Source organism: Bidens hawaiensis, unplaced genomic scaffold (assembly GCF_021521415.1).
Source record: "Bidens hawaiensis isolate Kalapana, Puna unplaced genomic scaffold, B.hawaiensis_p1.1 tig00012327_1, whole genome shotgun sequence".
NCBI lineage: Eukaryota > Viridiplantae > Streptophyta > Magnoliopsida > Asterales > Asteraceae > Bidens > Bidens hawaiensis.
In genome coordinates, this window is record NW_027492002.1 from 222,963 (window position 1) to 295,051 (window position 72,089).

Consider the following 72,089-nt stretch of genomic DNA (forward strand, 5'->3'; position numbering starts at 1 on the left):
CAGACCCTAATAATATCTGTGATGTTAGGGACCAGACCCTTATAATATCTGTGATGTCAGGGACCAGACCCTTATAATATCTGTGAGGTTATAGGGCGAAAGGCTCTTTAAAACGTATGATTATGTATGTAAAGAAAGTATGAAGGTAAGAATGAAAGTATATGCACTTGTGTGTGTATGAAAGAAAGTTAAGAGGTTAAGTATGAAATGTAAGAAAGTATTGTATGAGTATGTGATTAACTAGAATTCACTCAGCGTAGCTGACTTTTAGTATGCACGCAGGTGAGTAGAATGAGGCAGGTAGCTTGAGGAGGACACATGGCAGAGTTGGACGAAGCTGGCATCTGAAGATTTTGCTATGATGTTTTATTTTAAAAAACTATGTTTTGTTTTTAAATGACTATGAATGCTCGATAAGACAAGAATTAGGGTTATGGAATGTAATGGTTTGAATGTTTTCAATGTTCCGCGAATGTTTTATTTAACTCTAATATTTAGAACTGCGTTTATGAGTAAATCCAACGTTAAAGTAGGGCTACCGGTAACGGGGCATTACACGAGATCAAGACAAAAACCTTGAGTTCAAGATAACTCGATCTCAAACTCAAGTTGAAGTCACACTCGCTTATGTTTAACTAGTCAAGCTATCGCTTAACTTGCCTTTTTTTGTGCCATTGAGCCTAAAAACACTTGAAATTTACATTAACTTTTGTCAAATGTATAACGCTATAGTCATTTTCTATACCCCCTCCCCTCACGTCCATGGTGAATTTCATCGAGGCCAAGCCACCCTGAACGTTGTTAATCTCAGCGTTGCCAAGTCAGGCCGGGCCCACCCCGGTGGCACCCCACCCCCCACCCACAAATAAATCAAAAATTTGCCTCTCATTTTGATTTTGAAGCCTTCATTTCCAAACAAAAGTTTGAAAAAATAGTATTTAATTAAAGGTTTATAATATATTATATATATATATATATATATATATATATATATATATATATATATAATATAATAAAGTGGAAAAACTATTCAAAAGTCATTACATACTCACTGGTCAGTTGATCACTAAAATTAAAATAATTTTTTTTTGGGTCTCAAGATATAACTAAACCAAATAAATGTCAAATACAACACTTAAAAAGTAAACCCTCTTTGCACAAAAAAAGCCATGAACTTTCCGGCAAGAAACCTGCCGGAGTTTCTTCAAATTCCGGTGACCAAACAACACAACCATATTATCATCATCACCTTCATCATATCTGTAATCATCATCACTCCTAACCCAACACTATCACAATCTTTATCGAACTCTCGGACCGATGATATTAATTCAAACTCACCGGATTCCACCACTAATTTCCAACCAAGTTTAGCCGTTGTTATCGGAGTTCTTGCCGTCATGTTTTCGTTAACATTCTTAATTTTAGTCTATGCAAAATATTGTCATAGACCCTCTTCTCTTCAATACTTGAATCAAGAAAACTTTGGTGGTTTATTACCTAGGTCAGTTTCTAGGGTTTCTGGTATCGATAAAACTGTGATCGAATCGCTCCCATTTTTCAGGTTTTCAACGTTAAAAGGTTTGCGAAACGGGTTAGAATGCTCCATTTGTTTGTCTAGATTTGAAGATGTAGAGATGCTACGATTGTTGCCTAAATGCAAACACGTGTTTCATATCGATTGTGTAGACCGGTGGCTTGAGAAAAACTCGGGTTGTCCACTTTGTAGGTGTAAAGTAAGCGAAGAGGATGTGACGCTTTTCGCATATTCGAGTAGTTTTCAGTTTTTAAATAATATATCAGCTCGTGAAGGTTCGAACTTGGAGTTGTTTGTTGAAAGGGAAGGATCCACAAGATTTGGAAGTCGAAGAAGTGTCGAAAAGAATGAAAGGATCGAAGACGACGAGTATGATGATGATCAAGAGATGTTGCACAAGTTTAATCATAGGATAATAATATCTGATTATGAGCATGGTTTAATAGGGAAGAATAGATGGAGTAGTTTGAGTTCATCTGATCTTTTGTTTTTAAAATCCGAAATGATTACTTCTTTGTCAAGTAACCGGTTCGATCCTTACCCGCCTACTGAAATTACATGTGTGCATAATGATCAAGTGATCAAGATCAAGGAAGAAATCAAAAGAAAAAGGGAATTTGAGAAAAAGATCAAGAAACGAGAGCTTGGTATCGAAACATCCAACGAGGCGAAATCAGCGAAGCTCGTCGGGGAACGATCGATGTCCGAGATTATAGTCCATTCAAGGTTTCTTGGTGTTGAAGAATCAAGTAATAAGGAAGCTAATTGTGGTGGGATTAGGGCTAAAGAAGAGAGATTAAAGAGATTATGGCTACCTATTGCTAGAAGAACTATTCAATGGTTTGCTAATAGAGAGGTTCAACAACAACAAATTAACACAATATCTCAAGCTTAAGTTATAGATTTACCATTTTATTAAGGAAATATACTGTATACTTTTTTATTGAAATTTATTTGGTATGTATAGCAAAATATAGAGTTTAAATATCCTTTTTCTCTTAACATATAGTTATAACTGAATTGCATTAATATATTGTTCACTACATATGTTTTTCTGTATATTTGTGCTTAACTAATCAACTAAAGGTGCTAAATAAAGAAATGAGCTTTAAAGCGGTAGTTTAAATACAAGAAAGTAGCTAGTAGCTGTTTTGAAAAATAAAATCAAAGGAGCCAAAATTAATTTGGTATAAAAGAATCAATTAAAGGAAACATAATTATTTCCGAAATGAATTTTATGGATTTTATGTAACAAATGTTATGTAAGATGATATATTTTAATATAAACTTATGCTTTCCTAAAACCGCCTGACATAAATTAAACAATATCTTTTTGAAGCTCCAAATGGGCAATCGTCATGCAAGAACCTGTTAACATGTTATGACATCTTTTTGTGATCAGTTTTATGTGTTACAGCTAGTTTTGTTTTATCAAATACTAATTAGAATTACCAAATTTGTGTTTAATAAAGAATAATTCTATTCAGAAAACTCCAAAAATTATATAATAACTTATAGGTGTTGGATGAAAGATAATCCATATATATTGAGAGAGGGATTAGTAATAGTTGTTAAATATTTTTTCTATTGTATTATATATTCTTTCTTTCTACTCCAAAACACAATTAAGTGATACATGTTTGAACATTCCTACCTGTTTTCAAATTATCATTATAACTTCTCAACTTTACATTTATCGTCGTCGTCGTCGTCGTCGTCATCATCATTATCATTATCATCATCGTACTCAGTATATCCCACTAATAACAAAGTTATGTTAGGGTCTGAGGAGGGTAAGATGTAAACAGTCTTACCTCTACCTCTTAGGAATAGAGAGACTGCTTCCGGTGAAACCCTCGGCTCGATAGTAGTTTTGCATCAAGCCTTGGACATAAGACACATAACAGTCAACCATCGGGACACCACCAATTGGTGCATGTACCCTTGTCTAGCTTTCGGCTATCAACGCCACCACATGATGCCTGATTAACCTTCCGCCACTTTTAACGTTATTTTCACGAGATTAGTAAAATCACATCAAATTAGTGCAATTTCACTTTTGTCCACCCGAGGGTACACACATATATACATTATATGCGCGCACCGCAAGCAGGCCGTATAAGGGATCGACCTCGTGTGAATAAGGAATCAACCCTTCATAGAAAACCATAATCTTCACCATTCATTAAGCAATATATTTAAGAAACAACTTTTTTTTAGAAAAAAATCTTCAGCATTTTTATTTTCTACAAATAAATTGTTATGATTATTTGCAGGTAATAGTTATGCATTAATCTTATAAATTGATAAATTACCACATTAACAATATTATCCTATAGCTTTACATTGTATTTAATAGACTAATTCCACGCCATTATAGTTAAAGGGCGTCGTCCTTCATTTTAAACTATTGTGACACTATTCGTCCAAAAAACGACTTTGAGGACTCATTAAACAAATACATCAAGACCAGTTAATATTCAATGTCACAATAAGAAAATGCTGTTTACTCGATCGTCACATCTATCTTAATTTTAGCTTTGTCACCATGCTTCCAATGCTTTGTAAGTATTCTAAAAGTCAAGAATTCAACTCACATGACAATTAAATCAATAACAAAATATCTATTGACATTTTAGTTGGTCAATGTTTGGAGTAATGCCTAATATAAAACTACATGTTTCAATATACTAAACGGTGTGACTGTATTTAGTTTATATATATTTTGTATGTTTAGTTTGTATATCTAGTGTGTATTAATTTAATTAGGTTTTTTTACAACGTTTGGAACTATCTTCGTTACCCGAGCTAGCCTTTCTGAGAGTAAATGTCAATCATCCATATTAATTTTGACGCTCTAAGTTTGACTCACCAAATAACACCATCAAATAGGAAACCCATCACTATGAAAACACCTCTTTAAGTCAGGTTTCGAACCCAAGACTTCAAACATCCCAGGTCTTAACTATCACCCCTGTCATTGTATCCAAAGGCCAATTAGAGTGTATTTAGTTTGTACTTTGTACACCTAGAATTACAATAAATAAGCACTCATCATAACGATTAAAATATAAATGCAAGAAGTTATAACTAATTAAAAATAAGTTTAATAGTCAAAGACCACGGGCTGATAAAAGTTATGGGCTTCTGCCTACTAAGATGGGCTACCACATGCTTGTTAGAACTTAGAACCATTGATAGTTGCCTAAGTTGGATATATTCACTATTCACTAATGCTAGTCAAGTTTGGCTGAAATATAAACACTAAAACACATACTGCAAAAGAATAATTATATAATTACAAATATTTCCAAAAAATATATATTAAGTTACAAAAAGAATAAATAAAGAATTAACAAATAGTAAATGGGTCGAATTTGTGTTGAAAAGTTTCTCACGAGCTAAACTTAAGCTTTGATAAATTAAACAAGTCACGTTTGAACTCAACTGCCGTTTTTATTTATTAAACTCCACTATGAGTTTTAGTTGTGTCAAACATCATTTAAGCTAGGTGTAGCAAGGATAAAAATAACATAGTTATATACAAAGACGCTTTTATAAACCCCAAGCTAGCTTTAAGTTATATGCATTTAGACATTAGCATTTGTAGTCAAATACATGTATTTAGCTACTTTTACTGATATTCTTTTTACATGCATTAACCTGACAAACCAAATTCCAACATGTAGAAAATACCATCAGTAAATAATCCATATGTCTATACCTACAAATCGGTTAGTTGAAAACCGGTTATTTTCAAAACCAATTAGTGATACGATCAAATAACCGGTTAATCAGGTCGGGTACTAACTGGTTTGAGACAAAAACCCCTACACGGTATAACCGCTTTCGGGTATAACCGAACCGGTTAACCGGTAAATAACCGGAAAAAAACGGTTTTAAAAAACAATTAAAAAAAATAACCAATTCGGTTAACCATTTTGTAACCGGTTTCGAAGATCAATAATATAAGCCGGTATCTAATCGGTGGTTAGAAACGGGTATAAACCAGTTAGTGGTGGACGGGTTAGTAACTTTAGGATTTCGGGTTGGAAATTGGAATAGGTTAAGAGCCGGTTAACCGGGTTGGCTGTGCACCTCTATCTATACCCAACCGAACCCCTATCCGACTCAACTTTTATAATGCCCACATTGGAAGGCAAACAGACCGACCAGGCTAGTAACCATCACACGAACCAACGACTAAACCCGATAGACGGTTTCCACCGCAGCATGGAACATGATTTAACTTTGTTGACCATTTTCATATGCATTGACAAATGTTCAGATTTGTTTAAACGATAAATTTTAATTAATATATTATTAACAAAGACATAACAAACTTAATTAACTTATGTGTAGTTATTTGATTAATTAAATAAAATTGACTCTTTTTCTATTGATAGGAAATAGTAAGTTTCAAGATGACCAATTTGTTTGCCTAGTGTTTCGTCATTTACTTACACATGACCACAAAGAATTTTCCACTTTATTGAGTGACTGACATCAACTTGAAAACATACCCACATAACATTCTAAAATTAAGCCAACACACCAACTATAAAGATGCGAAAAACTGTCAGATCAAATAACAAAAATTCTTAGAACCCAATGGCTTCAATCAAACTAGTTTTATCAGTCCATTTATTATTTGTATCTTCTGTTCTTTCACAGAATTTCATTGAAATTGAGTGTCAATGTAAAGATGGCAAACCGTTCAATTGTCCAGCTGACAAAGACTCAGGTCCACGATTGACAGGAGGCGCATCGCCACCACCAGCACCTACTCCTAGTCCTCCTGGAGGTGACGATCCAAAACCCGCTCCTTGTCCTCCAGGAGGCAAAGCTCCATGCCCTCCGGGAGGCGGCTCACCATGCCCACCCGGGGCACCATGCCCTCCGGGAGGCGGCTCACCATGCCCACCCGGGGCACCATGCCCTCCAGGAGGCGGCTCACCATGCCCACCAGGATCACCATGCCCTCCGAGAGGCAAAGCTCCATGCCCTCCGGGAGGCAGCTCACCATGCCCACCCGGAGCACCATGCCCTCCAGGAGGCGGCTCACCATGCCCACCGGGATCACCATGCCCTCCGGGAGGCAAAGCTCCATGCCCTCCGGGAGGCGGCTCACCATGCCCACCCGGGGCACCATGCCCTCCAGGAGGCGGTTCACCATGCCCACCCGGATCACCATGCCTTACGGGAGGCAAAGCTCCATGCCCTCCGGGAGGCGGCTCACCATGCCCACCCGGGGCACCATGCCCTCCAGGAGGCGGCCCACCAGGATCACCATGTCCTCCGGGAGGCGGCTCACCATGCCCACCCGGGGCACCATGCCCTCCGGGAGGCGGCTCACCATGCCCACCCGGAGCACCATGCCCTCCGGGAGGCAAAGCTCCATGTCCTCCGGGAGGCGGCTCACCATGCCCACCTGGAGCACCATGCCCTTCGGGAGGCGGCTCACCATGCCCACCAGGGGCACCATGCCCTCCGGGAGGCAAAGCTCCATGCCCTCCGGGAGGTAATTCACCATGCCCACCGGGAGCACCATGCCCACCAGGTGGCAAACCTCCGTGCTCACCAGGAAGCAACACACCATGCCCACCCGGAGCACCATGCCCTCCGGGAGGAAAACCTCCATGCCCTCCGAGTAGCAACACACCATGCCCACCTGGAGCACCGTGCCCTCCGAGTAGTAACACACCATGGCCACCCGGAGCACCATGCCCTCCAGGAGGCAAAACTCCATGCCCTCCGGGTAGTAACACACCATGCCCACCTGGATCACCATGCCCGCCAGGAGCACCATGTCCACCTGGAGCACCATGCCCTCCGAGTAGCAACACACCATGCCCACCCGGAGCACCATGCCCTCCGGGAGGCAACTCACCATGCCCACCTGGAGCACCATGTCCTTCAGGAGGTAAAACTCCATGCCCTCCGAGTGGAAACACACCATGACCACCTGGAGCACCATGCCCTCCCGGAGCGCCATGCCCACCTGGAACACCGTGTCCTCCGAGTAGTAACACACCATGCCCACCTGGAGCACCATGCCCTCCATGAGGCAAAACTCCATGCCCTCCGGGTAGTAACACACCATGCCCTCCAAGTAGCAACACACCGTGCCCACCCGGAGCACCATGTCCTTCAGGAGGCAAAACACCCTGCCCTCCGAGTGGCAACACTCCATGCCCACCTGGAGCACCATGCCCTCCCGAAGGCAACACACCATGCCCACCAGGAGCACCATGCCCTCCGGGAGAAAACAAACCAATACCAATTCCATGCCCCCCAGGAATCAACACACCATGCCCACCTGGATCACCATGCCCTTCGGGCGGCAACTCTTCTTGCCCACCTGCATGCCCTCCAGGGGGAAACTCTTCTTGCCCACCTGGAGCACCATGCCCTCCAGGGGGAAACTATTCATGCCCACCTGGAGCACCATGCCCTACGGGAGACAAAAAAACCTATACCCATTCCCTGTCCTCCAGGAAGCAACACTCCATGCCCTCCGGGAAGTGACGCTCCGTGCCCAACAGGAGACAAAAAACCTATACCAATTCCTTGCCCTCCAGGATCTCAGTGCCCTGCGGGAGTCAAAGTTTGCCCTGCGGGAGGTAACACTCCATGCCCTACAGGAGGAAATAGTCCATGCCCCCCGGGTGCTCCATGCCCTCCAAAAGGCAAAGCTGTTTGCCCCCCGAAAGACAACATTCCTTGCCCTTCTGGGGTCAGGACTCAATGCCTTTCAAGAGTCAAATCTTTAGAAGTCAAAGCTTGCGGAGGTAACACTCCATGCCCTCCAGGAGGAAACTGCCCCCCAGGAGCTCCATGCCCTCCGGGAGGAAACTGCCCCCCAGGAGCGCCCTGCCCTCCAGGAGTGAAAGCTTGCGGAGGTAACACTCCATGTCCATGCCCTCCTGGAGCTCCATGCCCTCCAGGAGGAAACTGCCCCCCAGGAGTCAAATCTTACGGAGGTAGCACTCCATGTCCTCCCGGAGCTCCATGCCCTCCAGGAGGAAACTGCCCCCCAGGAGCTCCTTGCCCTCCAGGAGTCAAAGCTTGCGGAGGAGGGAACTGCCCCCCATGAGCTCCATGCCCTCCTGGTAAAAACTACCCCCCAGGAGCTCCTTGCCCTCCAGGAGTCAAAGCTTGCGGAGAAGGGAACTGCCCCCCAAGAGCTCCATGCCCTCCTGGTGGAAGCTGTCCACCAGGAGCTCCATGCCCTCCTGGAGGAAACTGCCCCCCAGGAGCTCCACGCCCTCTAAGAGGAAACTGCCCCCCGGGAGCTCCTTGCCCTCCAGGAGTCAAATCTTGTGGAGGTAACATTCCATGCCCTCCAAGAGCTCCATGCCCTCCTGGAGAAAACTGCTCCTCAGGAGCTCTATGCCCTCCAAGAGGAAACTGCCCCCCAGGAGCTCCTTGCCCTCCAGGAGTCAAATCTTGTGGAGGTAACACTCCATGCTCTCCTGGTGCTCCATGCCCTCCAGAAGGAAACTGCCCCCTAGGAGCTCCATGCCCTCCGACTAGTAGAGATTGCCCTGCGGGAGGTTGCACTCCATGCCCTCCTGGAGCTCCATGCCCGCCAGGAGGAAACTGCCCACCAGGAGCTTCGTGCCCTCCGAGGCTCCGACTAGTAGAGCTTGCCCTGCGGGAGGTTGCACTCCATGCCCTCCTGGAGCCCCATGCCCGCCAGGAGGAAACTGCCCACCAGGAGCTTCGTGCCCTCCGACTAGTAGAGCTTGCCCTGCGGGAGGTTGCACTCCATGCCCTCCTGGAGCTCCATGCCCGCCAGGAGGAAACTGCCCACCAGGAGCTTCGTGCCCTCCGACTAGTAAAGCTTGCCCTGTGGGAGGTTGCACTCCATGCCCTCCTGGAGCCCCATGCCCGCCAGGAGGAAACTGCCCACTAGGAGCTTCGTGCCCTCCGACTAGTAGAGCTTGCCCTGCGGGAGGTTGCACTCCATGCCCTCCTGGAGCTCCATGCCCACCAGGAGGAAACTGCCCACCAGGAGCTTCGTGCCCTCCGACTAGCAGAGCTTGCCCTGCAGGAGGTTCTTCATGTCCTCCGGGAGCTCCATGCCCTCCAGGAGGAAACAGTCCATGTCCACCGGGAACTCCATGCCCTCCGACTAGCAGAGCTTGTCCTGCATGAGGTAACTCTCCATGCCCTCCCGGAGCTCCATGCCCTCCAGGAGCTCCGTGCCCTCTGACTAGCAGAGCTTGCCCTGCGGGCGGTTCTTCATGCCCTCCGGGAGCTCCATGCCCACCAAGTTCTCCCTGCCCTCCAGGATCTCCGTGCCCTCCGACAAGCCAATCTTCATGTCCTCCAGGTGCTCCATGCCCTCCGAGAGGAAACACTCCATGTTCTCCAAGAGCTCCATGCCCTCCAGGAGCTCCATGCCCTCCAGGTGCTTCATGCCTAGGAGGCAAGGGATCTTGCTCTCCTAATTTGCGTTCCCAGGTTTTCTGAGTGGAAAAGAATAATTAAAAACCTATTGTCATTTCAAAAGGAAAAGGCTTTTATGGGCCCATTAAAATGGGTTTTCATGTGCTTATTAGGACTATGGATAGGTAGTTACTATTCATGTCAGGCTAAACTTAGCCAAGTTTAAAGGATTTTGAGTCCGACTAGAGCTAAATATAATAACTTTCATCCAATATAATAAAAATATATTACACAAGATTTATTATATGCAATTCAAAACATAACTAAAGTATATATAAATATAAATATAAAAATAAAATTAATCATATATAGGTTTAAATAAAGAAATAATTAATACTAAATGTCTCAAGCTTGAGGTTCAAAACTTTTGAACTCGTCTCGTTAATGTTTTAGTACTATGCTGTCTTTTAAGCATCTCAATCATCATTTATGTTAGATGTGACATGAATAAAGGCTTTTATAAAAGATGAAAAATGAAACTTCTGTAAAGAAAAAACAACAATTTAAAAAAATGTAAAAAGATACTAGCATGTATTGGTATTTCTTTTAATGTGTGCAATGTGCTTCTTGCTTTAAAGGTGATGTGTGTCATATCAAAGAATTTTCGATATCATTGTCACGTCACCGTTATCCTGCTTCCCTTTCTCATTTATATCTTCCTCACCTAGCGGCATGGTCCCGCTTGCTATTGATTTTGCGGTTTCACAAGAGTGGAAGCCAACGTTCCAATGCGATACGGATTGTGTGGCCAACACCTAGTCATTTTGCTTCCTCGCCTGAATGTCCCCCCCCCCCCCCTCTTCTCACCCTAACAAGTCATAAAAGTTAAAGATATATATGCATAGAAATATGATTAAAGTGACGAGCCATTGTTTTATGCGTACATCAATGTAGTTGTTATTTTGTTCTATTATATTAATGTTTTAATTTAATCAATTTTCCTAAAGTGTGGTAAAATATTGTCAAATTAAACATTTATCAAATTATAAATCCTAAAAAAAATACCAATTTGGACCCTCAAGTATGTTGTGCACTCAGGTGGAGCTACCCTTGTGGCTTGTGATACACTGATACATACATTACTAATACTAACGGCTCGGTTGGCCTGTTTTAATATAACTTGTAAGATGTTTAACTTGTAAGAAAACAAAACCTTAATTTTCTATCTACATTTTGCTGCTTCTAATCTGATCTCTAGTTCTCTGTAAATCCGCACATGTTCTTGCGCCAAGCATCTTGTTTAGGCTATCCAAATTGTTTGACCTTCGAAACCGTCGATGCTCTTTCGTTTTGGTTTGGCTTGTGAACAGTTTTAAGCCGGTAATAGTATTATTTTTCTTTTATTATTTATAGATGCATGAAAAAATGTAAAAAAATGGAGTACTTTATGATGTGGCCGATTATTCATGGATAGTAAATATATCATATCAATATTTTGCTACAACATAATGTGCATGCAAGTAATTGGAAGTTAAGCTATTTGCCTATCAAAAGTAATTTATCAATCAAGTGGTTTGAATCTCAAATGGATATAAACATGTATTAGGAAGGCATAAGATCATGCGGTGGTTATAACAAAAGTAATTTATCAATGTACATGACGTTTTTAGCGGCCTCACGATCCTGATCAACTCGATGTCATCTTCGTCATGATGGTTAAATATATCGGATTGTGACTAGAGCATCTTCGTTAGATAAATCCAATGTTGAAAAACCCGTAATAAAAAAGAAAAACATCAAGATCTGGTTTAGTACCCTCGCGGAGCCCTCTCTGGCGCTCATTGGCGAGCAGGATGTAGCGTTGTTCACCATTAAAACGTGCCAACATGGTGGCTTTGACGCCCCTCTCACCCACCCATAACACATACTAATAGTAATATTGCCGGTTTAATTGAAGATATTCATAATTTTCTAAGATATAACTATAAAATTCACGTATCGAATGTATGTATGTATGTATGTTTTCAGTCTCATGCTGTGGATATTCTCAAATGTACGAATAGTTGTAACGAGTTTATGGTGAATTTATAGTTTTTTTATGGTGAAATTGATTGACCTTGAATTATTTTGGTTGATGAAATTATGGTTCGACCATTGATCGCTTGAAATTCGAAATACAAGTACTTAATCGCTCGGGTAAAAATTTATGAGATTAATTGCAAACATATTGAGCAAAACTGTTTGAAAGATTACAATAATTTGGATATAATTATGTAGTAAAATTGAAGTTCTAAGCTTCTTTACGGTCCAACAGTATTTTCGAGATTGAAGAATCTACGGGGTTGACATATTTGCAAGGTAGCACTCAATTCCTTTGCCATATAATCATCATCATTAGATTGATTTATAGGAACAACCAAGACCACCGTAATGGCAACCAGACGACATGTTCTGAACATGATGCGGCTTTCTTAGCAGATTTCTTCAGTTCTTCTGAACAAGACGACATGTGTTTTGCTTTGAGTGGAGCGACTAGACGAATATCGGCTCTATACATTAGAATTTTAGTGCTCACACATGCTCAAGTATTATGGGCAGATGTAGTCTTAACTTATAATGAATTTTTGTTAAAAGGTTAAGAGGTTTTTCTCAAAGTTGTACATATTGGTGGTCAGTTTGAAAAACAAGTTATCTATAAGTATGATTGTGATTATCGGTGATATGTATTAAATTAAGTGTTTCTTATTATTGTTAACTTGCATGATAACTTACTTTTTCTGTAATGTTACAGTTTTGAATATTACAATGATAGTAATCTCATTATAGTTTCATTATGGTAGTAAAATAGATGTTATCTTAATTGAGTATGGAATGATATAGGGAAACAAAGATAAGGTTGGTAATGGCTTCTCTACTATAGCTTTGAGAAAAAGAAAATATAGAAGTTAGTGTGTTTTTAAGCAGTGTGGTTGGTATAATTGGCGAATATCATCCAACTTCATAGCATCAAATTGATGGTACTTTAAGAATATACTTGGTGAATATGAGAGAAAACGCATTGGAACTTTTAATGAAGTCGGTCATTTTTATATTTACGAATTAAATGAGTTGTGTATTTATTTTAAACACATACGATTTTGGTTTAGAATACAAAAGAATATGGATTTGTTTTTTTGACGTTAAACTCCCGGCTACTTAATGAGCATAAAACTAGTTATATATATTAATGAAAAAAGGACAAACACCGGTTTACATCCAAACCCGAACCAATCCGTCTTTGCTCATTATAAATATACGTTCTTACTTACATGAACCACAAACCCAACCCACCCTGCATTGACTCATAATACTTTTACCTCAATTTTATTTTGACTTATTTATATAATTAGTTTTAACTAATCATAAAACTCAAATTAAGTATTATGTTCAAAATCAATAAAAATGATTTGATTCTCATAGGCTTTTCTCTATTAATAGGAATTGGAAACTTTCAAAATCACACAACCACAAAGTACTTCCACCTTTATTGACCCTCTTGACAACAAAACAAAATAAAGTGGCAACGCAAAAAATATAAAGATTTGAGAAGGAATGGTTCCAATCAAACTCGTTTTATCCCTCCTTCATTTGCTATTTTTACGTTTTGTTCTTGCACAGAATTTCATCAAAATTGAAGGTCAATGCAAAGATGGCAAGCCTTTTAATTGTCCAGCTGACAAAGACTCAGGACCAAGATTGAATCCAGGAGGCACAACGCCAGCACCAGCTGCTAGTCCTCCACGAGGCAACAATCCAAAACCAGCTCCTTGTCTTCCGGGAGGCAACACACCATGCCCACCAGCGACACCATGTCCTCCGGGAGGTAAAGCTCCATGTCCTCTAGGAGGCAAACCTCCATGCCCTCCGAGTAGCAACACACAATGCCCACCCGGAGCATCATGCCCTTCGGGAGGCAACACTCCTTGTACGTCGAAAGGCAATGTTCCATGCCCTCCTGGAGGCAAAGCTCTTTGCAATCCAGAAGGCAACACTCCGTGCCCTTCTAGAGGAAACACTTCTGTACCAATTCTCTGTCCTCAAGGAAGTAATGTACTATGCTCTTCGGGAGGCAAAACTCCTTACCCTGCTGGAGGTAACGCTCCTATACCAGTTCCTTGCCCTCCTGGAGGCAACGATCTAAAAGCACCTCCTTGCCCTCCAATACCTAAACATGGTCCTTTCCCTACAGGAAGTGACGATCCAGAAGCACCTCCTAGCCCTCCGATACCAAAACCATGTCCTTGCCCTCTTGGAGGTAACGATCCAGCCACACCTCCTTGCCCTCCGGCACCAAAACCATGTCCTTGCCCTCCGGGAGGTAACGATCCAGAAGCACCTCCTTACCCTCCGGCACCAAAACCATGTCCTTCCCCTGTAGGAGGTAACAATCCAAAAGCACCTCCTTGCCCCCCGGCACCAAAACCATGTCCTTGCCCTCCAGGAGGTTACGATCTAAAACTAATTCCATGCCCTCCATGAGGCTGTGATATATGGCCTAAAGAACCCTGTCCCGACGATCCTGCATGTAAATATCCAAAGATTCTTGAAGTAACTCCCGGATATTCTAAAGCCTAGGTGGGGTAAAGATGAAAAAGCTAAATAGATTATATATTAACATCATCAAAAAAATAGTTTTAATCATATACCAATAGCTGATAATATGTGTTAATCTTCAATTCAATATCTTATTACATTAAGATGTTGATATAAAATTGTGACACTCACTCAATTTTGCTATGCACATCAAACATGATGTACGAGTTAATATGTAAGCTTGTAAATTAATAATAGTACTCCAACACCCGTATTCCATCAATCGAACAAGTATCATTTTATTCATGAATCTTGACACTGTAGGCGTTGTCACCGTTGGCCAGACTGTATAAAAAACGTATAGAAAAACTGGAATTTATTTTTATGATGAACTCCGTCCAAAGAGTCTTTCATGCTAATAAACAGCTTTCTTTAGTAGGAATAACCGTAGCAACCAATAAGTTGGGGTTGGAGAAGATCTAACACTATCAAAAGATTGTGATTCGTCACATTTGGATATGCCACTACTCGAGTTATATATTAATTCAGGTTTGTGTTATATATTATTCAGGTTATATGGTCTATTGTAGTTGTAATTCACAAACACGAATACCGAATTAATAAATCAAACTCGAGTGAAACAAAAGAATCTTGAAATGTTGAAATAAATTGGAGTTTAACAAAAAGAATAATCTTCAAGGCTTGTATAGTCTAAAGAATTTAATTCACAAACACGAAGTGAGACACCAAATTAAAATCTCAAACGAGCAAGAATTAAGAGGAAAACAACACTTGGGTTTGGAACAAAGAAAGAATCTTGAAATAAATTTGAGTACAATGAAAGGGAATAATCTTCAATGAACTGGAAACACGTTTGAATTGTTGAATATTTGCTTTGGTTAGTATTGTGGTTTAGAACATTCGGGTGCCATCTGTCCATTAAAGCGCTTGAAATCCGTACAGTAGTTGTAGATCATGTAGTTATCTCTTACCCATTTCATTTGACCTTGTTGCCTGAAACTCAACTGTTGATAAACAGGAGATGTCCACCAGTTGGCCCGAGAGGGAATGGCATATTGGCTAATGCTAACCGGTCCGTTCCACTTACAAGCTCTAGCCCTGAACCTACGGTAGTAAGCCTCAAAAGGTGCAGAAGTCCAGTCGATTTTTACTAGCCCACCTCTTGTTGTTGGTTCAGGCCCTAATGAACACACACGCACAACACCCGTTTGCTGTATGTATATGTAAATATGCAGTGAATATATGAACAAGGAAGTTTGAGAATGTTTTCTATTATAATATCAAAAGAAGGTACATTGTATGCTAAAACAAATGAGGCTTTATATAGCCTCACATACTTGAACGTGGGTTTAACAAAAACAATAAACTACTAATATTTATCCTAAAGTAATGGTAAACTCCATGACCTATTCTCCAGGCTTAAACTTGTACTATCAAACGTACACTTCCACATAAATCGGATAACCTCAACAACTCCATTAATATTAAAACGTGCATATTATTATTAACCCATTCCATTAACCGTCTTTGACCCGATAACGTGCTGACCCATGAACCGTAAACGAACCAGATTAACCCCAACACTTGTAGCCCAGTTGTCAGCATTCCACAAACTGGAGTAGACTCGCATCCCTTGTTGGTTAGGGTATGCAATCCCTTCACTCTATTAGTTTCTGAAGACTCGAATAGGCACACTATCAACATACCATCTGCAATATATATATACATTGACAAGTAGTTAATATAAATTCAAGCAACTCTTGAAATCATGAGGAATAAAATGGTGCTTAGTCTCGGTTTACTCACACAACTTCGGTTAGATTCCAATGAATTGTATAGTTGTGATAATTGGCGGTGGGATCAAACCATAATTTGAATTATTGCTCTCGGTTGCCCTGTCCTTGGGTGAAAATATTTGTGTGCACCGTGTAAGGCTCTCCTGTCGAGTTCCCCAAGAACTCAAAGTCGATCTCATCATGTTTTGCACCCGTTGAAGATAACTGTCACAATCAAACATATGAATACATATCGTTCTCAGTATTCATAACCTATGAAGTATTACTGATAATACGTTGTTGCACTTGCTAGGGTTTATTGTTATAATGTTTAGAAGATATTATTTGTTTAAATTTCATTTATAATCATCCTCATTGTATCTCTATATGTAGTTGATTAATAATATATAATTTCTTACGAGTTTTTCATTATTCTATTCTACACTTACGTAATAAGCTGTCACCGTTCCAGCCGAGTTCCCTGGAACCAACTTGATTAGCTTTTCGATGCTTCCAAATAAGAAGGCCCTCTTGGATTGGATACCAGACCCTGCGATTAAGTTTGAAGATCAGTTTATTATTATACAACATAGGAGCAAAACATATATTCAAATCTATAGCGAAAAGATTAAATCTTTATACCGGAAGTTTGGTCCAAAACAAGGCGGAGGTCGTCACCATTGCCAAGAATGGAGGAATGGTGAGCACCCCAGTTGAAATACATGCTTTTTGGAAAGTTTGCATTAACCATGGATTATTGGAATGCTATTGCAAACACAAAAACCGCCATGAATGAAGCTCGAGAACCCGCCATTTTCAAACTATAATCAATGGTTCTCTTGGTTGAGTTGTTTGTTGTGTAGTTATGGTTTTTGTTTGTCATATTTATAGCTTGTGTCCAACAATGATATTGTGGCTGACCATGATGTTTTGTCCCACTATTCTTTTGACTTTGTTTAATAACTCATATTGACTCCTGGATTTTGACAACACATATGCTCTAAAGCTGGGAATAGAATTTAGTAGCGGAGGTGCACCCCATAGAAAATAATTACGTCAATAAACTTATTATTATTGGGTTTTTGTGTTAATATATATTTTTATGAAATTAAATATATATATATATATATATATATGAAGTAAAATTATTTTCTAAACAGTAAGAAATCTTACAAATTGAATTACCAACGAGTGTAACCGACAGCGAGTTCCCACAGATTACGCCGTCCTCCTATAGCTAATATGTTTTACGTATGTTCAGCTTTAAAGTCAGAGTTTACGTATGTTTAATGCATTGGCAATTTCTGTATCTAAAATGTGGTTGATTGTAATAAAAACTCTTCCGCTTGCAAGTAAAAACATTTTCCCTTTCTATTACGGTAAAGTAGCTGGCCACCGGACGAGTATAAAACTCTAATACAATTACACACATTTTGGTTCTTTTGAGTTTCAAAAACCTTTTGATTAAACTTCCACCAAATTTTAGCTCTTTTTCTAAAACAAGTAATAATGTTTTTATTTTGAATTCAAATAAAAAAAGACACTTATTTTATTATTTTGTCATTATGCCATAAAAATCCTCGGTCACTGGACGAGTATAATATTGGTTTATAACAGCTTTCGTCCGAGAAAGTAAAGGACCATATCGTCATTTCATGTCAAAAATCTCACACCACCACACAACACCATCGGCCACCACCACCAAAATCGCCATGGAAGAAAAAGGGATTCGTTATGAATACAAAGATCTATAAAAGTTCATCTACTCGTTCATAATATACACAAATCAATATGTGAATACCTAAACATTCTAGAGTACATCGATTAGCGCTGAAGCAATCTATTGCTTCAATTCCTTCTGATTCACACCCACAAGCACAAGCTAGAGATACATTTCAAAACCCTTAAATCGAAGCATCATAAAGTATTATGGATCACACAGTGGAGCAAGATCAAGAAGACGAAGATTTTAGCGGAGATATACCAGATGAAGGTGAAATTGACGCTGATATTGAGATGAAGAGGAGCGAAATGGAAGGCAACGATTAGTCAAAAACAATAACCCCAATGTCTGCATTATGCTTCTTTCAACTTATGTGTTATAATTTTGTTCATTGATGCTATGTAAACTAACCTCTATCATGCTATGTAATCTTTTGATTTTTGAAAAATCATGACTTGTAGGATATGAACAAGAGATTAAAAAGACGATAATACCCCTCACGTGATTGGGCCTTAACACAATCGAATATGTGTACCAAATAGTCAAATACATTACTTGCATTGATAAAGAGGTGCACAAACCGGGTAAGAATCGGTTCAGAGTAAAGTCCAACAAAAGTAAAAACCGAGTTGAGTAGGAACCGGTTCCGGGTATACTCGGATATTTGGCCGGGTTTTGACTGGATTTTCCGGGTTGGGTACAGCACCGAGGATAAATCTAATACCAGATGGTACCCTTAGGTCGTGTACAAATAGAAATCAATTCCGGGTCGAGCCCACCGGGTATTTTGTGCACCTTTACATTGACATATGATTTAGAAGTAGTACCTAATAAAAGTAATAATGCATGCGTGACAAATGAGACTTCAAATCCACATATAGATATAACATACATCAACCACGAAACCAAACAAAATTACAATTTTAACCCCAAACATAACATTATCTCAATTCTCAAACAAGCATTTCATCAAACACCTGGTGTGCAACATATCAAACTCAAACAACACAAACATAGACACCAACAACAATCAAACCCGTACCAAACAAAGTCAACCCAACACGGGTCTCTTCACCCAGCACCATCCCAACCACCGCCGTGGCCGCAAACGTGGTGGCATTGGTAACCGGAACCGCAAGAGAGATGGGCGTGTTGTTTAATATAGCAAAGAAGGTGGCGGAAGCTGACAGGTTAATGATGAATGGAAGAGAGTATTGCCAGATTAGTAAGAGATTGAACCAGTCAATCAGGGTTTTGAGAACTGGGTTTTTGTGGGTTGAGGGTGGTTGTTGGTCGGAGATAAGTGCGCCTCGACGCATTAAGGCGTTTGTGGCGCCCCAGATTAAGCCCACTGTTATCATCTTCTCCACGTCTCCGATTACCATTTGGCTGATTTTCAGTGTTTGGTGATTGATGAGAGGTCCAACTGAATATAGTTATTTACGACTATAGACAGTGAACAAAATGTGACCGGTTAATATTGATAAAATGTCTGGAGTGGTTCGGTACAGTTTTGGATTAAAATCAAATCGAAAACAAAAACTCGGGTTTTAGATATTTTGAAATCGTTTGGTTTCGGTTTTTGTTTTGGTTCAATTTGGGTTTTCCTATTTGAGATTGAACATTTTAGACTAAAAAAGCTGGTTAACAATAATAAATTTATGAATAAATAATTTTGTTAGTTGACCGATAAACTATTATACATTTGATAAAAAAATATTTAAGTTAGATCTTTATTAAATTCTTATAAATTAGTTAAATGAAAAAATAAGAATTTTGGAATGTGGTTCGGTTTTTATTACATGCAAAACCAAAACCGAACCGTTAGTTCGGTTATTACAAAAACATAAAACCTGGCAATCGGTTTTTGTTTCTATTCATTTTTTTTTGGTTTATTCGATTTATAATCGATTTCTTCGGTTTCTTGTACGCCCTTTCTTATATGTTCACCTAAAACTTGTGGACTTGATCATTACTTGATGAGATTTCACACAGGTATCTTCCATATGTCCAAAAAATCTCGTCGGAAGCTAAAACAATCTCGTCACACGCCAAAATAAATATCGTCGGAAGCCAAAACTAAATCTCGTTGAACGCCAAAATAAATCTTGTCGGAAGCCAGAATAGTCTCGTCAGATACCTAAATAATCCTGTCAGCTCAAGTCAACTTTTTGGAAAAACTAGCGACCCGCCGGTTTATGACATGTAGCGGTATCTGATTGATTAAAAATCTCGTTTGATTGACGAGCTTTAGGGTGAACCTTATAGGAATTGTTTGATCAATTGAAAATTTTATAGGGCTTGATTAAAAAATGAACATTTTAGTCATTTTCCTTCATAAATAAAGCCTCAAGGTTACTAGATAATTAAGAAAGGTGTTCAGTTTTAATATTGTGAAGACACGTAATTAGAAACCCAAAGTATGTTATTGTTGAAAGGTATTTTTCAAATTCAATATTGTTTCTTTCGTCATAGCAGAACGTATGATTCACGAAATAATATTTATTTTGGAAAATATTAGTGTATACGTTTTATTTGAAAAACTAATAAATAAATTGTTTCATATAGCGAGTGTCCGACCCCTAGTATGTCAACTTGTGGGATCAGTTAAACTTTTTAATATAATTTGTGGGATCGTTAATAAAACTTTTTTTCTAAAAGCTAGAGTTTAAATATATCAATTTCGGATGTAAAAACTTATTAGAAAATTATATGGTGTTATGGTTTCTGTGTTATTACGATATATATATGTACGAAGGTAAAAAATAAAAATCTTAATAGCAACTTTAGCATGATCACTTGTAAGACTTTCTTCCATGTAAGAATGTGAGATTCTCAGCGCGCATATAATACAGAGGAGATATGATGAAATTAAGAACCCGTGAAGAATTGTGTGGAGAGAGAGAGAGGAAACCGCGGGGTAGGACGGGTGGAGGGTTGTGATTAACACCCGTACATTACATGATCACGTGTTGCGTTCAGCGGCGAAGCTTGGACGAGTGTCGGGGGACTCAAAATGTATTAAAAAAATCATAAACGAGGGGGACGGCTCAAATTTTTTGTCGAAAACGGTAAATTTAAACTACGTATAAAACTTTCGAGCGAAAAAACGGATACATTTACACCACTGCGAAAAAAAATAGGGAGTTTTCGGGCGAAAACGAGTAAGTTTACACTACGTATTAAATTTTCGGGCGAAAAACGTATAAATTTACACTACTGCGAAAAAAATAGGGAGGTCGGGCTCAAATTTTCGGGTGAAAACAAGTTTACACTACATATTAAATTTTCGGACGAAAAACGGACACATTTACGCTACTGCGCAAAAAAACAGGGGGGCGGGGCCACCCCTAGCCCTAATGAAACTTCGCCATTGGTTGCGTCAAATATACTCTAAAGAATAGTAGAGTGATGCAGTTTCGTAAGCGATCAATGGCTCGAGAGACTCATAATTAATCAAGACGATAAAAACGAACCAAAGGTTCCAAAAACAATGTTCTTTTATATAAACTTAAACAAAAACTGACTAACAAATAAACCATAACACCCTATTTATACTAAAACGAAAAAAAGATAAACATGAAAACTAAATAACATAAAATAATAAAAAAAATATTAAAATCTGAATTCAAATTAGGAGATATCCTGCATGTTACACACATTTATGTTTTGTTACTTAGTTATATAGTATTACAATTTTTTTTTTTGAAATTAACGCTCCTTTTATATTTCATAGAAACATCCAAACGATTTACAATGAAGTAGCAGGTAAGCGGGTAACAAGCTGCGCCGCAACCCTCTTTTGAATAGCAAACCAAATCCAACTAAAAACAAAGTTTTTCATTCTTATTACAATGAAAAATATATAGTATATTTAAAAATAATTTGTGAAGAAGAGCACAGGCATTTAAACATTATTGATGCAACATATTTTTAAATTAAGAGTAAATTACTAGATTGACTTATCTTCAGGTCAAAATTGTAATATTTATTCGAGCGTCCACATTTGGTTCTCTATCTTGCTCATGTTATTTCTCAACAAATAAAAGATAAAAACTATATTAATAATATTTACATCAAAGTAAATGTGTGCTCAATCATCAAAATATGATAATCTTTAGAACACTTGGAATTTGCATAAAACTTTCTTTAAGGTAATATTATTATTTATATAAGAGTAGGTAAAGGTGTACAACTAAAAACTTGTTTTGTTTATTTGAAGTTTCATAATCAGATAAATTAACAAGTCTAAAACTAAACATAAGTCATTATAGTCGTCGTTCACAAGATTTAAAATTAAAACTTCGTGTGTCACATGATATAAAATAAACCAAACAAATGTTAATTAAACAACACATAACCCTCTTTGTACAACACCAAAAAAAGAAAAACAAAAAGAAGAACAAACAAACCATGAATTGTCTTCTTCTCATCATCATATATCTCATCTTCATCATCTCCTCTAATCCAACAAAATCACAATCTTCATCTTCTTCTCAAACTGATGGTACTTCAAAGTCATCTAATTCCGACACCGGTTTCGAACCAAGCCTATCAGTTGTCATAGGAGGTCTTGCCATCATTTTGTCATTAGCATTCTTACTTTTGGTCTACATAAAATACTGGCACAGCCCATCTTCTCTTCAGTACTTGAATCAACAAAACTTAGGTCTAATACCACAATCAGTTCCTAGGGTTTCGGGTATTGATAAAGCCCTGATCGAATCACTCCCCATGTTCCGGTTTTCAACATTAAAAGGATCACGAAACGGCTTGGAATGCTCTATTTGTTTGTCCAGATTTGAAGATATTGAGATGCCACGATTGTTGCCCAAATGCAAACACGCTTTTCACATCGATTGTGTGGACCGATGGCTCGAGAAACACTCGGGTTGTCCACTTTGTAGGTGTAAAGTAAGCCAAGAGGATGTGACTCTTTTTGCATCTTCTACTAGTTTTAGGTTTTTAAACAATCAATCCACCGGTGAAGGTTTAAACTTGGAGTTGTTTGTTGAAAGAGAAGGATCTACAAGATTTGGAAGTCGAAGAAGTGTCGAAAAGATCGAAGAACCCGAGTATGATCAAGAGATCTTGCACAAGTTTAATCATAGGATAATAATATTTGATTATGATCATGATTTGATGGGGAAGAATAGATGGAGTAATTTAAGCTCTTCTGAGATGATTACTTCTTTGTCAAGCAACGAACTGAAATCTGGTAAACATGTTGAGAATCGATCGATGTCGGAGATTATAGTTCATCCAAGATTTCTTGGTGTTGAAGAATCAAGTAATAATAAGGAAGCTAATTGTGGTGGAAATAGTGCTAAAGAAGAAAGATTAAAGATATTATGGGAACCTATTGCTAGAAGAACAATTCAAATGTTTTCTAATAGAGATCAGCCATCACAAGTTAACACAAGTTCACAAGTTTAAGTTAGATCTAAAACAAAGTTGTATAACATATAATATATTAGTAGGAAATAGTATTAATGTATCTTGTTCCTTGCACGTCTTTTTCTGTATTTCATTCCTAGATTAATTAGATCTAATCTTTAAGATAATATTTAAAGGCATTTTACTACAAAATTATGAAAGTCAAATTTATTAGTATTTGATAGGAGTGCCCGCTTTAAACACAACATGAAAATAATCAGTTTTTGGAATTGTCACATCTAATTAACATTATATTAAATAAGTTGGGTTGGGGTTGACCTTTACTTACGCATGTCAGCCCGTCAATCCGTTTAATGAAACATGTCGACCCACCAAGTTAATCAGTCGGCATGGGCTACCAACTTTAAAGATCATGTTAAGGACGATGTTTTGTATTATATAATTAACAATCATACAGGTTGAATTCTACTAAACTTGTTGAATACGATCGATTTTAAGTGAGTTTGGTTTCTAATTATTTTTGCATAACTCGAATTTTGTAGATTGAGGAAATAACGGTCAGTCACGAGCACTTGATACCAAGTATCGTGTAAAAGTTATTTGGTACAAAAATAATGTAAAGGTTACAACATTTATGAATATTTAGAATACAAAGATAAAAAAATGAAATGCAAAGCATAGAAATTGAAATAATGAAACACAATGAAGTACTAATGAGTTATTGCAATCAAAGATCAAATCCTCAACAAACTGGAAACAAGTTTGAATCTTGCTTAGGTTAGTATTGTGGTTTAGAGCATTCGGGTGGCATCTGTCCATTAAAGCGTTTGAAATCCGTACAGTAGTTGTAGATCATGTAGTTATCGCGCACCCATTTTAATTGTCCTTGTTGCCTAAAGCTCAGTTGTTGGTAAACAGGAGATGTCCACCAGTTGGCCCTAGAAGGAATGGCACATTGGCTGATGCTAACCGGTCCGTTCCACTTACAAGCTCGAGCCCTGAACCTACGGTAGTAAGCCGCAAACGGTGCAGAAGTCCAGTCGATTTTAACTAGCCCACCTCTTGTAGCCCAGTTGTCAGCATTCCACAAACTGGAGTAGACTCGCATCCCTTGTTGGTTAGGGTATGCAATCCCTTCACTTTGATAGTTTCTAAAGACTCGAATCGGCACACTATCAACATACCATCTGCAATACATTAAAAGGTAGTTAATAACTCAATATATAATCAAACTATTGTTTAACAATAAAGATTAAAATAGTGCTTAGTACTCACACAACTTCGGTTGGATTCCAGTGAATTGTGTAGTTATGATAATTGGCGGTCGGGTCAAACCACAATTTGAATTGTTGTTCTCTGCTACCTTGACCTTGGGTGTAAATATTGGTGTGCACCGTGTAAGGCTCTCCTGTCGAGTTCCCCAAGAACTCAAAGTCGATCTCATCATGTTTTGCACCCGTTGAAGATAACTGACACAAACCATACTATCAATATACATAGTTCTTATTTTTAATATGTATATCTAACAAATATTTTGTTGTTGCACTTACATAATACGCCGTTACAGTTCCAGCCGAGTTCCCTGGGACCAACTTGATAAGCATTTCAATGCTTCCAAATAAGAACGCCCTCTTTGATTGGATACCCGATCCTGTAATTAAGGTTGAAGTTTCATATATTGTTATGTAACATAGAAGCAAAATTTACTTAACATTCTTAGATAGAAAGTTATAAAAGTCATATATTTATACCAGAAGTTTGGTCCAAAACGAGGCGAAGGTCATCACCATTGCCAAGAATGGAAGAATGGTGAGCACCCCAGTTGAAATACATGCTTTTTGGGAAGTTTGCATTAACCATGGAGTATTGGAATGCTATTGCAAACACAAAAACAGCCATGAACAAAGCTCGAGAACCCGCCATTTTCAAAATAATCAACAGTTCTCTTGGTTGTAATTATGCTTGTGTTTGTGTTTGTGTTTGTGTTTGTGTTTGTGTTTGTGTTTAATGCCTTCCTTATATAGCCTGTGTCCAGCATATGTACCTGCCCATGATGAATCCTGTTGTATTCCATTGTTCTTTTGACTTTGTTTAATAACATATATTGACCTAGCTAGTTTGTTTGACAATTGGTGTACTTGTCATTTCAAGTATCATCCATGTTTTTATGTACTTATCATTTAAACATGATGAATCCTCTAGTGTTCCACAGTTTTATGTTTCTATGCTAATTTTTCTTTATAATTTTAACGTTAGAAAGTAATGTGTTTGTGTTTATACGACTCTTGGAGTTTTCGATCCATTTTTAAATAGATTTGGTATATAACGACACGAATGTAACTAATGTTTAAACGTTTAGGCTATGCGAAATTAATTTCTTTTTGTTTAATTATAATGTATTAATGTACAATAATGCTCTATTGTAATCTGAATGTGTGCAAACACACGGTTTCAGTAGGTGTATTTGTTGGAAATACTAACCTGCTTACAAGTCCACAAGTTGTAAGACGTGCACCCCATGGAAAATAATTACGTCAATAATCATATTATATTTGTGTGTTATGTTAATATATATAATGAAAGAGTCATAGGATGTACTTATATTGGTGTTTTATGTTAATATATATAATGAAAGAGTCATAGGATGTACTTTTGAAAATATATTCCAACTACCTTTTGTGGGTAGTTTTAAGTGTTTGGCTAATTTAACTAAAAAGGATCTCAAAATCTTGACTTGTTTGAAAGTTGGGCCAAAATTAAACTAACATTAGGAGTTGATCCAAAAGTTAGTAAACTCTTCTCTGGTTTAGATAAACACATGAAAACATGACGGAAAATCTAACAGTAGTTACAAATAAGGATGAGTAAGATAAGGGTCGGACCCTTGAAACCAGTTACCCGACTCGTAAACCCTTAACTAGACCCGGGTATATAATATAGGTCGAGCTAAGGGTCATTAAATTTCATCTTAAAGGGTAAAAGAGTTTCAAGGGTCGACCCTTATTCAAACCTTTGACCCGTTTACTAGTTTCTATATATACATCAGATTCACGATTCATCTTAAATTTAGGAGACATTTGTATTTCATATATAATTAATCAGAAATTTCTCAACTACTAAGAAAAATAAAAATAAAGGGACATACTGCTGATTGGAAACATATATATGGGAACGACTGAATTTTCTTCTACATGTAATTTGTGAATGTAGTTTAAATGGTTGAAAAAGTTAGAAGTTAAACTTTACTATATTATTAATTGAAATTTTAGTTGTTCTAGGATTCATATATTAAAGTCATGTATAAGATACACAACTAGTAACTATTAAAAATAAGATGTGATTACTGACCTTAAAAGGTAATGGATGGACCCTTGAAACCCTTGTTAATGCTCATTTCTTTTATTGTTTAGAGGGTAGGATCCCGGGTCCATGTTTCTTCCTAAGAGGGTAAAGGGTCTGGGTTGGGTCTTAGGTAAAAGGGTCGGGTCATACCTTTTGAACATTCCTATTTACCTCATCTATGTAAAAGTCTTATTAAGTTGATTACTGATTTAACCATAACCGACTTAACCAAAACCATCGGTTATCATTAACCGAAAGTTCGGTTATGGTTATTGTTTGGGCCAAAACTTTCATATTTTCAATTTATGCATTCTCTTCATAGCCCAAGTTACAGAAACTTTGCAAATCTGTCTTTTTATTTCTTGTTTAGTTTTAAGAAAATCATATATACATTTATACTTATTATTAAAATAACTTGAAGTTGTTGTGAAACAGTACTGAATACGCAATATATTTCATCCTTCTGTTTGTATCTTAACTAAAACATATTTATCTCTAAATGAGTATCAATTAACCGAATTTGCTAATTTAAGGTTTGGGTTACTAAAGGACTGAAATAGATTATTTATTTCAGGCATTTAGGCTTGAACTATCTGTTGGGCTTGGCGAAGGTCTGGCCCTAAAAGAGGGTCCAGTTTTTTTTTTATTTATTGAGTAATAAACAATTAAACAACATGAATAGTGTGTAGTGTGTACACAAATAATTTTTTTTAGTCCAATTTTAGAAGTAGTATGATTGGGATTTGAAATGATCATAACAACTTTGAAGTCAAACATTGTAACAGTTTTTTTTTTATATCTAGTGGAAAAAAAACACCTAACCTAGCACCCCACGATTCCATACGTAGAGAATAAAGATGATCGGTGGGCCAGTGATAACGAATCCAAATTTATTATGTGTGCATCCAACTTATAATAAAAATCACTACTAGAAAGTTTTATGCAAAGTGTAGAAAAAAAATCACTACTAGAAAAAAATAAATATAATATTGGTGTTTTAAAAGAACGAGTGAAAATTTGATGCAAATTTTCGTTGTTGCTTGTGTATGAATTTTACACTATCGCTTTCTTAGAATATGGGAGGTGGGCACCAATTTAGTTCACTCTCTGGTGTGTAACATCAACACCACATCACACCCATTCGACTCCACTGCTTCTTGTTAACCTCAGCTGCCACATCAGACTTTCATTGGCATTTTGGCATCAACAATCCTTAGCTTTATGATAGCTTTCTTATAATATGGGAGGTGGGCACCAATTTAGTTCACTCTCCGGTGTGTAACATCAACACCACATCACACCCATTCAACTCCACTGCTTGCTGTTGACTCCAGCTGCCACATCAGACTTTCATTGGCATTTTGGCATCCACGATCCTTAGCTTTATGATACAGTTGGATTCTTTTAATTAAGTTATCTTAAGTTCTTAACTATTAAGCTGGCGTGACAATATATTTTCAGTGTACGCAAATGTGATTTGAATTTGAGTGGTTGGACATTTGTCAGGCATGCTTATATTCTAATTTATATATATATTAACGGGTCCCAGCTTATAAATGTTAGCTTATTTAATTGCATATCATTCCGAAACTTTATATATAAATGGAATGAACTAGTGCCAGACAGTTACACCTTGTGAAACCCATAAACACATAAATAGGGGACAGGGATACTAGAGGTGGCCATATAAATCAGTTAACTAAATCGATTGAAATTGAACCGGTTTGAAACCGTAGGTTCGGAACCGGTTTGTAATTACTCGAACAAAACCGGTTCCAATCCGATTAATCAAACCGAAACCGGGCAAAAATCGGTCAAAGCCTGAACCAAACCCATCAAAACCCTAACCGAAACCGATTGTAACATAGTCAGGAAACCTGTTTCAACCAAAACCGATCATAAATCCGTTTTGACTTTTGTTGACAAAACCGAAACAGTTTTTGAAAAATTCGAAGAGGATTTTTCTATTAAACTTTCTGTTGTAGATCTTGAAAACAAGAAAAGACCTCTAAATAAATACAGCGCATGAATAAAAGGAAATCAACCAATACATGGAAACTAAATATGCGGTGCATATATTTTGACGAAAAATAAATATCTCCAATACTCCCCCTCAAGTTGGAGCATGAAGGTTACAAATGCCCAACTTGTCGAGTAAAAGCTGCAGCTGCCGGGACCCCAAAGCCTTTGTAAAAAGATCTGCGATCTGATGCTTGGAATTGACATGTACTAGTTCTATTTCCTTGGAATCAACTCTTTCACGAACGAAATAACAGTCCATCTCCACGTTTTTTGTTCGCTCGTGGTAAACCGGGTTATTGGCGATATGTTTCTCAGCTAAATTATCACATAATAGTTGTGTGGGACTTTGTTGTTAACAATTTAGCTCCTTTAGAAGCCATCGAAGCCATAAAACTTCACTGGCCGTCGTTGCCATTGCTCGGTATTCGGCCTCAGCGGAAGAGCGGTATACCACCGATTGTTTTCCAGACTTCCATGAAATGGGAGCTCATCCGAGCAACAATAAATAGCCGCTTCTTGATCTTCTCATGTCAGGGCATCCTAACCAATCTGAATTCGTGTATGCCACCAAGTTCAGACCACACCCTTGCCCAGCAGTCCCTTTCAAATATCGTATCACCCTTGTAGCCGCATCCATGTGAACTTGACGAGGGTCAGCGACAAACTGGCTCAAGACATTGACCAAATATGTAATGTCTGGTCTAGTAGCTTGTAAATACAGTAATCTTCCAACAAGCCTCCTATACTTACTAGCATCAACCTTTGCTTCCTTTTCACTCTTGCCAAGTTTGTTGTTTTGCTCCATTGGAAAGGCACTTGGTCGACATCCCATCATACCTGAATCTTCAAGGATATCCATAATATACTTTCTTTGATTTAGGACCAATCCTTTCTTGGTTCGAGTAACTTCCCAGAAAATATTTCAAGGTTCTTAGATCTTTGATGATGAACCTCTTGTTTAGAAATTCTTTCGTTTCTTCAATCTTTCTCATGTCATTCCCCGTGAGTACAACATCATCAACGTATATAAGGGCAATGACGAAGGAGTCGCCTGTCTTGTAGATGAACAGGGAATGGTCTGCCTTGGATTGATTAAAACCGATCTCGCCAAGAGATGAAGTGAACTTTTGGTACCAGTTTCTGGATGCCTGCTTCAGTCCATATAGAGACTTTCTGAGACGACATACCTTCCCTTCCTTCCCCTTTTCAAATCCTTGTGGGATTCTCATGTATACCTCTTCATCCAATTCACCATGTAGGAAGGCGTTGTTTACATCAAGTTGATTAATAACCCACTTTCTTTTGGCTGCGACCGCTAAAACCGTACGCACATTTACCAATTTTGCTACCGGTGCAAACGTATCATGATAATCAGCACCCTCCATTTGAGTGAACCCTTTTGCCACCAACCTCGTTTTGTATCTGTCAATCTTCCCATCTGGTTTGTACTTTACTTTGTACACCCATTTCGAGTCGATTGCGCGCTTTCCTTCTGGAAGTTCTTCAAGGGTCCAAGTGTTATTTTCTTCAAGGGCTCGCACTTCCTTCTTCATGGCTTCTCTTCAATTTTCATCCTGTACAACTTGTGAAAAAGTCTTTGGCTCATCGGTTAGACTGATGGCCACTAGGAAAGCTTTGTGAGTTTTAGTAAAATTTTTATAAGTGATAAAATTAGAGATAGGATGTACCGTCGAGGAGGATTGCTCGGTGACGGGTAAGTTTTGCTGCATGGAAGGTGGAATATCAACAATGTAGTCTTTGAGATAGCTTGGACGAATTCTGTTTCTAGTTTCTCTTGTAGGTTGTTCACTACCGACGTCGATAGGAGTTGGATTTTCAAGAGGAGTGTTACTTGTTCCGACATCGATATTAGTTTCAGTTGTCTCTTCGACCTGTTCATCATCGGGCTCACTATCAGTTTGCATGGGAAGGGTATTCTCATGCACGTCTTGATTTTCATTGTTTTGTTCGACGCTTCCTTCACTGGTGTTTTCTTCATTTCCAACTAACCCCTCTTGAATGAGATCATCACAATTATTTGGTATTCTGTTGAGTATTTATGGTTCACTGTCATAACTTGTCTTTCAACTTCTCATATGGGAAGTCACTTTCAATGAATTTTACATCCCTTGATACAATGATCTTGTTGTTTTTCACATCGAATATCTTGTACCCTTTAGTACCTCCTGGGTAACCCACGAAAATACCCGGTCTCCCCCTTACTTCAAACTTGTCCCCCTTCGTTTCAATGCTTCGGTAGTAAGCCAAGCAACCAAAAACTCTCATTTCTCCATAGTCTGGCCTTTGATCATATATCATCTCATAAGGGGTTTTATTACAAATAGTCTTCGAGGGCAATCTATTGATAATATATGCGACTATCATAACACATTCTCCTCAAAATATTGTTGGCAACTTGGCTTCAAACCTTAAGGCTCTGGCTGTTTCAAGGAGATGCATGTGCTTCCGTTCCACCACCTCGTTCTGTTGTGGGGTGTGTGGGCATGTAGTTTCAAGCAACATACCATGTTCGGTATAGAAATTCATCATACGATGCGACGTGAATTCTCCCCCATTGTCGCATCTCACTTTCTTTACACTCTTGTTGAATTGAGTTTTAATCATTTTACAAAAACCGATCAAGCAATCGCTTGCCTCATATTTGTATTTCAACATAAATACCCAAACCGATCTGCTATAGTCATCAACTATAGTTAAAAAATAATTTGCACGAATCAAGGAGGGCCTTCGATATTTTCCCAGATATCGCAATGCAAAAGATCAAAACATTCCTTTGATTTAATATAACTATCAGGAAAGGGCAATCTTGTAAACTTAGCTTTTAAACAAGAATCACAATGAACACTGTTCGAGTTTGATGAGAGAAAATCAAGGCATGAAATTTTACTATGCGATGGGTGTCCCAACCGTTGATGCCAAACTTCACCACTAACCGCCATTGCCATCCTTTTATTTTCTTCCATCTTCATGTGATAAAGTCCTCCCTTGCACTTACCCATCCCAATCAATCTCCTCGAGTTCAAATCCTGCATAACGAAGAAATCCGGGAAAAAGGTTACGAAACAATTATGACTTTTAGTAATTTTGCTTACAGAAAGCAAATTGTATGAGAAATCTGGAACATATAAAACTTCATGTAACTTAGGGGGTGTTTTGTACAGAGAAAAAGAATGGGAAGAAATGGAAATAGAAATGGGAGAGAAATGGAATTGGAGAGAAATAGAAATGGGTGGAGAATTGACAATCATTTCCTTTGTTTGGTACAATAGAGAAATGGGTGGAGAAACGGGAGCAGAGACGTGATTAGGGTTCCGCCTCGGCATCATCATGGTGGAGAAATGGTGGCTCAGAGACGCGTCGCAACACCGCGAACGGAGTAGAGCGTCATCATCATCGCCGCGCAACATCAACACCGCGATTTAGGGTTCCGCCTCGCAACACCGCCTCGCGATTTAGGGTTTCGTTTTGGCTCAGAGACGCGAACGGACGTGGCTGCGGCGTCGGCCGCCGTGCCGGACGTCGGCATCATCATCACCATCGCCGGTCGAAGCATCATTATCATCATACGCGAACGGAGTAGAGCAGAGACGCGATTTAGAAGCAGAGAGAATTCCATTTCTCTTCCAAATGGAGAGAATTGGATTTCTCTACTTTTTGCCTACACCCAATTCTCAGAGAAAACCAATTCTCTGCCCAATTCTCCGCCTAATTCTCCCAAACAAGAGAAACCTAATTCTCCACCCTCAAATCTCTCTACCAATTGGGCAATACACACTACCCTCTCCCTTTAGCAGGAATCGAGTCTCCATTCGGTACAACGACGGGTAATTCCTGTGAAGTTTTAACCTTCCCTTGAAATAAACCCAGATCGTACACAATGTGGTCAGTACAACCCGAGTCAGCGATCCACTCGTTCCCTTTTTCTGCCATGTTAGCAACGGGTCAAGCGTTCTACACATTTGGGCCGTTCTTCATGTTAAAAGATCCAAGAATTGATTGTACTGCTTGTTGTTGAGACCCTCGATTGGGCTTGGTCCGTCTTCTGACGAACTGGTTTCACCGAAGGCTACCTTCGGTTTGGTTTTCTCCTCCTTTGCCTTCCCTGACCACCATTCTGGATATCCAATAATCTTGAAACATCCACTGCGATTGTGACCGTCTCTACTGCAGAAATCACAATGTTCTTTGCCGCCGGCCATGATACACGGTTCCGTGAGAAGCGATTTTTAGGGTTTTGGGGTTTTGGTTGAGCGGTATGCGACCCGCTCTGATACCATGAAAAATTCGAAGAGGATTTTTCTATTAAACTTTTTGTTGTAGATCTTGAAAACAAGAGAAGACCTCTAAATAAATACATCGCATGAATAAAAGGAAATCAACCAATACATGGAAACTAAATATGTGGTGCATATATTTTGACGAAAAATAAATATCTCCAATAGTTTTAACCCAAACCATTTTTGAGTTTTAAATCGGTTTATGCACCTCTAATGGATAGACAGGTAAAAAAAACTTGGTTTTAAGAAACCTAATCTAAATTGTTGATCTATTAGATAGTGGTTGACATAGTCAATGAGAATTAGGTAAATAGATGATGTTTCTTGAGCTCCTAGCTACTTGTTAGAAGGTTTTTGTTTTGGTTTTAATATACTCGTGTTTACAAAATTTTAAAAATCATACAAGGTTAAGTAATGAGACGTAGGGTAAATCTTAGTACATTAAAAAATAATTTTAGAAATTCTTCTAATAATCTCACACACACTCTCCTATATCACTTTTAATTATGTAACAATAATATTTAACAGTTAACACAATAGAACACAATTATGCAACACAAAAGATGAAGAGCATGATGATTAAGAAACCAGTTATCAATGAAACCAATCAATCAATCATACCTTCATCATATGAGTTTACACAAATTAATCTTTACTAGAATCTAATTCCAGAATCAATAATTCGTAATCAATTGTGTTTACACACCAAGAACGTAATCATGAGTAAAACACACCGGCAACTACTATGTTTGAATTGGTGATCTCGGAATAACTGAGTGTTAACGAGACAGGTGTGACAGTGGTTTGTTGACTTATAATCATATTTGTATCTTGCATTTTTACCTCTAATATATATGTGGATAATGTAGCACACAACATATGTTTATATCTTTACCACAAAAATGACTCACTATCACCTTAATTTGACAGGATATGTGGTGCTTTAGCGTATTTGTATCATAATTGTGATGTTAATTTTAAAATGATTTTATGATGTCATTTTGTAATATGCGTGGCTTACAAAGCCGGGCACAGTCAAGTACTTAAATAGATTATGCTGCTACTGTATGTGTTTTCAAATTACATATATGCAAACTAATGTTTAAGGTAATTAGACAGATTGCCTGATATTTGTTAATTAAGTAAACAAACTTGTTAGCACTCAGAACTTAAAAACATATGACAGGTTCTTAAGAACTTATGAAAGTCATGTTAGAGAAGTGGAATCCGCATGTCCCATTTGATCGATACATCTATGAAATAGCCGAATGCGAGATTTAAACTAGTTTTTAACTAGGCAAAGTAAGCAATTAGCAAACCCTAAAAACACATAAGAATTCAATAAATAATGCTTTCTTGCTTCTTTATTATTTGAGAATTTCGGGTAACATACAAATATTTTCCGTCTCAAATATTCCAGGAGAGATGAATAAACATTGCAAGAAGTAGCAGTTACAATAAGTAATCATCGATCACACGATAGATAGTCAACTGTTGTATCAAAGAGCAAGTCTTAGCTCCAGATCTAATTCTTGGCTACCATTTGAATCTGAATTCTGACTGCTTGATCCCATTGAATCATTTTGATCTTTTCTTTTCTTCTTCCTCAATGAATCCTTTAGATATGATAATTAACAAATACCGAAAATTAGGAAATTGAAGGATTATATATAATTCATTGTACAACAAAAAGAAAGATGTAGCAATGTAGCATACACTATACACACTCACCTCTACATATTCTTGGCTAAAAAGGTGTCTATTTATGCCTACAGGTTGTGCATAGCTTGCATCCCATCTGAATAAGCAACATAAAATGATGATCAGAGATTAAACTCGATAAAAGTTATCGATATGGTTCATAAAAGATAAAAATATAAGCTAGGGGATAATTTTACATACATGGGATTAGTGCTAGCAAATTGTGATTCATGACCATATACGAAGTTTGTTCGTTCTAGCTCGCCCGTACCCATCTGCATTATTCAAGATTCATTCAATATTGAATTCGGATTAATAGACATACCAGATAATTAGCTACAAATGTTTTCAAATATATGTATGCATGGGAGTTTAGAGAAGTAATCTGTAATCTAATTTGGTTGAAGAGTTTGAATATGCATACCATGTGGGAATGGTGTCCTTGCAAAGTACTATAAGAGGCTGTAGATGGTGAAGTGTATGAGAATGAAGATGATGATGAATATGCTGTTTGAATCCTGATATCCTCCTGCATACATACATAGATCCAATTAATAAGATATAAAGAACATCAATGAAGATCAATTAAGTGAATATAACATCTTATAAGCCATCATATTTCGTCTTCCGGCAATTACAAAATAAAACGAATCATTAACTAAAGAAAATACAAGGAGACCGATTAGGTTTGATAGAATGAAACAAAGAAATTAAATTTCTTTAGTATGAATTACCAACAGGAAATAGAATTCTATGGTTATAAATAAACTTAAAAAGATTTAAAAGTTGATGAAAAATGGCCATCAATTAATAGAGGGTTAGGCTTCTTGAAACCCTAATTTTAAATCAATCATAAAAAAAGATTCATGAAGGCATAGTTCAATTGGTCAACTTGAACTCACAAGTCACAAGTCCCATCTATGACATAAGCCGGAAAACTCATGGGATCCTGCTAATACTGCTAACTAATAGAATCAGGTAATTAAAGCTTTTGTCCCGCACCAGTCTTCAAGATGTTATAGCAGGAAACCAGTGAAAACAAAGACTGACGCTTTAGCTTAAAAGTGTTACTTGAATAAGAAATCATTTAGCTTTTAGTTTATTACACTTAAAAGCTAAGCATACACAGATCTCTTAGGGTTCCAAAATCCAAACCACTGTGTGTTTCTACACTTTGAGTGTGTGAAAGAAAGAGAGATGACCTGTGGAAGATAGCCCATTTGGCTATGGAGTCTAATCTTCTCTAACTGAGCAACACCAAGGCCTCTTTGCGGTTGTTTCGGCTTATCTGAACCACTCTTTTTACCTTTTCTTGATGTTGATCCACCCGCAGAAGATGATCTATCACTCCCAGCAGATTCACCATAATAATTCATTTTTTTATTTCCTTCAATTAATTTCAATGTTTCTTCACCAACTTTGATCTTTCAAAACCTTCTTCTTGTGAATCTGATATTATATAATGCTAAAATATATTATATAAGAGATCTCTTCAAACTTGGTATACCCTTTATATAGCTGTCAAGTCTTACAATAAAAAAACCACAGTGATTGTTGCATAGCTGGATGAGATTGCATTTAGATATACCTTGCAGATTCTGACCCTCATCATTTCTATATATATTTGCTTAGATTTTATGTTTTTTTTTTCTCTTTTTTATTTTTATTTTTTATTAAAAATCTTTTAAAAAAATATAAGAAAACTGTTTATGGTGACTTAAATTCGGGATAGAGGATCTTGTCGCCTAATATTTATTAAATGGTTTCACAAATAACGAAAAATGTTATACATAAAATATTGTTTGAATATATACTAGGTGTGGTTACTCAAGAAGTTAGAGAAGCGTGCGAAGTGTATAAAGCGGTCCCTAGCCATTAATCTTGCTTTATTTATTAATGAGAAAGATACAGTGACGGTTTTATAAATAGCAGGAAAACGATATACGATTATAAGATGGTATTCGTGTCAATATCTTACGATATACGATTTTGTTAGAAAGACCTCACAGCATTAGAAGAGTTTGATACTTGGAAAGAAAGATCAACTTATATGAAAGGGCGAAAATAGTATTGTAGAAAATCATATTAAAATATTATGAAAGGACATTTACAAGTTAAACCGTCAAATGTATAAAGTTTAATGAGTTAAAACATTTAAGTGTTTGTTAAGTGAAAGGGAAATGTGGATGTGCTAATAGTAGACCATACATATACCTTTTGTTTATTTTATTTGATCCAGGCTGATTTGGTCATGGATTATGTCACAAGACATATCATTGATCTCTCACCTACTTTACAGTAATAACAAATTTCATCTATAAACTATTCATAGATCAATATGGTGTTTTTGTTTACTAAAAAGAATCTTTTTCTTCTTTTGCATTTAAAATATTATTTTACTTTACAAATTTACACAAGGAAATACTGTACCTTTTACGGCTTGGAAAAGTTCTAGTCTTGTAGATAATCATTTAAGAATCACGTTAGTCTTGTCATGAAAAAACTTACATAATTAATAGATTAGCACAACATTTATTTGGAACATTACAATGGTTTATGAAATAATGTGTCGGATGACGGTTAAACAAGATGTGGTTATTTGCATACCAGTAGTTACAATGTTTTATGAACATTACAATGTTTTATGAAATAGTGTGTCGAAAGTGATGTAGTTATTTGCATACCAGTAGTCACTAGCTTCTACTATGATCATTTACGAACCAAGAAACCTAAGCATATATCAGAAGCAACCAACACCAGAGGCTCAATCCCTTGTACCGCATAAGGCCAGCCACTCGACCCTGTCTATAGCCACCGGCTTCGTTGGTGTTAGAAATTATAATAATCTTGAACAATCGCACACTCTACACCATCTAACTAATTAAATCAATTTGGTCTTTCATGCAATTAACAAAAATGAACTGAGAACACTAAAATTACCACAAATAAAGTATTAACATATATAATCTTTACAACTTCTCACGAAACAAAAAACTTGCATGTGATACGTAGTTTTCTAGTAGTGTTGAATTGGTTGATAGAAATAGGGTGAAATTTTAGATTTAAAAATTCAACTTAGAAAAAGAAAAATAAAAGTATAAAAGTTTGAATCTAACTATCTATATAATTGCCTACCATAAAATCCTACATGTCGCTCTTATGTTATCCTCACATTTTCTAGAGCCACCAGATTGCTTGAAATCTAAATGGAGGCTTCTCATGCATTTTTACCCGTAATAGCGGGTATGGGTCTTACCAAACCCATATAGTCTTTAAATGGGTTATAACATCTCATTTAGTTTTTAAACTCTTTCATAATCAAACAATAATTTTCACGGGTCATGGGTATTACCAAACCCGGATAACCCTTAAACGGGTTATAACATCTCATTTATTTATGAAATAACCCCTTAATCATCAAAAAATAATTTTCAATGGGTCTTACCAAACCCTAATAGCTCTCAAATGGGTTATAAGATTTTATTTATTGGCAAATACTTTCATCCTCAAACCCTAATTAAATTTATTTTCTTTACATGTTCTCCATTGCTGGTTTATCATCTCCATCGCCGGTTAACTTCCGATACTACCCGCCATCGTCAACTACATCAACATCCCATTTTTCATTAAACAAATATTTGTGTTCATTTTTGTTCATTTAAAAAAATCAACATGTTCGTGTTCGTGTATTTTTGTTCGTTAAAAATCTAAAAAACTACACATTTCAATTGAAAATACCCAAACGCAAAATAATATAATAACAAACTACTCCCTCCGTCCCAATTTAAATGTCCTATTTTGACTTTTCAAGTTTTTCTTTTGCAACTTTGACCGTAAATATTTTTGTTCGTGTCATATAATACTTGATGAAAATTATATCAATGGAAAATACATTTAAAACCCAATCCATTCATATAATTTTCATCAAGTATTATACGACATGAACAAAAATATTTACGATCAAAGTTGTAAAAGAAAGACTTGAAAAGTCAAACTAAGACATTTAAATTGGGACGGAGGGAGTAATATATATGTATAACAAACTATGATAAAAAATAAAATAAATCATCATAAAAATATCAAAACGCTTAAAAACAAAAACTTAAATAAACTTCAGTAACACGGGAGAATCAAACTAGTTTTATATATCCCGTACTTAAACTTTGTCTACATCACTCATTGTAAATATAAACGTCACGTATATTTAATAGCATATTTATATGATCAACATGAATAGCATTTTGCACTTATCCATCCTAAGGTTCTACCTTGACTTAATTAATTAATTCGTGTTTCATTTATTTATTAGCCTACCAATGATGGAGACATTGATTTTGACCAAAAGGTATCATGTTGAAGGGATTAAGGAGGCGTATGGTTTGAAGGTAATTTTAAAGTAAAGTAGCATAAGCTGTATATATAATTGTTTGAATTAAAGAGGTCTAAAATAATTATATATGAAAATTTATTAAAAAGAGAGATTGTTTATAACGAACAATGAAGCTCTAGAAGGCTAGCATCATGAACAACATGTCACTACACCATATATATAGAGAGAGAGCTAGTGGTGTTGTCTAACTTATGTGAATGTGTATACAAGGGTTAACTATTAATACTGTGAATATATGTTAATTTATAACTTGTATAAACTTAATTAAGTAGAAAACTAAACTAGTTATTCTGTTTTTAATTAAATAACCATATATATTATTTACAAATCACCCTCATAGAAACTAAGGATTGTACCATTGACCATCGTTTTACAATTAAACCACTTTTATCATCACATCAAATAAGGAGACCCGGGGCACCGCGTGATGGGTTTTTGAACACCGCCGCGACTCCCTTATCAAGCTTGATGGAGATGCTTTGCGTGATGGCCATCACGCGTTAAGTGGGTTTGAGTGATGGAACTCTCTCTCTATATATATACATATATACACCCCAAATACACTCTTCTCACTCACACAAAAACCTATATGTATATATATATGTATTTATATATACCAAAACCTATCACACCACACCACACCACACCACCCCTACCAAATTCCATCATAATGTGATAGATTTTGGGTTGGTGACGTGACATAATTTAATTGGATGGGGTGTGTGATGAGATTTCCACCACCCCTCCCCCTAATGTGGGGTAAAAAATTAAACTAGCTAGTAAGATGAAACATATCAAGGTGACACGTATAAAAGTCAAAATTAGGAGTTATAATAATGGCACGTATCAAAATTCAAAATGAAGAGTTATAATAATAATAATAATAATAATAATAATAACTGTTAAAAGAGTTTAGGATGTTATAAAACTTTAGAGTGCATGGATAAAATTGAGATAGAAAAGAATAATCACTAATGAAATTATTATATGTTTTATAGGATAGTTTAATTTGTTTTAACACGTACCGGTAATTACTTAAACCTTAATTAATGTATTGAATTACTTTTGGCGTGAGGTCGGATTTTATCCGGTGAATCCCTCAATAGATAGACCGCTAGGTACTCCGTCCGTCCGGACTAGTGGCCGGCTCGGGCTATCTTTAGCTAATGGGGGCCGCGTACGAAATACCCGGTGTTACTTTGTTGGTCATTCAAAAAAAATAAAGTATAGATTTATTCAAGGAAATAGGTGAGAGAACATATGATTCACGAGTTAATAATTAATTGGATAAATAATAGGTGGAAAATATTGGAGTGTGCGTTTTATTTGAAAATTAGTAATAATAATAATGATGTGATAAATAAATGGTGAGTATCCATGCACACAATCCAATCGAGCTGTTTCACGCCATATTTGTGGGATCGTATGATGAGTTGTCATTTGTCAATCCCAAATTCCATCAAATTAAACTTTTAACAAAAAAAAATATGTATAATGTAAAGAACAAGGAATTTTGGTTGTTTATTGCACCAGATCTAAAATAATATGAAAATAAACTTACACTACTGATTAGTAATTCGCATAACTGAAATTTTCGAAAGTAACATGACAATAAGAAATACAAAAAAGTATTATCAATGACTCTATCGACAGTTTATTAGGCCATGACCCTTAACTCTACATCACCCATTTTACCTTATTTATGTCAAATAATGAAGAAAAAAAAGTTTACTTAGCATGTTTATATATGTTATAAATATATTAGGTAATATGGAGAGATTACACAAAAGTTTAAAATAAAGCTCTAAGAAGACGCACCAAGATTATAAATTGTTTGGTTCCTAGGTGGTTCAATTCGGTTTGTTGTTATGGATCAGTTCGATTTTAATTTTGTCGGTGTTATTATATACATCACCGAAACCAATTGTTTTACAAAAAAACATGAAACTAAACCGTTGATTTTTGTTTTTGCTTGATTTTGCTTAGATCATTTTTTAAAAAATTTCATGCATACCTCTACTATACAATACAAATGGAAAACAATCATCTTTACATACGTATATAAACATATTTTTTTCTGAAATAAATGCCCTAACTTTTTTCTCTCCCCCTTTGCATATATATAGGATCACTTTACTACGTATTGGATCGTTTCAGAAGTTTTTTTACAGCGAGAAGTGAAGGTGTAACTCCATTAATCCCTAATTTCACTCCTTTTTTTATGTGTAGGTGCGTTGTGTAGGTGCATATGTATGTGTGTAGGTACGTATGTTTGTTTATGTGTACGTATGTTTGTATATGTGTATGTATGTTTGTATGTGTGTAGGTACATAGGTTTGAATGTGGCTCGGTACATTTATATGTTTGAAGAGGTAGGTCCCAGCAGAGCCCAGTTGGACCCGCAAGACTCACCTTGAAGAGGGACGTCTGCGCAGAAACCAACTGGATCCGCAGGACCAACCATGTTCAGAGACGTGACGTCCTTACGCGCAGTACGCAAGCTGTTCCCGCAGGAAATGCCTCCCAATGGTGAAGGACTCCGCCTGTTTCCGCAGCTTCGGATACAAGCCATCAGGGAAGGCCACCCGCGCAGCAAGGCTACACGCACAAGGCACTTAGCTCTCAATCACTCTGTCACCTGAAGGAATGAGCAAAGCCGGGAACAATCCCGCACAAGGGCGGGAGGGGGAATACTCCCGCCCAAATAAGCCAGTCCGTACGATATGGGAAGATCTTCTGTACTGTACCTGACGAGGTATGGGCAAAAGATCTGACTAAAGATACGACAGCTTATTGACAACAGTATGGCGAGCAGCATGCTCCTGTACTGTATGTCACTATTAGCCGCTGCCTACTCACCAACTCATGTCATACCACGTGCATAGCCGGCAGTTGGTGGAAAAGGAATAGTACACAGCAGGCCTGGTCACTATCAGCCGCTGCCTACCCACCAACTACCAGCAGGGCACGTGCGTAGGCCACTGTTGGTGGAACAGGAATACTATTGCAGCCGGCCACACCTCCTTGGAAACCTACCTTCGGCTATAAATACCACAAATGGTATGATCATCTGATCTTATCACATTATCATCATATTATACCTGATATCTGCTCTAGCAATCTCTTAATATACATTTATATTTAAAGAGGAATCTAGTCTGATTCTCACGCCGGAGGGTGGTCACAAGGAGGAACCCCCCCTTCTAAGTGACAAGCTCACGGTGTCTGTTTTGCAGGTTATCAGAAGAACCATCTTTACCGGGTCTAACCCCTCGTGGGAAACATCTATCTAACCCCCAGGTTACCCGTAATCTGCCCGGGGTCCGGTTAGTGTTTCTTCATTGGCGCCATCCGTGCATAAAGCTAGAACTTCATTTCTTTTCAGTTTTTTCAAACTTTTGGAAAGACGGTTAAAGAAATTCCGGTAACCACAACTCCAGCTACTGGGGGGAACACCGGCTACACAGTCTTTACAAACACTACCCCGGTTACCCAAGCCGGGGCAAGTGAAGTAAATTATACGAACACTACCCCAGTTACCCAAGCTGGGGCAAGTGTAGTAAATAATCGCTCACTGGGATTCACCGATACCCAGTTAGAGAAACGAACAAAACTCCCCCGCCAAACACTCGATGAAGTTAAGGCATGGGCGGAGGCACGTCAGAGGGAATTCCAAGCTGAGTTGGACGAACGCTTGCGTTCCGTCCAACAGGCTGACGAATTCGAAGAATACTTGGACGATGACTCGGAGTCCGACTCCGACGCGAACCCTCGCCATCGGGCAAAAGGGAAGCGTAAGGAAACGGACTCCCAACCGAGAAGGCATTTTGGAGAAGCCTTCAAACCAAAAAACACAGGTGGAAGTCCACGTGACTTCTCCAAAACATTCAGACCAAACGTTGCAAATGCGGGAACGTCCAAATTTGCAAGGGACATTGCGGAAGCAATTGCCCCAAAAAGTGCCAAACAAATGTCCAGCATAGGCACATATGATGGTATATCTGACCCAGATGATCATTTGAACAGATTCATAGCGGGGGCAACCGTCAGTAGTTGGACGGAACCTACGTGGTGTTACATGTTCCAAATGACGCTTGTTGGGGCTGCTAGAGCGTGGTTCGATCGTCTACCGGTCAACCACATCTACGACTGGGCAGACTTCCAACAGAAGTTTAGCCAACACTTCAGCCAGCAAAGAAAGTATACCGAGGAGCAATGGACAATCCTCAAATGCATTCGAGAGGAAGATGAATCTTTGCTAGACTTCATCACTCGCTTCAACTCGAAGAAGCTAAGTCTGGGTAACATTAGCGAAGATCTTGTTCGCGCTGCTTTTATTCAGGGCGCGAACGACCCAGAGCTCATCCGCACCTTAACGGGTAAAGATGGCATGCCATCCACATGGGATGCCATCATGACAGCAGCTAAACGCTTTGCGGAAACGGAGAAGCAACTGGGTAGAGATCTCCCACAGAGCACAAACCTCTACACCCAGAAAACAAGAGAAGACAACGTCCTTACCGCCCGATTAAACAAAAAGCGGAAGCTAGGCATTTGGCAGTCAAGGGTAAACTTTGACACCTCATCCGGCTTGCAGCATCGGTTAGGCAGAAGGGATAACGTACAGTCAAACAAGAACTCCAGATGGACGCCGCTTACCAAAAGCGTCACCGAGATATTCGCTACTGAGGAGCTCCCATGGCCAAAGCCTCAAATAATCCGACATCGTCACAATGCTGATCGGAGTAAATACTGTGACTTTCACAGGACAAAAGGCCACAACACCGAAGAATGCATAGACGTAAAGGACATGGTCGAAGCATTCGTTAGAGATGGGACGCTCGCGCACCTCGTGGCGCAATGAACGCTGAGCAGGCTGATGCGTGTAGAACCCCAGCTGGGGAAAACACGAATAAAAATCCCAGCTTCAATGTGGAGACTACATGCTGCGTAAAGAACGAGATCCCGAACCAGGTGCGTATCGGCTCGATGGCACTCCCATCCCAACAACATGGAAGGGAGCTCAATTACATAGTTTGCATGTAAATCAATTCCAAATTTGTAAAGAAAAGGCCAAGAGCCACTTCTAATGGAAATGATTCTCCTTAGAACATCGACGCTGATGATTTTACATTTATACTTTTATCAACACTGATGCCGGTTTTCACCGCATACATAAGTGAGTCGTTGCGTGGGGAAGGCGGCAAAACCCGCATAAACCCAAAAAACGGCAGACCTTCACGCAGGTCAGTTAAAGGGGAAAAGTTCAGTCATCCTACTAAATGAAAGTGCCGGTCTATCCGCATGAATCATGAGAGGAAACTGAACACTAACCTATTAACAACCGCGCGTCGAACGGTTAATTTATTCAACACGGATATGCCGGTTTTCACCGCATAATTACGTGGAAAGTCGTTGCGTGGGGAAGGCGGCAAAACCCGCATAAACCCAAAAAACGGCAAACCTACACGCAGGTCAGATATAGGTAAAGTTTAGCCATCCTACTAAGTGCAAGTGACGGTCCTACCCGCACAATCACGAAAGAGGAAGCAAAACTTCAACCTATCTACCACGTTCAAAGGTTAACTTATCCTAAACACTTAGAAATTTCAAAAAAGGATGAGGAAAACCTACACGCAGGTCAGATATAGGTAAAGTTTAGCCATCCTACTAAGTGCAAGTGACGGTCCTACCCGCACAATCACGAAAGAGGAAGCAAAACTTCAACCTATTAACTACCACGTTCAAAGGTTAACTTATTCTAAACACTTGGAAAATTGCTAATTTAAACTAAAGTATGCAAGTCATATAACGTTTACAAAGCAAGGAATCCAATGAAAGTAGAGGTCTTACCCGCAAAAAGATTTATATTTCACAATACAAGAATGGCCGGGTAACTACCCGCCTACAAGAAAATAAATCTATACAAGATAAATCTATCCTAGCAGTGGGAAGGGATCTTCAGGATCAAGCTTCAGGGCCACTTCCACTTGGACCAGCACCATCAGTAGATCATGGCAGTTCAAGGAAAGCTTTAAGGATAGCTAACCCATCATCAGCAGCAGCAACTTGATTCACCTTCTCCACCACCGGATGCGGGAAGGCGGCGTACTGATTCACTGCTTGGTCGTAAACAGCTTCAGTATCAACATTGTACAAAGGGAAGTTGGAAGGCGGGATGCCTTTCTCAACGAACCCTAGACCAAGCAGGAAGCCGGCCTTTTCCCCATCCTCGTGAGAAGCGTTGAGGGCTGCGCTCATAGCATCATCATAAGAGGTCTCTGAGAAGACCCGATGCACAACCTACAAGAAAATATACAAGTATCAAAACATTTTCTATCTACAAAGAAAAGCGTAAAGAAATGAAAAGCATACCTGAGACAACGCTTCTCGAAGAAGCCATTCTTTGGCAACCAGAGCTTCTTGGAGGGCAGCTTGAGCTTCGTCACGGGCGCGTTCGGCTTCACTCTTGTTGAGGTTGGCAAGCAACACTTCTTTAGCCGCAGCCTATTCGACGCCCTTTAGCTTCCGCTCAGTATGGTCAAGCACCCCCCTCTGGTCCAAGATCTCCTGGAGCTTTTTGGCGTCTTCCATCGCCAAGGCATCATGAGCCTGCTGGAGAGCCTCTAATTTGGCTTTAAGCTCTTCATTCTCCACGCGTAGAGGCTCAGCAACAGCTTCAGCCTTGGTGGCCCTCTCGGTTGCGTTCCTTGCAGTTTCCTTAGCCAGCCGAAGCTGTTCATTAACAGCTTGGGCAGCCTTGGAACGGGCCTCGAGTCGAGCCTGAACTTCAACCTCGAGGGCCTTGAAGGCCTTCTCCTTTTCCGCAGCCACTGCGGAAAGCCTTTGGTTCTCCTCCCGGACAGCCCGCGCCTGAGCCACTTTTTTAAGGCGAGCTGCTTTTAACTTGTCGTTTTCACGACAAAGCAGCTCGACGCGCGGCTGCATCCGGACCAGGAGAACCCGAAGCTCATTGGTTAGCCTACCCTCCTGGTAGCTAGCCATGGCTTCCCCGCCTACAAGAAAATAAATCTATACAAGATAAATCTATCCTAGCAGTGGGAAGGGATCTTCAGGATCAAGCTTCAGGGCCACTTCCACTTGGACCAGCACCATCAGTAGATCATGGCAGTTCAAGGAAAGCTTTAAGGATAGCTAACCCATCATCAGCAGCAGCAACTTGATTCACCTTCTCCACCACCGGATGCGGGAAGGCGGCGTACTGATTCACTGCTTGGTCGTAAACAGCTTCAGTATCAACATTGTACAAAGGGAAGTTGGAAGGCGGGATGCCTTTCTCAACGAACCCTAGACCAAGCAGGAAGCCGGCCTTTTCCCCATCCTCGTGAGAAGCGTTGAGGGCTGCGCTCATAGCATCATCATAAGAGGTCTCTGAGAAGACCCGATGCACAACCTACAAGAAAATATACAAGTATCAAAACATTTTCTATCTACAAAGAAAAGCGTAAAGAAATGAAAAGCATACCTGAGACAACGCTTCTCGAAGAAGCCATTCTTTGGCAACCAGAGCTTCTTGGAGGGCAGCTTGAGCTTCGTCACGGGCGCGTTCGGCTTCACTCTTGTTGAGGTTGGCAAGCAACACTTCTTTAGCCGCAGCCTATTCGACGCCCTTTAGCTTCCGCTCAGTATGGTCAAGCACCCCCCTCTGGTCCAAGATCTCCTGGAGCTTTTTGGCGTCTTCCATCGCCAAGGCATCATGAGCCTGCTGGAGAGCCTCTAATTTGGCTTTAAGCTCTTCATTCTCCACGCGTAGAGGCTCAGCAACAGCTTCAGCCTTGGTGGCCCTCTCGGTTGCGTTCCTTGCAGTTTCCTTAGCCAGCCGAAGCTGTTCATTAACAGCTTGGGCAGCCTTGGAACGGGCCTCGAGTCGAGCCTGAACTTCAACCTCGAGGGCCTTGAAGGCCTTCTCCTTTTCCGCAGCCACTGCGGAAAGCCTTTGGTTCTCCTCCCGGACAGCCCGCGCCTGAGCCACTTTTTTAAGGCGAGCTGCTTTTAACTTGTCGTTTTCACGACAAAGCAGCTCGACGCGCGGCTGCATCCGGACCAGGAGAACCCGAAGCTCATTGGTTAGCCTACCCTCCTGGTAGCTAGCCATGGCTTCCCCCAACGCACCACAGGGAGCAGCGTGACGAGCCCATTCCACGCACTCCACAGGGGTGCGAAGGGTTGTTCCTCGGCGAATGTTCCATCGTGGAACATACACTTCATTGGAATCCGACACTGCAAAAAACATAACGCAGTTAGGAAAAGATGATAAAGAAAAAATGTATATAAAATGGGCCAAAAGAACCCTACGCACCTGTAGGGTCAATTACAGGCCGATAGCCGCCAAACCCATCACCTGAACCCAAGGGAAATCCATCCAAGAGGTCAGGCAGATGGGAAGGAGACAGAGGTTGGCGAAAAGCCCCATGCATACCTGACGGATCGGCCGTCGTTGCCGATGGCGGAGGCATGGTAGAAGCCGCCGCGGTCGCCGCTGCGGAATCCGCAGCAAAAGTAACCGCCGGCTCGGTGAAAGATGCGGTAAAAATAGCACTCACAGCCGGCGGTGACGTCATCACAGCTGGAACAGTCGGCTCAAAGGAGTGAGCAACTGAACCAGCGGAAGCAGGCGCAGGCGCCTGGGTCGTCGCCTCAGGTAGGCTGACCGGGACAGCCGTCATTGGCGGGGAGGTACTCCTCTGCGCTCCACCCTGGAATGCGTCAACATCCACGCCTACACAAAGAAGATAAGTGTTAAATGATATTAAGCTATGAAGATAAAAGCTAAAGGAAGTTGTACTTACGGGTTTTCTTATGCCTAAAGGTACGGAGAGGCGGGGACGAACCCGATGGAGCCGGCCTCTTTGCGCCGCTCACCGTCGTCTTCTTGGGCTCTCCGGAGGTGACAGTCGCAGCCTCCGGAGCGGTGGTCTTATCACCACCGGGATTCCCCGCCACCTCTTCGCTCTCGGTCTCCGAATCAAACCGAGGCGCCGGATCGGCAGTGGAGGCCACCTTCTCCTTCCCCTTCCCGCCGGCAGCCTTCTTCTTCCGCACCAACGGAGGACCATCTGCGGATTCCTCATCAGAACATACGATTAAAGGAATTCCAGCAGAGGTTTCAACATTGAGGGGTCGAGGGTCGAATAGCGCCTTACCTGGCCGCCTGGCGCTAAGGATCTCGTGGCCTAGCGGATAGACCTCCACGAACCGATCCGCCGTTTGTTCTAGGATGGGCAATTCGTTCTCGTCTAGAGCGCGAGTACCCATCCGAGCGGGACCGTCAGCCTCCCGCGGGTTCAGGAGCGACTGCAGGTCGTTCCCCTCTGAAATAAACAGAAAAAAAAAAAGTTAGAATAGATTCTAAATCAACAAAAAGAAACAAAGCATACCGTAAGGAACAGAGTTCGAACCGTATTCGAGGACGATTGGGATCTTATGCGCATCCGCCTCCTTCCACACCCGGCTCATCCCCAGCATCACCATCCCGGACTCCGCAAACCGGTAAACCGGAGATTGGACTCCGGATATCTTCGAAAACCATTCCGCCTCCTCGTAGTTGGAGGCGTGAAGGCTGGGAAGTGCTTGCGCGTTCTTAAATTTCATGGCAAGGGGGATGGCGCGAGCGGAGATGTAGAAGAACTCTCGCTTCCACGAGCGAAGACTGCGCTCGGTTGCGCAAATCTTCAAACCCTTAATCCGGGTTATCAACGTGTACCACCCCTGGATGCACCTCCAAGTGTAGAAGGTCATCAGGCGGTCAACATAGGGCTCAATGCCCAGAATCCGGCACACCCACTCGAAGTGCCGGATCTTGGCAATCGCCATCGGGTGCACCTCGGTCAGGTGCACACCGTGCCTCTCAAGGACACGGTAAACAAACTTTGTCAATGGGAACCTAAGATTCCCATAAACAAAGAATGCAGCATAAACCCCGATCTTGCCTCTGGGGGCATCATACACCGTCTGGTGGGGTTCAGGAAACTCAGGCTCGAGAGACTCGAGCATGAACTTCCTGACAATGTACTGATACAGATCGCCAGGCAGAGCACACTGGCACTCGCCAGCAGTACTCTTGTCATCGGCTGTAGATTCGAGATCACGAGACATCTTGCAAAAAGAAAGAAGAAAACGATTTCAAGAGAATGCTCGACTGAAAGATGAGTATTCGCCGGAAATCGTTCTTAAGATGAAGAGAAGAGTGAAAGTGTGGATTACAAAGAACCCTCTCCCCCTTTATATACTAATCGCAATTAATGCGATGAATTTAATGCGGAAGAGAGAGAAATTGAAGGTGCAATGAAACTGTGACACGTGGCAAAAAGCAAGCTGGCAACAGCTGTTGAAAGGACGCGTACCATTAATTTCGCGGCCACGCGCCCGAAAAATCGTGCCCACGCGCCAATAAAAGCGTCTGGAATGACCATGTACTGTCACGTCACCATAACTTCCTGCACGTCCTGACACAGTCAGAAGAAACCGTCGCACGACGTTTCAGAGGTTTGGACTGTTCTTATCCTTTCACCAACTCTTCGAATTTCAAAAAAATTCAAAAAGATTCAAAAGTAAGCGGGAAAATACCCCTTACCTTGGCAACCAAGTAACCGTAAGACGGATGCGGGTACAGTGTTAAGGCAAAACCCTTCACATACCTAGCACCCGCAGGGAATTGAAGCCAAGAAATACTTGGCAACCAAGTAACCGTAAGACGGATGCGGGTACAGTGTTAAGGCAAAACCCTTCACATACCTAGCACCCGCAGGGAATTGAAGCCAAGAAAAACTTGGCAACCAAGTAACCGTAAGACGGATGCGGGTACAGTGTTAAGGCAAAACCCTTCACATACCTAGCACCCGCAGGGAATTGAAGCCAAGAATACCCCGGCAACAAAGTAACTATAAGACGGGTGCGGGTACAGTGTTAAGGCAAAACCCTTCACATACCTAACACCCGCAGGGAATTGACGCCAGGGGTACCTTGGAAGTAAAGTAACCGTAAGACGAGCGCGGGTACAGTGTTAAGGCAAAACCCTTCACATACCTAGCGCTCCGCAGGGAATTGAAACCAAGAAGGATCTTCTGGGCAATGCTTGCGGAAACGGAAATAACATCCCCGCATAGCGGGAACGTCGAGAACTACATTGTTTGAGGCTCCAGGATGGAATTGGTGGTTTTAACATAATTGATCACTATGTTCAAAACTACCAAAACATCAGGGAGAATCTACACAAGTGAGACTCAACGCTCCTGACTTGCGAGGAGGTTACAGCCTACCCACATCATACCCAAAGATCAAGCAGGAAACTCGGGAATTTCTGCAAGTGACAAGGACTTCCGCGGGAAGAATCCCCATGGAAAACCTTAAAAAACCCTTTTCAAAACCCTTTGCTTAAGTCCAAAAGTTCACCTCACTTTATTAAACACTCATGAGAAGAACATTGGACTGGGGGGACTTGAAGAGGTAGGTCCCAGCAGAGCCCAGTTGGACCCGCAAGACTCACCTTGAAGAGGGACGTCTGCGCAGAAACCAACTGGATCCGCAGGACCAACCATGCTCAGAGACGTGACGTCCTTACGCGCAGTACGCAAGCTGTTCCAGCAGGAAATGCCTCCCAATGGTGAAGGACTCCGCCTGTTCCCGCAGCTTCGGATACAAGCCATCAGGGAAGGCCACCCGCGCAGCAAGGCTACACGCACAAGGCACTTAGCTCTCAATCACTCTGTCACCTGAAGGAATGAGCAAAGCCGGGAACAATCCCGCACAAGGGCGGGAGGGGGAATACTCCCGCCCAAATAAGCCAGTCCGTACGATATGGGAAGATCTTCTGTACTGTACCTGACGAGGTATGGGCAAAAGATCTGACTAAAGATACGACAGCTTATTGACAACAGTATGGCGAGCTGCATGCTCCTGTACTGTATGTCACTATTAGCCGCTGCCTACTCACCAACTCCTGTCATACCACGTGCATAGCCGGCAGTTGGTGGAAAAGGAATAGTACACAGCAGGCCTGGTCACTATCAGCCGCTGCCTACCCACCAACTACCAGCAGGGCACGTGCGTAGGCCACTGTTGGTGGAACAGGAATACTATTGCAGCCGGCCACACCTCCTTGGAAACCTACCTTCGGCTATAAATACCACAAATGGTATGATCATCTGATCTTATCACATTATCATCATATTATACCTGATATCTGCTCTAGCAATCTCTTAATATACATTTATATTTAAAGAGCAATCTAGTCTGATTCTCACGCCGGAGGGTGGTCACAAGGAGGAACCCCCCCCCCCTTCTAAGTGACAAGCTCACGGTGTCTGTTTTGCAGGTTATCAGAAGAACCATCTTTACCGGGTCTAACCCCTCGTGGGAAACATCTATCTAACCCCCAGGTTACCCGTAATCTGCTCGGGGTCCGGTTAGTGTTTCTTCAATATGTGTATGTATGTTTGTATGTGTGTAGGTACATAGGTTTGAATGTGGCTCGGTACATTTATATGTTTGTAGGTTGGTTTGAATATGTAATTAAGACATAAATACAACCAACCTACATATATATATGTAACATCATATGAAAGGAAGTGAAATTAGGGATTAATGTAGTTTTACATTCACTTCTCGCACTTCTCGCTGTAATATCATTTCTCGCAAGATCCATCCCCTAACTTAACTATTCTTAAATACATATTAAAAAGAGTCAACTTATGTTGATCGGTTTATGTTTTGGAAAATTGTTTTAAACCATTCACTTTTATAAAACAAATGACCTTCTAAAATTTTCAAATCTTTACACCTTCCTTACACCAGTCGAAGGTTGAGTTTAGTTGTGTTGCATGCATTCTAATTAGGGTGGATCATTTATTCTAGACCTAGTCAATTTGTTTTTTCAAGCTACACAATATGTTGTCGTTATCATAATTCATAGTTAAATGTCAAGATCAAATAAGTAACAAAAAAGAGTGTAACAATAGCGTTTATTATTAGAAGAATAACATACTTACTCAAATCATGTCATGTCAAATTACATCATGTTATTTATTCACTCGTGGTAAGGATAAATTTTATTATCATGATTTTCTTTCTTGTTAAGTTTGTTTTTTCTTTCTTAGTTTATGATAAATCTTTTCGTACAAATATTTCTTTACTATAAACACACAAAAGTTGAAATATTTTTATTTGGCAAGATCTCATAATTATTAAAAAAGAGAAATGTTGCGACGTGTTTGCATATGAGCCATTGATTCGCACTTATAAGGTGAAGACCGATGCAAGTAGAAGTACCATATCTTTATAACAAACACAAATACAATTAATTAAAGATGGGATTAAGTAGATTATTAGATTTTGTTCGATTGTGTTTTGTTTTAGCATTAATAAACTAACATAGTTTAATTAATTACCTTTAAACCAAAGGCAAAAGCAAGTGGAGAATATCTACAGTAGATTGAAGGCACATGGAATACCAGAGAGGTTATGCAAAGGAAGATCCCTTAAAGAATGCTGCTTCAAGATTTTATTTATTTATACACATTTAAATATTTAAATAAATAAATATACGTGTTCATGATACCTCCAAATCAATCCAACCAAGCACCATATCGCCTTTAATCTTATTAAATCTTGTTTTTTATTTGTTGTAGTAAAATGTATGACTTTTTAACCCAATTTCTATCTTGTAACATGTTCTGATTTCTGACATTATTTGTTTATTAATGTATACCTTCATTAATCATTAAAGTTGTTAGTTTAAGACCTAGCTAGCTATAAACCACCATATTTGTTTTATAATATTATTTGCTTGTATGATTAAATTATTAGTTGTGTTGTGAGTTTAATGTTTATAATTTTTTATAATATCAAACAAACTCAAATATAAAATCTTGTTATATATGACTTGATAAAGATAAGTAAAAATCAAACATCCATGTTTAATTTTATTTATTGGACTTTAGGTGTTGTCTCCTTTTTTAAAGTATACATGGTTAATCATTAAATTTCTAGTTTTATTATGAATTAGTTATTCATTATTGTACTTGTTATGGGGATCTATGAGAGTTCAAAAGTTTAATAGTTCAAATTGTTAGTATCATACAGGTTGGAGAATGAGATGGTTGGAAATTATTTTTCTACTTTTAAACTAAAGACTTTACACAAACTTACAATTTAATTATTAGTACATTATCGTTTAAATAAAGGAAAATTGGATTTAAATAATCCCACTTTTAATGGGTTAGCCAATAATAATCCCATCTCCGGTATTTTCCGCTGACAGTCCCGCATTTTCAATGTTTTTTGTTTTATAAACCAGCGTTAAAAAAACTTAACGGGGTTAAGTTTTTGCTGATGTGGCTGGTGAGTTGGCAGTGTCATAATCCTACATGGTTTTTCCCTTTGGATTAAAATGCAATTACTATATTTTATTATATTAAATCCTATTATCCAGATTTATTAACTTGGATCTGACCCAAAACCGCGACCTGATTAGCGAACCCGGATACCCAAATCACTAGCTTGCACTATAATTCTCGTCCTAAACTTAGAAATTGAATCTTGCATATCCTTATGCATACCATAACAAGCCCACCGACACCATAAACATGGAATGAGATCAATTATTGATTCGTATTACTCGTTTGAACGAACCGACGTAACCTGTTAATCAATATACTTTATATTGTTCATAATAATTCAATTAAACTTTCAGAAAGAACCTCACATACATCGCCTACAGTTACCCTATAATGAATTATATTATCATTGATGTTTTGATGCGTGTTCTTGAGCCCTTTCCGCCGTCACTGCCGGGATCAAATTAACCCTCTTCCAATTATCTTTATAGGTAACTAATTATACCTTTGTGTTCGTCGTCATTCACTCTTTAATAGCCCTAATTTCAATCGGCCAATCAAATAACGAACTGGCCGATTGATGATCTAGGGTTCATAATACTCTATGGGTTGCGAATGTCTGGTTATATAGGTTCTGTTTCTGGATTTTTATCAAAGGATCACTCAGATCAGTTGGCTTATGCATGTGGGTGTTGACTGCGGGGCTGGAGGCGCGGGTTCAAATCCCCTGCAGCCCGTTTTTGTAGGATTAATATAGTAATTGCATTTTAGGATTAAAAGGGAAAAGCCATGTAGGATTATGACACTGCCAACTCACCAGCCACATCAGCAAAAACTTAACCCCGTTAAGTTTTTTTAACGCTGGTTTATAAAACAAAAAACATTGAAAAGGTGGGACTACCAGCGGGAAATACCGGATATGGGATTATTATTGGCCAACTCATTAAAGGTGGGATTATTTAAATCCAATTTTCCTTAAATAAATAGTTAGTAGCGAAGATTTAAATACCATAAAACGATAATTTAAAATAAGATATGAAAATTGTTAAATTTTAGTTGTGAAGTTGTAAATCTTAATTTTTTATTTTATTTTACTTGTGTTTTTGTTTGTTTTCTATTTTTAACTGACATTTATGATTTTTCCGTGTCAGAATTATGGATACACTGCGGCATGGATACCTGAAATTATTTTCAATAAAAAAGAAATCTAATAATTGTAGTTGTTATTTTAATAAAACATAATATCATGGTATTTAATGAAGAATGAAATCCTCAAATCCATGGATTTTGTTAGTTGATTTGCAGAAGATTTGATTCATGAAGCTTGCCTCTTTTTTTTTTATCCATTTATTATTAATATTAGTTTTCTATACTACCATTAATCTGAAAAGGTTCACTTATTCACTGATAATAAGTTATTATTTTAATCAACTTCATTTATTTTATTTTAATACGTAGCATTAGAAAATAATTAATAATTCATTGGAATAATTGCAAAAAAACAAATGAAAAGCATAAATGATATACGAGTGTTTTAGTTATAGAAAGTGAGAGAGTATTTACTAATCTAAATGTCGTTCTCTACCCTTTCGTGATCTAGTGTCTTTTTCATAGAGGTGATTGTGAATTTTTAAAATAACCTACGTGCAGGAATGATTTGGAAGAGTCGGCACTAAAAATAGTGATATTTGCCGAAAGTAAACGATGTATTATGATCAAAATTGTGAATATAAGTATATTATTTAAGTATATAAATTTTGGAGATTTGAAGTTTAGTTACAAATTAATCATATACTATACCTACATTAAAACGTATATATGAAATTATAAACACGGATTCTAATTTATCTAAAATAGTGTACTTTGATAATAAAATTAGAGAGCGACTTAGTGCTTTAAATATATCTTTGATGCATCGTTGTCTTAAGGGGGGAGGGATGGTGGAAATCTCCTCACACACCTCATCCAATTAAATTGTGTCACATTATCAACCCCAAATCCATCACATTTTGATGGAATTTGGTAGGGGTGGTGGTGTGCTGTGGTGTGATAAGAATATTTTTGTTTTTTTTTTTGTTTTTTTTTTTTGCAACTTAAAAAATTAAAACAATATTTTACTAGAACTTAAAAAATAAAAACAATAGTTTACTAGAACATAATTCAACTTAAAAATTAGAATTAAAAAATAAAAGTTACAATAAACGTCTACTTCTCGTCTGAATCTGGAAATTCCAAACCTAAAGAACCTATAAGCTCAACTATATCTCATCTCAACCGATGATGAATATCTTCATCCCGCAAGTCTAATTGGACATCATCGGGAACGGGAACTTGAGTAGGAGAATTCGGTACCCAATCTGAAGAAATTGCATTTCCATCTTCTTTATATAACATATTGTGTAATATGATGCATGCATACACGTAGCTAGAGATCGTGGTTTTTTTCATTGCACGAACCGGTCGACTAAGTATGCACCATCTACCCTTTAAAACATCGAAAGCTCTCTCGACATCTTTTCTTGCCGATTCTTGCAATTTCTTGAACGCCTTTTTCATTGGTCTCGACAGGAAACGAAAAGGCTTTCACAAAAACAGATCATTGCGGGTAGATACCATCGACAAGATAGTAGCCACATCTATAATATCTCCCGTTGACAAAATACAAACAGAAAGGTGCGGTACCATTTGTTACGCTCTGAAACAACGGTGATGTGTACAAAACAGTGATGTCGTTGTTTGAGCCAGGAACACCAAAATAAGAATGCCAAAACCATAAATCATTTGACGCAACCGCTTCTAGTGAGATGGTTGGTCGTTTGATATCACCCCTAACATACGCCCTGGCAACTCCCTTGGCAATTCCTCCATTCGATATGCGTACAATCGATGCTACCGAGCATCCCTGGAAAATGCCATATAGCCTCGTGCGCGGCGTAAAGACGTGTAATGTCGTGTCTTGTTGGTTTTCGTAGAAACTCTTTGCCATATAATTTTATAATAGCGTTACAAAAGAATTGTAGACATTCACGTGAAGTTCTCTCAGACATTTGTAAGTATTCATCGAATTGTTCGGTGGGTTACCTGTCGCTAGTTGACGAATAGCGGATGTGCATTTTTGAAGCGCCGTAAAACTTCGTTTGCCCCTCGCGTTGTAAGATTCTTGAAACCATTCTTCGTTTGCTTCGACCTCGGCTACATCTTTAAAAATAAAGATTTCGGCAAACGAAAGCATTCCCTAAACGTCTCGTCATTGTATTTCGGCTCATCCACAAAATAGTCGTTCATTAGCACTTTGTGGGCATGTATACGATCGCGCTCCACCATTTTTTTCTTTGGACGGCTCGGGCCTTCAAGTTCGTTATATAACAATGAGAACCGTTCGAGAATGCCATCTTCCGAAGACGAAGAGCTATCGGTGTCTAAGGGAACCAAGTAATTCGGAAATTCCATATTTTTTTTGTTATGAATGAAGGGGAAGATTGAAAGTGTTTTGAGTTGGATTTGGTTTATGTTTTGGTTTTGGTTTTATATTGTTTTTTTATTTTTTAGTTAAACCCCCTCCCAACGGCTCCCTCCCCAACGGTCAAATTATCTCGATAAACACCCATCACTTGTGTGATGGCTATCACGCAACCAACCCCCGTCGCGCTTGGGCAATGACCGGCGGTGGTGTGCGGTGAGCCATCACGCGTGATGGGAGCTCCTCACGCAGTGCCCCCCCCCCCCCCCCCCTCTTAGTGTTGAGGATTAAGTGAATTTTTAGGGCCATTTGGAGTTATTCAGATTTTTTATAAATCAATCCTAAAAAACGAAACCCAATAATTTTAGATATAAAGTTTGATGATTTCCGATCATATGCTCATTTAGGGATGACAATAAATGAGCAAAAGTTGCCGACCTATGGAATGTGGATGATCGCATGTCATAGGTGGGTAAAGTGTAAACCCTTCAACGAGTGGAGGGAGGGTGACGTCGCTCATTTGCTTTACCAGATATTTACATGTTATTTACATGCCATTTGGAGTTATTCAGATTTTTTATAAATCAATCCTAAAAAACGAAACCCAATAATTTTAGATATAAAGTTTGATGATTTCCGATCATATGCTCATTTAGGGATGACAATAAATGAGCAAAAGTTGCCGACCTATGGAATGTGGATGATCGCATGTCATAGGTGGGTAAAGTGTAAACCCTTCAACGAGTGGAGGGAGGGTGACGTCGCTCATTTGCTTTACCAGATATTTACATGTTATTTACATGCCATTTGGAGTTATTCAGATTTTTTATAAATCAATCCTAAAAAACGAAACCCAATAATTTTAGATATAAAGTTTGATGATTTCCGATCATATGCTCATTCAGGGATGACAATAAATGAGCAAAAGTTGCCGACCTATGGAATGTGGATGATCGCATGTCATAGGTGGGTAAAGTGTAAACCCTTCAACGAGTGGAGGGAGGGTGACGTCGCTCATTTGCTTTACCAGATATTTACATGTTATTTACATGCCATTTGGAGTTATTCAGATTTTTTATAAATCAATCCTAAAAAACGAAACCCAATAATTTTAGATATAAAGTTTGATGATTTCCGATCATATGCTCATTCAGGGATGACAATAAATGAGCAAAAGTTGCCGACCTATGGAATGTGGATGATCGCATGTCATAGGTGGGTAAAGTGTAAACCCTTCAACGAGTGGAGGGAGGGTGACGTCGCTCATTTGCTTTACCAGATATTTACATGTTATTTTTCTTAGAATATATCATGGTATCATAAAAGGTTTAAGAAAAAAATTGTCAAAAAAAAAACAACTAATTAATATCAAACTATTCATTTACATGTAACAAGTTTAGTGTCAACAACTTTGTATATATTTGTTCTGGGGTAGACATGAGCTCAAAGACTAGGTACAACTGTACTAGGTAGTATAGATTCCACCGGTTTCGGTTTTAACCTAATCGAATTTATATGTAAAGATTTTCAACATATTAATACCAATAGTTATTAATCAAACTGTTTCTGACCGCGTTGACTAATTCGTGCACCACTAGTATGGAACATACATGATATAAGTATATAATTTATATCGTGCACCCTTACCATAGACAGTGGCTAAGTTTGGATATAAACGTCGAGGGGGCCGGACTCAATCTGTATAAAAAAATTCATACACTAGAGGCGGGCGGCCTCAAAATTTCGGTCGAAAAAGGGTGAATTTAAAACAAGTATAAAAATTTTCGGCTGAAAAATGATAAATTTACACTGTCAAACGAAAAAACGGAGGAGGTCGGGCTCAAAATTTCAGTTGAAAACGGGTAAATTTTCACTATGTATAATAATTTTCAGGGAAAAAAGAATAAATTTACACTATCGAGCTAAAAACGGAGGGGTCCGGGCTCAAAGTTTCGGTCAGAAACGGGTAAATTTACACTATGTATAATAACATTAGGCCGAAAAAGGATAACATTAAACTACCGAGCCAAAAAACGGAGGGGGCTGGGGCCACCCCTGACCCCTACAAAGCTACGTCCCTGACCATAGAGGATGGCCTAAGTATATAACCATCAAGACAAGAAGATCTTCACTAGTGGAGTATGGACCACATAATGTGTTATGTTTAACCATCAAAAAGATCTTTCTCTTGTAGCCCATTTATAAAATACTTGGCCCATGTGTTATGTTTAAAGGAAAGCCCAACCCGTTTTCTAATGTCAACTAAATAAAATTGTATTATGTAGATTTCAGTTATCAATAAAAAATGTTCTTTACCAACTCCCCACCACAACGCCTGGTATCGACAACGCTTGAGTTTTACTAGCACTCGGGTTTTATTGATCTTTTATGTATTAGTTCTAGTACTGTAACGAATGTAACCGATATCAACCGAATTTGCGTCGACTCGCCCAGAACCAAAAATGCTAGGGTTTTGCCGACTCACCACCGCAACACCCGGTACCTACAGGCTGCAACACTCGGGTTTTACAAACACATGAGTTTTACAGACCCTTGTTTTAGTTTCGGTACCATAACGAACGTAACCAAAACTGACCTCAATTTTTATAATTTTTTTTGTTTTATTTTTTGTTTTAGTTATGATACAATAACACATGTAATCGAAACCGACCGAATTCATGTCGACTTACTGCCTTAACGTTTAGAACCAACAACGTTTGAGTTTTGTCACCACCCGAGTTTTACCAACACCAGGTAAAATACTAGTTTAAAATTACAACAAAAGGTGTAAAATTTTCCCATACATTTCCAAAATTTTATAGTTACTCCATGTTTTTCACTGCTTAAAAAAAGGAAAAATAATAAAACAAAACAAAATTACACAAAAATATGAAAAAAAATATGTAGATGATAAGGGTTTAAAGACCCACCTTTCATTCCATTATCAGAACACAAGACATTCACCAAGACAAACATTACATAATAATAATAATAATAAACATATCATCAACTTCCACCCAGCTTATCTCTAATTCATAGGTAACTTCAATTTCCATCTGGGTATCTCTAATTCATAGATTATATGCTTAAAACAATTGTATTCAAGTACTGGGTCAGTCTAAATTTGCCTACTTTTTATTGTTCTTTCGGTTCTTTATAGTTTCTTGATAATGAATTGAAGTCAATTCTGTTTGGTGTTTGTATTACCCAACTGGGGTTGGTTTAATTTCCACTAATTAAAGGCATATGTAACTTTTAATTAATAATTAACTGTGAAATTGGGTTTTAATTTAATTTAATTTAATTTTGAATGCTGTTTATTAATACAGTTAGTCCACAAGCTCATTTTGATGAAAAGTTGGTAACTTTTTGTGGGTTTTGTAAAATTCTTGGATTCTTGATGATATTTGTGAACTTGGGTTTAAACCCATTTGAATGTGATATTTTATAAGAAAAATTAAGTTTTTATCTTTGAATCCAACACTTGGTTCCATTAACAATATCTTTAGGATATTGAAGATAATGTTAGGTATCAAGCAGTTATAATGCGGAAAAATATCGGATATCGGTCAAGTCATGGTGGGATATCGATATCGGTATTTTTAATATCATGTGAAATTCATATATATAGCAATTTAACACTAATAATTCACTATGCTCTTCTACCGTTAACAAATTAACATTTTGCAACTTGCAAAACACTAACGAGTAGCAAGTAGGAACTGGTTAAGACTTAAAACACTAACATCGAACACTAAAAGTTGATAATTATGACTTAAAAGCACTGATATCGGGAATATTGGTGATATATTGGTCCAATATCGGTCAATATTGCCGATATTATCGGACTGATATTCTGACCGATATTTTACCAAGGGACCGATAACCATATATCACCAGCGATATCGACTGCATAGGTTAGATATGAGATAAGTTGTGTTGCAAATTGGACATACGTGTTATACAAAGAATTCGATCTGGATAAATTTTTGTATTAAATTGGTATTTAGGTTATTTTTATAAAAGGAGCCAGTTCAGTTTCATAAGTAATCAAATTATTTTTTTTAAAAAGATCCATTTTTTTTTGTTTGGAACAATGCATTTTACTTGATTATGTCATCAGTAACTTATTAGCAACAAAATATGTTGTGTTTGCTTCACAGGTGAAGAAGCTGATGAAGAATTAGCGTAGTTACTAACCGACCTGTAACTGACTCTATCCATATTTGAATAACAAGATGACACCCGTAATACCCTCATCAACAAGCAGTATTTCTCTTATCCCCGGGTGTACTTTCGATACAATAAAGACTAAAAACGGTTCGATAAAATGCTGTAATGTAAAAAGATCGACCCGTAGAACCGTACACGGTCAAGATTGTTTATTACCCCTGTCAACATCTCTTAGATTATTTCCTCGTGTCAGAACATTCGGGTCCTACCATAAAAAGAGATTTGGAGTGGCATCAGCCACTGGTGTGGATGTGGACGTGACCACGGAACAAGCTGACCAGTCAGATCCCGTTTCGGGTGAAGATTCTGGTCAAACATCAGAACCCACATCAACCGTTGATAAGTCAAAGCAACGGTCAAGGCCTGCTAGGAAAAGTGAAATGCCGCCTGTGAAAAATGAAGAATTGGTCCCGGGTGCAGCTTTCACGGGTAAAGTGAGATCGATCCAACCGTTTGGAGCTTTTGTTGACTTTGGAGCTTTTACCGACGGGCTGGTTCACGTTTCACGGTTAAGTGACAATTTTGTTAAGGATGTTGCAAATGTTGTCTCGGTTGGTCAAGAAGTGAAGGTGAAGTTAGTGGAGGCAAATATCGAAACGGGCCGGATCGCGTTGACCATGCGTGAAAATGAGCCTGCCGCTGGCGCCGAGACGCCTAGACCTCCAAGAAAAACAGGTCAAAAGTCAGACCAGAGGAGGGACCGAGACGCGGGGAGAAAAAGTACGAAATTTGTGAAGGGTCAAGAACTTGAGGGAACGGTAAAGAATCTTACACGTTCGGGTGCTTTTATAAACCTTCCGGAAGGTGAGGAAGGGTTTTTACCGGCTTCTGAAGAAGCCGATGAAGGGTTTGGAAGTATAATGGGTGACGGGTCATCGCTTGAATTCGGTCAAGAAGTCAAAGTTCGGGTCTTGAGAATCGCAAGAGGTCAAGTCACGTTGACCATGAAGGGGGACAATAATAATAAAGAGTTAGACTCGAAGCTTCAAGGAAAGGTTTTTACTGCTACAAACCCGTTTCTTGTAGCTTTCCGTAGAAATAAAGATATTGCTTCGTTTTTAGACGAGAGGGAGAAAGCTTCTAGTGAAACCGATACCCAACCGTCAGTTAAAGAAACCGAAACTGCGGAACCCGAAGAGGAAAAAGTTGACGCTGTCGCTCCCGAAATAGAAGATGATGAAAAGGTCAAAGCTGTTTCTGATGAAGAAGTCAAAGATGAAGTTGTTTCTAGTGACGAGCAAGTAGATATACCCGAGGAAACAACTAGCTCAAGTGAACAAGTACCTACCCTCGAAACACAACCGAAGGTTTGAATTATTAAATTTTTGCCCTTTAACAGTGCTGTTAATAATATATACTTTTATATCTTTTTGACAGATAAGGTGGAGCCTGTTGAGGAGAAAGTAGATATACCCGAGGAGACAAATACCGTCACGAGCTCAACCGACCAAGATGCGCCTGTGATTGAGGAAAACGTGACCGAAGGTTTGCATTATTACTCTTTGACTATTTATGGTTTTTAAATTGTTATTACTTCCTTTTAATTATTTTTTGTGTGTTGTTGCTAGTAGATGCTGAAATCCCGCCTGCCACATCAGTTGATGAAGTCATAGAGAATAAAATTGAAGAAGCCGAAACAAATGTTCAAGCGGATGCTGAAGTTCCCGTTGAGGACGAAAAAGTTGAAGTAGCTGCCACGGCAGAAGCAACCGCTGAAGGTTTATAACAATAAATTATAATTTACATTTCTTCTTTTATTATTTATGACAGTTATATAATCTATTTTCTGAATATTCAGTTGAGGAAGAAAAAGTTGAAGTAGCTGCTACCACAGAAGCCACTGCCGAAGGTTTACTAATATAATTTATTATTTACTAGAGTTTTTTGTAACATGTTTCATTACAGTTATATAACTGATTATTTGAAATTACAGTTGAGGAAGAAAAAGTCGAAGCCGCCGCTCCAACAGAAGACGAAAAGGTTGAAGTAGCCGCTCCCACAGAAGCCACTAGCGAAGGTTTACTATTATAATTTATTTTTTACTAGTTTTTTGTAACATGTTTCATTACAGTTATGTAACTGATTATTTGAAATTACAGTTGAGGAAGAAAAAGTTGAAGTATCCGCTCCCACAGAAGCGACTGCTGAAAGTTTACTATTATGAATTATTATTTACTAGTTCTTGTATCATGTTTTATTACATATAATTGATTATTTGAAATTTTAGTTGAGGAAGAAAAGGTTGAAGTAGCTGCATCCGCAGAAGCCAATACTGAAGGTTTACTACTATACTATTATAATGTATTATTTACTATTTTTCGTAATGTTTATTACGGTTATATAACTGATTTTTTGAAACTTCAGTTGGGGAAGAAAAAGTTGAAGCAGCTGCCCCTGCAGAAGCCGCTGCCAAAGGTTTGTTATTGTAATTTATTATCTATTTTTTTCGTAATGTTCTATTACGGTTATATAACCTATTTTTTGAAATTTCAGTTGAGGAAGAAAAAGTTGAAGTAACTGCCCCTGCAGAAGCCGCTGCTAAAGGTTTATTATTATAATTTATCATTTACCATTTTTTGTATCATGCTTTGTTACTGTTATATAACCGGTTTTTTTATTTTTTTATAAATTTCAGTTGAGGAAGAAAAAGTTGAAGTAGCTGCTCCCACAGAAGCTACTGCTAAAGGTTTATAAATTATATCTTTTTATTTGCTATTTTTTGTATCATGTAGGATCATGTTTGCCATTCAAAAGGGGGTGGCGGCGCAGCTTGTTGCCCGCTTACCTGCCTCTCTGTTGTAATTGGATCCTTTCGTTCAATATAAATATAACTGCATATGGTTGAGGGGTCAAGTTATTCTACAAAGGGGAACAAGGATGAGAATGATTTGTAGCCACACAAAAAAAAACCCCTCACAAAAAAATTAAAAAAATTAATAAAAAATCATAATTCAAAATTAAAAAAAAAAACGAAAAAAAGTAGAAACACAAAAATGTTTCCACCGTCTTCTCGTTCTCAAAAAAAAAAGACACAATGGTGAGTGAAAAGATCATTGTGTCTTTTTGCTTATCATTGTGTTTTGAGTTTATTTTCTTCATTGATTGTGTCTTTTTTCCTTGACATAGTGTTTTTTTTTCTTTATATTGTGTTATATTACTCAACATTGTGCTATATTTTGTTCGACATTGTGTTATATTTTGCGATTTGTTGTGTCTTTTTTTAGTTATAATTGTGTCATTTGTTCATTTTCGTGATTGTGTCTTTGATCTCGGCATTGTGTCTTTTCGTCTATATTTTATTTATTTATTTATTTATTTATTATTTTTTTGAACGGGAATGATGGCGGAAACATTTTAGTTTTTTAAATTTTTTCGTTTTTTATTTATATATTGAGTTATGATTTTATTATTATTATTTTTAAGGGGTTTTTGTGTGGTCACAAATCCTTCTCACACTTCTCATTTTTGTCTCCCTTTGTATTTTAAGTTTTAACTTTACCCTATGGTTGAGCCTTTGGATGTTTTATTACATTTATATAAACATTTTTTTGGTGATTATGTTATATAACCAATTTTTTTGGTAATTATATTTTATAACCAATTGTTTTTAGTAATCATAATTTATAACCTTTTTTTGTGGTAAATACCATGTTTTATAACTAACTTTTTTGGTAACTATGGCAGCAACAATATCTCCAGCTCTAGTGAAGCAACTGCGTGAAGAAACCGGTGCGGGTATGATGGACTGCAAGAAAGCCCTAGCCGAAACCGGGGGCGATATAGTCAAAGCACAAGAATACCTCAGAAAGAAAGGTTTAGCAAGTGCTGACAAAAAAGCGAGTCGGGCCACAGCCGAGGGCTGAATCGGGTCCTACATCCACGACAGCCGAATCGGGGTCTTAATAGAAGTCAACTGCGAGACCGACTTCGTGTCACGTGGAGACATTTTCAAAGAATTAGTCAACGATTTAGCAATGCAAGTGGCTGCGTGTCCTCAAGTTCAATATTTAGCACCCGAAGACGTACCGAAAGAAATAATTGAAAAAGAGAAAGAAATCGAGATGCAAAAAGAAGACCTTTTGTCAAAACCCGAGCAGTTTAGGTCAAAGATTGTTGAAGGGAGGATCAAGAAGAGGCTTGATGAGCTGGCGTTGCTTGAACAGGCGTATATTAAGAATGATAAGGTTGTGGTCAAAGATTTTGTGAAGTCAACGATTGTGACGATTGGGGAGAATATTAAAGTCAAACGGTTTGTTCGGTTTAACCTCGGTGAAGGGCTTGAAAAGAAATCACAAGATTTTGCTGCTGAAGTTGCTGCACAAACTACTGCTAAGAAGGTGTCTGCACCGACAACTGAACCGCATCCTGCAGCAACCGAAGCGGTTAAAACTGTTGACGAGTAAGTTGACTGTTCCTGTGGTCAAAAGTGGTTCAGATTGAAACACATGGGTCGAGTATGGGTCTGGGTCAAAATAAGTAATTTTTTGGTACAATCGGATTTAGTCAAACGGGGTTGGGTTGACCCGGAAAACATTTTGTCCAAAAAGAATTATATTTTTATAAATTATTGGTGTTGTCATATTCTAAAAATATAATCTTTTTAACGATGTAGGAGTTTTTACACATTAAAGACTTTCGACTTGCTTGACCCGTTTCTTTCTTGCTAATGTTTTGATTTTACACTTTTGGCCCGTTTCTTCTTGACCCGTTTATGAATCAATTGCTAGATGTAACATGTCAATAAAGATTATTTTTTTAATAATTTAGTAGCATTTATGCAATAAAGATACACTTTGATTAATAATTCCAAAATTCATATATTTTGACTTGTTGGTCAAACAATCCAAGTATCTAGTCGGTTTTGTGCGTAGACCGTCTTAACAACCGGTTGATGTGTCCTTAATCTTGAATTGAGTTTATTTTTATTTTTTATTTTTATTTTTTTTAGGGCACCGAAAGCAGCAGTTTCAGCAGCATTAGTAAAGCAACTGCGTGAAGAAACCGGTGCGGGAATGATGGACTGCAAAAAGGCGCTATCTGAAACCGGTGGTGACATCGAGAAAGCTCAAGAATATTTAAGGAAAAAGGGCCTGTCAACCGCCGACAAGAAATCAGCCCGTTTAGCAGCCGAAGGCAGAATCGGGTCATACATTCACGACTCCCGTATCGGAGTCCTAATCGAAGTCAACTGTGAAACTGACTTCGTGGGCCGAAGTGAAAAATTCAAAGAGTTAGTCGACGACTTAGCAATGCAAGTCGTTGCATGCCCGAAAGTCGAGTACGTCTCGATCGAAGACATCCCCGAGAGCATCGTGAACAAAGAAAAAGACATCGAGATGCAACGTGAAGATATTTTGTCGAAACCCGAGAGTATCAGGGGAAAGATTGTTGACGGGCATGTGTCGAAACGGTTAGGTGAGCTGGCGCTTCTTGAACAACCTTTTCTTAAGGATGATTCGGTGCTCGTGAAGGATTTCGTGAAGCAGACAGTTGCAGCCATTGGTGAGAATATTAAGGTTAGAAGGTTCGTTCGGTTTACACTCGGTGAGTCAACGGAAGAACCCGAAACCGCACCCGAGACCGAGTCTTGAAGTGAGTTTGTTTAGAAGGATGGTTGAGGAACACAGAGATGGTTTGTTTTGCATTTTTGTAACGGATTTTTGGTTTTCTTGAATTGTTGTTTTAAATGTATTCTAGTTATTGTACTTTGGTTAATAATTTATAATTGAATCATGTTATATTGATATATAGACTTTTGAGTACATGGTTATGAGTTATGACATTTTCCAAGTGTTTTTTTTATATAATGTGTATATGCCACTTTAACACGTTTATATGACCCTAATAATAATAATAATGTAAGTTGAGACAACTTAAAACTTTACATGGGTTCATTTGACAAATCTCCCCTTGATATAGTTCTTATATGAAAATGCCTATTTTGGTCAACCGTCAACGAATATGTTGTTGGTAATTCGTCAATGACGTCCATCGTTGTTCTTACACTCGTGTCGTTGTTGCCAGTCACTAGATGATCCTCTAGTAGCATGTGTATTATAATTACTATCGATAATTAATGCTTTCTTCATAGAGGAACTACGAATACATTCGTAGCTGATAAGCTGAATATTATAGTTACCTAATAAAAAATAAGAAAAAAGAAAACTAGTTTCTAAAAAATATAGTCGAATTAGAACATACGTCTTTCTTTTCTTAATGCATATGGCCTTACGAGTATTGTCGAAATTATGTAACCTAATACAATTTTTTTTTTACAACAGGAAAAAGGTTTCGTATAGGAACTCTTGAAAATCAAAGGGCCATTCTCGTTATGACCAGATTAAGCATGGTATGTGACCAAAATGTAACAAAGATTATTGTTAGTTGTATTTATCCATATTCTTACATCACAAATGATAAATTGCTTTTCTTTTATTATTTTACTTTTATACTTTTGAAAGTGAAAGTTGGTTAGTATTTTATAAGATATTTCCTTTTACTTTTAAGAAACCTGTATATAGTAACATCTTAATTATTTGTTTGTGTAGCTAAATGCGGGTATTACGACACAATTGTTGTTGAGTTTGTTCAACGTGAAAGGAGTTCTACATTTTGGTATAGCCGGAAATGCAAATAGCGAACTTGAAATAGGTGATGTGGTAATCCCGAAATTTTGGGCTCATACATGCTTGTGGTCATGGCAGGTATCATATATATTTTTTGTAGCATACAATAAAACAATAACTAAGGCAACAAAAATGATTATAAACGGGACGAATGCGTAGAATATTGAATTAGATAATAACTTACTTGTCCTATAATGGTAACTTTTTGTCATTATAGAGATATGGACGAGGGCCTGAAAGTGAGTTACCTCTAGAATCCAATGACGACTACACAAGAGACATCGGTTACCTAAAGTTCTTGGACTACAATAACGACACAACCACAGACAACCTTTTAAATAATGTTTGGTATCAACCCGAAGAAGTATTCCCAATCACCACAACCCCGGAAACCAGCCAACATGTATTTTGGGTGCCCGTTGACAATCACTACTTCACACTTTTCAAGAAACTCGAGGTACTTGTTTTTGTTCATATATAAGTGATTCTTAGAGTCCTTATATTCAAACATCACTCCCTGGTGTGTTAATAACTCTATACGGCTCGTATAGGGGCTATACGAGTCGTATATCTCTCACATGACTAACTACTGTACGGTGGGAACGTGATGACAACTTTTTCAGTCTATACGGCTATACCAATGACAAAATTTTGCACTTATACGGTTCGTATAGCCCTGAGACACTCTTATAGGCGCGCATGGTGTTCAAATAACTTATGTGGTGTGGGAGTAACCTATGCCTTCTTATAACGAAAACGAAAGGATGTAAATCGTAATTTTTTTGATAATGTAGGGTTTGAAGTTGGAGGAATGTATAAATGCAACAACTTGTTTACCAACGGCACCTAAAGTGGCAAGAGTTGAGAGGGGTGTGAGTGCAAATATGTTTATAGATAATAAGGCTTATAGAACATTTTTAAATTCCAAATTTAATGTGACACCAGTTGATATGGAGAGTGCTGCTGTTGCTTTAATTTGCTATCAACAAAATGTTCCATTTCTTATAATTAGAGCTCTTTCTGATTTAGCTGGTGGAGGTTCTTCAGTTTCTAATGAAGCTTCAAATTTTGCATCTTTAGCAGCCCAAAATGCAGTTGCTACATTGATTAAATTTGTGCAACTATTGCCTTCATAATGTGTTTATAATTATTAAATGAGTCATTGTACAAGTGTACAACTATCTTGTTTTGTAACACTCATTGTTGTTTGTTTGTATAAAAACATTAGAATAATGGTTTTTGGTTTTTACTTATATCTTTCCTTTGTAATAATACATTTAGTTTTTGTCTTTTATTTCATTAGGACAAATTCAAGAACACTTGATTAGTCTTTCCCTAATCCTAACTTATGTAAAAGTTTCAATCTTTTTAAAAAAATCCTCAAAGAAATCGAAATTTATCGGATAACAATTCTAATTCGTACCATCTATAAGAAACATTTTCTTGCTGGACTTTAATCCTTAGATTCGAAGGCCGAAAATATGTCCTAATTGACAATCACAAGAAAAACATAATCTTTTCATCATTGTCCAACTGATTTTCCTAAGCAAAAATCTTGTCTTGTATCTAAACACAACAAAACATCTACAATGGCATTGTTGGACTTATAGTTTACATACTGAATATAAATTCTTGAAACAAAAAAATTCATTTTTGTTTGTAAAGTTTAATGCTTTTGATTCTTTCATGGAAGATATTGAGAGTCAGTCTAGTAATGGAAAGCATACACCACCTAAAGATTTTGTATGTCCAATAACATCACTTATATTCAATGATCCAGTTACTCTTGAAACGGGTCAAACTTATGAACGAAAAGCGATTCAAGAATGGATCGATAGAGGAAACTGCACGTGCCCGATCACACACCAGAAGCTTCACAATATTCAGCTTCCTAAAACTAATTATGTTCTCAAAAGACTGATTGCTAGCTGGAAAGAATTGACACCATGCAATGATCAGTTTGAATATCAAGAAACCGATTATGTTCATGTCCCACAACCGGTTTATGATTATTCTCCCAATATTGTCGTTAACCGAGCAACGTTTGAGGGAAACATTAATGAACTTAGACTTGTGATAACAGATCTTTGTACTTCACAAGTTTTGAAAAAGGCAGAATTGGCGGTTCTCAAGATTGAAAGATTCTGGCAAGAAGCGAAAACGGAAGGTGAGAATGAGATACAAAGCTTGCTGTCGAAACAGCCTGTTGTCAATGGATTTGTGGAGATTTTGTTCAATTCGGTTGACACCCGAGTGTTGAAAGCAACGGTTTTTATCCTTTGTGAGGTGGGTTCAAGAGATAATGACGTGGTTTCGACGCTAACACGCGTTTATTCTGATGTGGAATGCATAATCTCATTATTCAACAACGGTTTGGTTGAAGCCGTTGTGTTGATATACCTTTTGAGGCATTCGATTTCCACGTTCGTACAAACGGATATCGCGAATAAGCTGCTATCCGTTGTCCAGAAACGCGAAGACGAGTTTGTGAAAATGTGTATGAGTCCGAAAGCAGCTTCTGTGATATTATTGGCACAAGTTATTGAAACTGAGGATGATAGTGGTGCGGTTTTAGAAGTTATTAAAAGTATTATTTCTTCAAAGGCTATCGAATCCATTATTAAGTGTTTGGAGTTAGAATATGCAGAAGAAAGAGTTGCAGCCATGAAAATACTTTTGAGATGTATACAACGAGATGGAAAGTGTAGAAACATTATTGCTGACAAAGCCGAACTTGGTCCGGTTTTAGAGTGCTTTCTTGAAGTCAATGATCAAGAACGGTTTGAAATCGTACAGTTTCTTTCCGAGTTAGTTAAACTAAACAGGTATCTCTTTCAGTTTCATTACAGTTAATTTATAACATATATGTTATGATGATTTGGGATTTTGTTCTTGTTTAACTAGGAGAACATTCAATAACCAAATCTTGCATATCATAAAAGATGAAGGTACTTATAGTATTACGCACACGTTACTCGTGCATCTTCAAACCGCTCACATCGATCAGTCACCGATCATTGCTGGTCTCCTTCTGCAGCTTGATCTTCTGGTTTGACTCTTGACCGTATATATAAATGCTTAAAGCATGTAAATAATAATAATAATAATAATAATAATAATAATAATAATAATAATAATAGAGCTTACTGCATATTCCATTGCAGGTGGAACCAAGAAAGATGAGTATTTACAGAGAAGAAGCTATAGATAATCTAATATCATGTCTCAAGAATGTTGACTCGCCCACTGGTCAACTTGCGGCTGCTGACACGCTTTTGACTCTCCAAGGGCGGTTTTCGTATTCTGGGAAGCCACTTATTCGGAAATTTCTTCTGAAACGGGCTGGAACTGATAAGAATTATAGATCTACAATGCGGTCCAGAGATGATCAAGAAACTATGGTTTGTAGTTTTTTTTATAGTTTTTTAATCTTGAACAATTTATTTTATTATATATTTATATGTGACATTTTACTTTAGGAAGAGGAGAAAGCTGCACAAGAATGGGAAAAAAAGATGGCCTTTGTGTTGGTGAACCATGAAGTCGGACTTATTTTTGAGGCGTTAGCCGAAGGATTAAAGAGTAGACACGCGGAAATATGTTTTGGGTGCTTTGTTTCTGCAGCATGGCTTCTAGACATGCTGACACATCTTCCTGATATAGGGGTTCAAGAAATAGCAAGAACTTGTTTGCTTAAACGGTTCGTGACAATCTTTAAGTCCGCAAAAGATGCAGAAGATAAAACTATTTCAATGCTTGCACTTAGTAGCTTCATACATGATCCTGGTTAGCGTCCATTTAAAAATAACATTCATACTTATGATTATTAAAAGTTAAAACTCATGAAAATATTTTGTGTTACTTTTGAGGTTTTCAGACGGGATACGTGATATTATAATATACAAGAAGGATATTAGCAAGGGCTTGAGAGAATTCAAGAAATCATCTACGGTTGCATTTGAAATGCTTAAAGTTTTTTCAGAAGGGAGTGAATCTAGCATTGTAAGCAGTCCCGAACACCCTCGAAAAACACATATTGTTGCATGTCGTGCTGCGATTTTTTACAGGACTCGAAAATAATCAGGTTTTCGGATAATATATCTAACCAGTTTAAAACACAGATCGTGTTCGGACCTATATAATTTTAGACGGGTCGTGTTCAGGTTGACCTGTTGAGCCCGTTTAACCCATTTTTTTACAACCAACGTGTTGAGCCTGTTTAGTTAAACAGGTTGGCCCGCCAA

At 38.3% G+C, this 72,089-nt stretch overlaps 5 protein-coding genes and 4 pseudogenes across 6 annotated transcripts in view; 5 read left to right on the forward strand and 4 right to left on the reverse strand.

The window, feature by feature from the left end:
- Nucleotides 1-1,047: 1,047 nt before the first annotated feature.
- On the forward strand, nucleotides 1,048-2,459 carry LOC143540692 (E3 ubiquitin-protein ligase ATL42 pseudogene; annotated as a pseudogene).
- A 12,733-nt stretch (nucleotides 2,460-15,192) lies between these two features.
- LOC143540693 (putative xyloglucan endotransglucosylase/hydrolase protein 26) lies at nucleotides 15,193-17,394 on the reverse strand (annotated as a pseudogene).
- A 1,422-nt stretch (nucleotides 17,395-18,816) lies between these two features.
- LOC143540694 (uncharacterized) lies at nucleotides 18,817-19,412 on the reverse strand. The gene has a single exon (XM_077033681.1). The coding sequence runs from the start codon at nucleotides 19,405-19,407 to the stop codon at nucleotides 19,021-19,023; it is 387 nt and encodes a 128-aa protein (XP_076889796.1). The 5' UTR covers nucleotides 19,408-19,412; the 3' UTR covers nucleotides 18,817-19,020.
- A 2,994-nt stretch (nucleotides 19,413-22,406) lies between these two features.
- On the forward strand, nucleotides 22,407-23,458 carry LOC143540696 (E3 ubiquitin-protein ligase ATL42 pseudogene; annotated as a pseudogene).
- A 714-nt stretch (nucleotides 23,459-24,172) lies between these two features.
- LOC143540697 (putative xyloglucan endotransglucosylase/hydrolase protein 26) lies at nucleotides 24,173-25,364 on the reverse strand. The gene is made up of 4 exons (XM_077033682.1): nucleotides 25,171-25,364; nucleotides 24,970-25,070; nucleotides 24,695-24,888; nucleotides 24,173-24,606 (listed from the first exon to the last, which is right to left on the reverse strand). Exons 1-4 carry the CDS (start codon nucleotides 25,340-25,342, stop codon nucleotides 24,198-24,200), a joined length of 876 nt encoding a protein of 291 aa, XP_076889797.1. The 5' UTR covers nucleotides 25,343-25,364; the 3' UTR covers nucleotides 24,173-24,197.
- Nucleotides 25,365-34,511: 9,147 nt separating this feature from the next.
- On the reverse strand, nucleotides 34,512-36,368 carry LOC143540720 (protein SPEAR3-like). The gene is made up of 5 exons (XM_077033705.1): nucleotides 35,985-36,368; nucleotides 35,207-35,311; nucleotides 34,984-35,057; nucleotides 34,813-34,879; nucleotides 34,512-34,697 (listed from the first exon to the last, which is right to left on the reverse strand). The coding sequence occupies exons 1-5, from the start codon at nucleotides 36,156-36,158 to the stop codon at nucleotides 34,581-34,583; spliced, it is 537 nt and encodes a 178-aa protein (XP_076889820.1). The 5' UTR covers nucleotides 36,159-36,368; the 3' UTR covers nucleotides 34,512-34,580.
- Nucleotides 36,369-59,951: 23,583 nt separating this feature from the next.
- Nucleotides 59,952-66,996, forward strand: LOC143540721 (polyprotein of EF-Ts, chloroplastic-like; annotated as a pseudogene). The gene is made up of 11 exons (XR_013136635.1): nucleotides 59,952-60,025; nucleotides 61,150-62,491; nucleotides 62,597-62,704; nucleotides 62,791-62,937; nucleotides 63,018-63,068; nucleotides 63,153-63,236; nucleotides 63,447-63,497; nucleotides 63,713-63,763; nucleotides 63,855-63,905; nucleotides 64,904-65,618; nucleotides 66,168-66,996. The product of XR_013136635.1 is annotated as a polyprotein of EF-Ts, chloroplastic-like (transcript).
- On the forward strand, nucleotides 66,830-69,204 carry LOC143540683 (bark storage protein A-like). The gene is made up of 5 exons (XM_077033676.1): nucleotides 66,830-66,851; nucleotides 67,501-67,568; nucleotides 67,768-67,923; nucleotides 68,063-68,302; nucleotides 68,640-69,204. Exons 1-5 carry the CDS (start codon nucleotides 66,830-66,832, stop codon nucleotides 68,979-68,981), a joined length of 828 nt encoding a protein of 275 aa, XP_076889791.1. The 3' UTR covers nucleotides 68,982-69,204.
- A 149-nt stretch (nucleotides 69,205-69,353) lies between these two features.
- The window catches only part of LOC143540698 (putative E3 ubiquitin-protein ligase LIN-1), a 5,353-nt gene continuing 2,617 nt past the window's right edge, over nucleotides 69,354-72,089 (forward strand). The window contains exons 1-5 of the mRNA XM_077033683.1: nucleotides 69,354-70,670; nucleotides 70,750-70,894; nucleotides 71,010-71,246; nucleotides 71,325-71,631; nucleotides 71,723-71,847. Coding sequence (XP_076889798.1) covers nucleotides 69,532-70,670; nucleotides 70,750-70,894; nucleotides 71,010-71,246; nucleotides 71,325-71,631; nucleotides 71,723-71,847 — 1,953 coding nt within the window. The 5' untranslated portion in view covers nucleotides 69,354-69,531. The remainder of the gene's footprint in view (nucleotides 70,671-70,749; nucleotides 70,895-71,009; nucleotides 71,247-71,324; nucleotides 71,632-71,722; nucleotides 71,848-72,089) is intronic.

Coding starts and splice junctions, on each gene's coding strand:
- LOC143540694 (XM_077033681.1), bottom strand. CDS start 19,407: ATGGTAATCGGAGACGTGGAGAAGATGATAACAGTGGGCTTAATCTGG.
- LOC143540697 (XM_077033682.1), bottom strand. CDS start 25,342: ATGGCGGGTTCTCGAGCTTTGTTCATGGCTGTTTTTGTGTTTGCAATA. Junction 25,071..25,170: donor CGTTTTGGACCAAACTTCTG/GTATAAATATAT, acceptor CCTTAATTACAG/GATCGGGTATCCAATCAAAG. Junction 24,607..24,694: donor TGGAATCCAACCGAAGTTGT/GTGAGTACTAAG, acceptor AATGTATTGCAG/ATGGTATGTTGATAGTGTGC.
- LOC143540720 (XM_077033705.1), bottom strand. CDS start 36,158: ATGAATTATTATGGTGAATCTGCTGGGAGTGATAGATCATCTTCTGCG. Junction 35,312..35,984: donor AAATGGGCTATCTTCCACAG/GTCATCTCTCTT, acceptor GTATGTATGCAG/GAGGATATCAGGATTCAAAC. Junction 34,698..34,812: donor TTAGCCAAGAATATGTAGAG/GTGAGTGTGTAT, acceptor TCATATCTAAAG/GATTCATTGAGGAAGAAGAA.
- LOC143540683 (XM_077033676.1), top strand. CDS start 66,830: ATGGTTGAGGAACACAGAGATG. Junction 66,852..67,500: donor GGTTGAGGAACACAGAGATG/GTTTGTTTTGCA, acceptor TTTTTACAACAG/GAAAAAGGTTTCGTATAGGA. Junction 68,303..68,639: donor CACTTTTCAAGAAACTCGAG/GTACTTGTTTTT, acceptor TTGATAATGTAG/GGTTTGAAGTTGGAGGAATG.